This window comes from Uloborus diversus, chromosome 7 (assembly GCF_026930045.1).
Source record: "Uloborus diversus isolate 005 chromosome 7, Udiv.v.3.1, whole genome shotgun sequence".
Taxonomy (NCBI): Eukaryota; Metazoa; Arthropoda; class Arachnida; order Araneae; family Uloboridae; genus Uloborus; species Uloborus diversus.
The window spans coordinates 146,742,899-146,814,987 of NC_072737.1; the positions used below are offsets into that span (position 1 = coordinate 146,742,899).

The following is a 72,089-nucleotide window of genomic DNA, read 5'->3' on the forward strand; positions in this document are numbered from 1 at the left end:
TCTCCTCAAGTTCATCCTTGGATAAACAACGAAAAGTGTTTCTTCCATAAATGAATTTCTAAGAGTGTTTATTTGTAATTTCTAAGAGCAAAACAAATAAATTTGTGCATTAAAGCGCCAGAATAAATAAATTATTCTTATGTTCTCGACCAAAATGTTTGAAGCGATGAAAGTTAGTAAACGAAAAATCTTTGCGAGCGAAAGTCACTACTTCTCAAGAATTGCGTGGGACGACGCGCAAATTTTACTCCCAGAATGATCAAGATATAAATCTAAACTTGGAAAAAAATTGTGCTAAATGAATGGAAAACATAACGGACATAGAGCTTAAAGAGCAAGTCGCGGTGTCAAATTGCGGACGGATGTCACGTGATTCAGCATACCACAGCAGCTCAGCTTCATATACATCTGGAGTTTAATAGATCCAATGGCGACTGAGGACGCTGCCACGAGATCTGAAGTGAAGAAGAGTGGCAAATCTCATGTCAAGAGGAAAAGAGATGAGAACTGTTTGGTAAGTGTTTCCGTCATCATGGTTCTTACCGGACGTAAAATAGTACGCTAAGTCGAGAAAAAAAAGGAAAAAAATTAATTTGAATTTTGACATCTTGAATTCAAATTGTGTTTTTCGCAATCACGTGTTTTTTTTGCGTGTGTGCAGTCATATGTGTGTGTGTGTGGGTATGTGTGTATGTAGGCGTGTGTGTTTGTGTTTGTGTGCAGGTATGTGTTTGTATGTGTGTGTGTGTGTAGGTGTGTGTGTGTTTGTGTGCAGGCGTGTGTGTGTGAGAGTGTGTGTACGTGTGAGTGTAGGCGTGTGTTTGTGTCTGTGTGCAGGCATGAGTGCGTGGGTATGTGTTTGTGTATATTTGTGTATGTGTGTGTGGGTATGTGTGTACGTGTGTGTGAGTGTGTGTATGTGTGTGTAGGCATGCGTGTGTGTATGTATGCGTATAGGATATGGACACAACCTGGAGATGGTTTTCGCTAGAGGAGCAGCATCGTGAGGCCGGTCGACGGTGGTGCTGCAGAGGGAGGGGGGGGGGGGGTAAATAAAATCATAGCATGCCAAAAACAGTAAAGTGAGAACAATAAACAATCGTGATTGCTCAAAAAAAAAAAAAAAAAACGCATTTTTTCAACAGAACAATTACTTAATTGAAGTTTTGAAGGAAATCAAACATATTTTGACTCTGTGTTTAGCCCGTCGTTTCAAAAGTCAGTTCTTAAAGTCAGGGGGAGTTGTTACCTCCTTCTCTTCCCCCCCCCCCCACCCCCACCCGCCCGCCTAAACGACTGTTCTCCATGGCTGTATTTGTATCTTTCGTTTCGTCCCGCGAAGGACCAAAACTTTTTTAAAATGTCTTCCACAAGAAATAATTAGTCTTTCGCCGATCTTTGATATGTGAATGTCTATAATCACCGGATGTTTACAGTTACCAGATTTCGAACTTTTTCAGTAAGATGCCATACATAAATATCTACACAAATATATGTACATATATACTATTAATATGAAGCTGAAGAGTTTGTTAGTTTGTTTGAACGCACTAATCTCAGGAACTACTGGTTCAAATTGAAAAATTCTTTTTGTGTTGAACAGTCCATTTATTGAGAAAGGCTATAGGCTAGTTTTTTGAAATCAGATTGACCGAAGTATTTATAATTGCAAATTAAATGTTTAATTAATTGTTTAATTCTATAAATTCCTAATAGATGGCGGTGTAAGTTGACGCGCTTGCCAACAGTGACAATAGCTGCGAGCAGCCATGCCGCGCGGCTCAGACGCGTGATCGGCTATGTTGTTGTGGTCAGCAAATTGATTTTTAAATGTGGTTTTTTTTTTCGATATTCAAATACATAATTTGATTTTGTAGGATTTTCGATTTGGGATTTGTTTTCCTCAATTCTTTAATGTTTGTTTTTGTTCTAATTGTTGAAGATTGTTATACCTTGTGCGAAGATTGTTCTACCTCATAATATAAGAAGATTGTTATGTATGCTCACCGGGCGAACCGCCCCCTCCTCCCCACTTCAGCTACACCACTGTTTTTCAATCATTTTCAACTGAATTACAGTTAATTTCTATTTATTGCATAATATAAATAAGTAAAATACACAATGTTTAAGAAAATATAATGCACTGAGAAAAAAAACAATAAAGGAGGAAAAACGCTTGTTTGACGAAAGCACAGGATAAGCAGTCACATGGTTAATAATAAAACCATAATATTAATTATTCTATGAATGTTATTTTCTATTTTTATGAGGTTAATGTGCCAAATATACACGGCCACCTACTTTTTTCTTTGGAAGAACAACTAAAAATCAAAACTAAAATTTGGCCAAGAAAGAAAATAAGACAATGTAAGAATTAAAAAATAAAATTTGCTAGATATTAACTATTAAATAGATATTAGTTACTGCGATGAAACAAGTGCACAAAACTACATCGTCAAAATTATTAGCAAATTATTATTAGGCAAATTTTTCAAATAATTTATTTGAAATCTGCTACTAAGGTATTTAACACGTCTTCAGCTGTGATTTTAATGAGCCAAATGATCACGAAATCTCGATTAAATTTGTTGTAAAAGAAAAAACTCCTCAGAGTAAAACTAATCTATACCCATCTTTAATAATATCAATAAATACTAATATCATAATTTCCCCTATATTTTATCTTATTTCATCATTTACATGGCCTTTGAGTCATCCACATGTCTCATATTGAGACATGTGAATGACATAAGAAAATGGACATGTGAAAACACAAGCATAATATGTTCTCATAAAGTCATATCTGAAGATTTGCAAGCTTAATTTCAAATAAGAACTTACAAATGTAAGATTTAGAACTCATAATTATCAAAATTTATTTACGTGTACATTTTACTTGCGTTCTGTAGGTCATGTTAATGATCATGATGACAAACACTTACTTTGAAAGTTGAGTTTAATTTGCTATTAATCAAAAAATAATTGCAGAACAGCCAAATCAATCTTCGGTCAGGAATAAAAGTTCCATGCTTCTTTTTAAGATGTGTTTCGAGATTTTGGAATAAAACATTTCAGAGAAAAATATCTATACTTTTTAGACATGTGGATGACTGATAATCGCTGGGACAAAGTTCAGATTCATTTTTAGAGATATTATTTTTACATTATTTTGATTTTTTTGTAATTTACATCTTGTACACATACACATTCAAAAATAAAACCAATCTTGAGAAAAAATTACTTTTTAAAAAAAAATCTAGATTTTATATATTGTGAATATTACGCCTACAGGACAGGGCATGTGGATGATATTTCAATGTAATATTACATTTTTAAATAAATAATAATTAATATTTGACATTGTTGATAAATAGAATTATAGTACAGTCGAGTCCCGACTTACGCGAGGGATGCGTTCCAAGACTCCTCGCATAAGTTGAAATTTCGCGTTGTGGAAAAATATATGAATACAAATTTTTTAAAGCATACCAAATACTTTTAGGCACTTATAAACACCCCTCAAACTGCTCTAAAGCATTCCTTAATCATTACAGTTTCTTCCATAAAGAACTGAACTTTTACTGTATTAAAAAAATAAAAAACTGTTATTCAACATGAAATACTTAAGTAGCACAAAATGAATGACCAATGGGAATAAAAGATATAAAATAAAACAACACGGTTTGCACTGCATGCAGAAAAATTAAAATGATGCACAAAATAGTACTGTACTGTAGATACAGTAGCAATATTTACGAGCTAAAAAATGAGGATACTAGTGATGATTTATGCTCCAAGATCGGATCGTTATTCTTATCTAATACATTTTTAAATACGCTTCACCTTTTATTTAAAACATTTCAATTTGTGGCTACATCTCCTCTACCTGATCTTTTTGTTAATCCACAATGCAAGAGCGCGCGTAGCTTCCATTTTCATAATTTTTACTTTGCTAGACTGCTCTGCAAGCTTCAATATTGAAACTAAGTTCTAAACTTTTACGGACATCTTTTTGTTTTGACTTTTAATTGTACATATGGAAGATTCACTCATACTTATTGTCGCGCTACCTTCGACGTTTTGTAATTGTTCAAGCACATCGAGAATCTTTGCCTTTTTAAAATTTTTTTAATCAGAAACGTTCTTTTTCTTCACATTTTCAAACTATGGATGAAGGTGACACTAAGGTGCCATTATGGTTATTTGATGCACTAGACTAGTTTGGCGTTTGAACTTTGGCTGTCAGTGATGCTCAAAGGGACGTAATAACATTCACGAAGTCAATATTTAGTAGCACATAACGAAACTGATACTTCCTTCTAAAAAATTCATGTTGTGGGCGAAAAATTCGAGCTAGCCCTAAAAATCGTTACTCGTGAAAAATTCGCGTTATAGCCATTTCGCGTAAGTCGGATCGCGTTGTAGCGGGAGTCGACTGTACTAAAAACGCATAAAAGCATTCCCAAAAGAGTTTTTTTTTAATTAAAAACAAAAAAAAGTAATCAGTATGGAGCACAAATTTACCCATTTTTGTAGAATCACCCATATATATATATATATATATATATATATATATATATATATATATATATATATATATATATACATACATATATATATATATATATATATATATATATATATATATATATATATATATATATATATATATATATATATATATATATATATATATATAGATATATATATATATATATATATATATGTGTGTGTGTGTGTGTGTGTGTGTGTGTGTGTGTGTGTGTGTGTTAAGCAGGAGGGCTTGGAACGCTTGAACTAACCAAGGTCACATAGATTTCACAATTCTATCGAAATCAGTAACTGTATTGAATTGGACAAATGGACGAGGAAGTGCAATTATTCTCGTTGGCAATGCCGTTCTATTGAGGAAGTGAAAAGCTATTTGACTAGTGGATTTGTACTGAAACAATGTTTACAATTTTGACTGCAAATTTTTACCATCTGGAAAGATAAATAATCCATCAGTTTCAATAAGATTTCATCTTGTGTGAGGAGATGAGGGTACTGTTTAAGGAAGTCGTTATGGTGAATTGTACAATTTAGTTTACTTCATGCCAGTCGGTAAACATATGCTTAATTTAGCAGTTAGTAATCGAACCTTAGAGGCTATAACTTACTGCTAAATACCGAAGCTGTAACTTAAATTTTCGAGACGAAACGCACCATGCTGCGGACATTCGCTGGTGTGATTAACTTTATCTACCAGTTTTTTGGCCCTCTAAGCTTCAATGAGATGGAATCTGCCTCCAGCTCGGTTATTCACCATTCCAGACTGATGAGTTCTAACAAGAACGAAACTGCATTCTCTGCATGTGATAGTCGGGATGTATGGTATATTGCATATGCTTAATGTTCGTCAAGCTTAGAATTCACCTTAATAAGGTAAATTATAGGGGCAGTGTAAATATTAATCTGAACGGAAAATGTCTAAAATGTTCTAACACATGCCTTTTTAATAATGCTCAACCATTCTAGTAATTAATTAATGATGACTGAGCACATATTTTATGTTTAAAAGAAACATTCTCAAATATGTTCTTAAGCAAGCGATAAAGGTATGCTCAGAGCAAGTGTTTAAAGTAATTACAGTCGGACCTCCATATATCGAAGTAGCAAATTGCCGGGAAAAAATTCGATATATAGAAATTACGATATATAGAAACAATCTGTTTTTATCATAAAAATCTCCTAAAACATTAAAATTAAAGCTAATTTTCGTGCATGAAACCCAATTTCTAATTTATACGAGCATTGGATTAAACGAAAGTCAATAATTGAAAAATTAACAGAAATTACATTTTTGTGCCTTCATACATCTTCATTCTTAGGCAGTTTAACTTGATCCGCAGCATTAGGGGGATTTTCGTTTTGACAATGTAATCCGAGAGAAAAGTAAAAAATCAATCTACTTAACGTGAATTATTTTTACTGAAGCTAAAAAGACTAGGAATGATAATCAACAGACAAAAAGGATAACTTGAAACTAATTTTACAGTGTTAGTGGTTACAACTAAAATTTGAAATAAACTCGAGGGAATTTAAGAACTCCAGAACGGAACAACGACTTATCTACACACCCCTCAAACCCAAATTTCTTAAGAGTTTCTTAGCAACCGTTGGTAAACATGATTTTCTCCCGTAACCTTCATTTTTCATGAGACAAACAGTCTAAAGTAGGGGAAAAAAACCTACGAATGTCTCGAAAAAAATTTCGATATATAGAGATTTTTTCGATATATAGAAACAATTTTTCTATGTAATGAACATTGAAATTTGCTGGGATTTCGATATATAGAAAATTTCGATATGTGGAAGTTCGATATATGGAGGCTCGACTGTATCTGTGTAAATTATATGTTAATAACAGTTTACTCAAAACGTATTGTAAAAACGTTTTACGCTATTGAAGGAGACCCCATTTTGTCCAAAATGGGCGAAAAATCTAATTGAACTTTACGTTTCCCTTTGTATTGAAAATTTATTTTTCAATTTTAGCAATCAAGTTTACGATGGTTGAAGAACTCTATTAAACATAATTACCATACGACAATTTTGTAAACATTTTGCAGAAGTTTTTAAAAGTATTTCCCAAAAATTAAGTTCCCAAGTAATGTATTAATTATTAATAACATTTCTCATAATGCTTGGTTAGAGATAATTTCGAAAAAACCGAAAACTAAGAACGCGTGGAATATCTGTTCAATTATATTTTTTAATCCTTCATCCCCCCCCCCATTCTAGTTTAAAAAAAACAGAGACACATTTAATTCTATATGTTTTTTAAAAAGTTAATTAATAGTATTTGACACACCTCATTTGAAATACGCAATGCATCAAATACCACTCAAAAGAAGAAAAAAAAGAAAGAAAAGTACACTGATGTGCAGGTGATGATTAGGGACCACTGTAAATGGAATTAGATAGTAAAGTGGCAGTTATACGAGTATATATCAGTGAACGAAAATAACGTGACATAACTTTTAAATTTTTCAATTAAATTTAAAGAAAAAAAGATTTATACTTAAAAATAAAGAGTGGTGAAAAAAATAAATAACCGTTAAAAGCACGAAGCAAAATAATATGCAGTGTTTCACCTTTGTAAAAAAAATATATGTATACTAGCAAAAATGCCCGGCGTTGCCTGGGTCAGTAATAATTATGAGAAACAATCGTTACTTGCCCTTGTTTTCTGTTTTAAGCGAAAGAATTTAAAACAAACCTTTTTGACGTGATTAAAAATCGAGCTTCTTCCTTACTCATTAAACTAAAATAGCAATAAGTATAAAGAACAAAATAGTATTCAATTAGAAACGAAAGCACGACATTTAAGCATATACAAATTTGAGGAATTTCCGAAATATGAAATTAAACTTTACATGTTTAAAAAGATTTATCTCTGTTAGTACTTTTTTTTTTAAATCTAAAACCTTCTCTGTATGGCTATTGATGTACGAACTGTTTTAAAAAATGTAGCCGCCCGTGTTCCCCTTACACTTGCTTTAGTTATTTTGGGAAATTTCAATTTTTGTGGGCACCTGGTGCGGTTTGAAATCTTACCAAATTTCCGAGAATCATTTTGGGACACTTTCGATAATACTCCCCCTCCTTACTAATTTTTATTATAGAAATATTGTTGCCAGATGCTGAGATACTTTTGGTCAAAATAAAATGGCGCTAAACGGTTTCATCCGAAATGTTTCCAAAATAAGTAGTAAAATTTGGCGATTGTTTGAAATCGTGCAAAAAGAAAATTAATGAAAGTTTTTGTGCGGTTTATGAATTTGTCTAATTTAGTTGTTGAATTATTTTACACAGTATTTTTTTTTTTTTTTAAGTATCTTTGATTGGCGATATTTTGTTTATATGGTGAAAGCTGAGAAACATTATTACATAGTCTTTGGGCTAAAAAACAACGACAGTGGGAAAAACTGCCAAATGCATCAGCTACTGAAATCTTTCTGAAAAAATTCTGGCGATATTCCTGCTGGTTGGTTGGATATAGTGAGCAAGTGTCCAATCAGCATAAATAATAATAATAAACCATTAATTACATAAGTTCAGTTTAAAAGTAAAATGATCAGCTAAATCCATTTATTTTTAGCCAATATTGTGCAAAAACGTTACTTTAAGATTTGACTTGAGAAAAGCCTCAAAAAGTCAGACGAAACGCAAAAATTTTCAACAATGCAACAATTCTTGGGAGTTGAGATGGCACACTAAATAATGACTTGGGTTGATGAAAGCCTTCGAACAGGGAACAAAAAAGCTCATAACTCGTTTTTTATACAACTTCGAAACTTCGAACAGATGCTATCTTCAGCAGAAAAATTGGCGCTTTCGATGGACATATAATGTTAATATGCGCACGTTTTTTTCCACTCCCATATTGGTGCATTTATGCGAAAATTGGGACTAAAATTGGAATAAAAAGGGAACTATCGATCGGATTTTTTTCGAACTGGTCTATAAACCTTCCCAGTACCGAACTGAACAAACGGTGAAAGTTTCAGCCAAATCTGCCGGGTAGTTTCTGAGATCTTAGGGAACAAATTTACCAAACTCCATTTTTATATATATATATATAGATTATTAAACTTTTATATACGGTAATTACGAATAAGTATAATTTAAATCGTATCTAGTTTTCGAATCTATCATGCCAAATACATTTAAATGAATTCTTTTAATATTTCATTTTTCATTTTTATTCTTTTTTTAGTACTAAAATTTCACACCTTTATTTTTTACTATATCGATAAAATTTATGTTTTAATTACAGCTTCATGTATTAACCTTAAGAAACATGGAGCAATCTTTTATAGAGCGTATAAATTTGAAATGGAAAAAAATAAGAATTGTTTTAAAATACTTCTAAAAAGTGTTTAAAAAAAATCGGAACCTTGTTTTTTTTTTTTTTTTTTTTAATTATTATTATTATTAAAAACAAAATTAGGCAGTCATGGGACTGCCGACAGAAGTAAAAATTTAAAACTACAAAATAAATTTGTTGTGTTTGTGCGCGCACGCGTGTGTGGATTATGTGTTTAATTTTCATTTAAAATTAAATTGTAGTTTTAAAAATTAAAATTTTACAACTTGTAAATTCAAAATATCAGCTGGATGATTTTCAAAACGATTGACAGTTTGGTGCCCAGACTTTTTCCTTTGAATTAAATTTTAATAAAATTATTATTGTTATTATTTTTATTTATTTTTTTTGCCGCTGCATAAGCATGAAGTGACGCACAGTTTTACATTGCATTCAGTTTCTTTTTTCACGGCTTTAAATTTATAAGCCTTCTCTATTACTTCAGTTAGATAGTAATGGAAATTTCCTTGTCCTGACTAGAAAGTTCGTATAAACTTTTCTATTTTTTTGTGCATTAAAGAAAGAAGAAATATTTGTTATTTAAACACAACAAAAACCGATTTTACAGAACTGCTCAATGCTCATCTAACATTTTAAAATTCAATGCAGCGAGTGTCCTTAAAGGAAACTAATGGTGTTACCCCAGAGAATTTAATATTTTTTATGAGCAAAACATTTCTTTACCGTAGTTAGCAACAGTGTTTGAGAAGCCATGTTTGTATCTGCTTAGAATGTGCAAGTCGAAAATTGGGTTTCTTTTATCATGAACGTTACTTTTTAAAAGTAACACTCATGAGCGGTAACACTCATGAGATTTATAGAAGAATTCTTCGCAGGAATAAATTCTATCGGTATTTTCGAAGATTTAACTCCTTTTGTGAAGATTTTCCCCTGACTCCTTATATGTTAGGAGTGCCCACCTGGGGGAGGGGTTCATGGCGCAGACTGCGCCATTGAAATTTTTAGGGAGGTGTTTTAGGGGATATTTTTCTCATTTTGAGGGGGCTCTTGCTTTTGGGGGGTCTTTACGATATTTTGGGGGTGCCCTTGCTCTTATGGGGGCACCCCTGTACATGTTGTATATTGAAATGTACAGTATTCAATATGAATAGTATCTTAATCAAATCTCATGAGTGTCACCCATTTATTTTGTAATATTTTTTTAAGTATGGAAATATGCAATTAGGCATTAATCTACTTTGTATTAAGGAAACAAGAGACCTAATTAAATCTTTAAAAATACCGATAGAATTTATTCCAGCAAAGAACTCTTCTATAAATCTCATGAGTGATACCGCTCATGAGTTTTACTTTTAAAAGCTAACACTCGATAAAAGAGACCCAAATAATGAGTAGATCCATAATTATGGATATTGTATTACCTTTAACTCATACCTTTATCGAAGAGATATATTTTTTCACATATCGTCGCCTCAGAGCAACAGTAGGATAGTAGGATATCTTAGTGTTATTTCTGGGTTTAGATAGCTTAAAATTACCCTGAGGCGACGATATATTAAAAATTGAAGAGAGAACACTGACGCAAAGCCAATGTTTGCAAAAATGAAAGTTGGGTGCGTTGTTTAGAAAAATCTTTAACTCTTAAGATATAGTATTCAAGTAACTACATGTTTTAGAAGAATTAAAGCCCAAACTCAACAATAAATTATTTCATGTTCATCTCTCATGAGTGTTACTGTAGCTAAAATTCAGAATTTTTATTAATAAACTTTTTCTTTAATCTTTAAAAATTATTTTCAATATTGAAATTTTTTAGCTATTCATGGTAATTGCAATGAAAATATTTAACGTTTAATTAAATATGGTTTTATCGTAAACTTTATTTTTTATTTAAGAAACAAAGTAACACTTATGAGAAAAACAGTTATACAAATACATAAAATTTTCTTAATACATAAATATGTATACCATTTTGACTTATTACTGAGTATTTAAGACAGTTTGATCAAAATTTGTTTTTTTTTTTTTTTTTTTTTTGAAAAGAAATTACGGAATGTTTTATAAAGGTAACACTCATAAGAATAATGGTGACTTGGCAAGAAGGTTTTTGGAATTTCTAAAATATAAGCAAATTAACTCACAAACAACCATCCGGTTAGAAAGCCATAAATTGTAAGGAATTTGAATCTATGAAAGTTTTTATGTTTATAACAACAAAAATTTCTAACTTTTGTCGAACCTAATGTTTCAATTCATTTGAAAATCACCCAGCTACAGTGTAGTTTTTACGTTTTTCAGCAATTCGAGCATCAATTATATACATTTTGGTATGGTCTATTTCAGTTCGTTTATAAAGTAAATATTGATGCAAATATAGGAAATAATTTTAAAAAAAATCTTAGTTTGTGTTGTTTAGTTTTCCATGCATAAAAATGATAAACAGTACACATACTGAACTTTAGCCGAAATGCTAAAAATAGCCGACATGCCTTGAGATTGACCAGCATTCTGGTAAATTCAAATTTTGGGGCATGCCAGATAATTTGGGGTTTATTTCGAAAAAAAAAAATGATAGAAAAAAATTAATCAGATTTAAATCAAAAAATCCCATTTTTTTTTATTTTTTTTTTCAAAAATTTCATGATTTTTTTGCGTCTTGATCATTATTATTATGTTCCAAAATTGATACTATAGGTTTATGGTAACTAAAATAGGAAATAAAAAACTTTGATCCGAATCTATTTAAATACATTGTAAAGACTGCATCAACTGTAGCTTTATATCTCGTTGTGCTAAGATTGCAATTATTGGACATCGTTAAATGAAATTCTACATTTAAAAATTTATTTGATGGTAGATTTTGGTCATCTTCAAATTTGTTGTTGAAATCCCCGCTAAAAATCATTGGCAAATCATCAAAACTCTCCCCAATTTTATATTGAAGTAATGCAGAATCGTCTTTAGAAAAAATAAATAAATTTTCATTGAAAAATTCTTGTGTTGCGTTTATAGACTTAGATGGTGAAATATAAACAGCAACCTTTACAACTAGCTGCCCATTTTCAGAGTGGCAACGCAAATACATCTCTCATAGATATCAGAAACATTTTTTCTCCCTCATTTCAAAAAATACCCAACGCGTCCAAAAAAGTTTTCACTTCAAAAATATTATATAAGCTTAAAGATGTTTGTTTCTGAAGAAAAACGGCAATGCTTCGGATGAGGATTGAATTCACGTTCACTCAGGAAACGGATTTCTAACGAAAGCAACGCACGTAAAGGAGCAGAGAGAAACTGCGCATGGGCTGTAGTACAGATGTCGGTGAGGTGAGGTGGCGGTGTCGCAAAATGGATAGTTATTCCCCACCTCAGAAATGCTCACCGCGCCTAAAGAAGTTTTCATTGCAAAAAAAAAAGGAAAACACTGTTTTAAAACCTAGCTGCAATTCTTGATAGCGAAAACTTAGTTTGTCAGAAGCAAATTGAATTTTTTATCAATTAATGTTCTTATTTATTTATTTATCCATTTGCAGTGTCCGCAATGGCTGTGCAGAAATGGTTTTGTTCTTCTCCTGTTGCTGGCAACATTCGGAGGTTACATCATCGGTTTCTTTCTCCAGTCACAGAATCTCTCCAACCACACCATCTACCTCATTGGTTTTCCTGGACAATTGGTGATGCGAAGTTTCTTCATGATCATAGTCCCTCTGTTGTTCTGTAGTCTTGTGTTAGGTTAGTAGCAATACTACTTAACATCTTTGAAAAAAAAAATGATGATAATCGTCACACGTTTGTTGTTTTAAAGACAGTAGACCCTCGATGAACCTGAATGATCGGTCCAGACCTCATTCAATAAATCGAAAATTACAGATAAAATAAGTACTGAAAAATGACTCTCCGGAGATAGAAGAAACTTAACTGTAGCTTTAAACATGTTCACATTTGCAAAAATGTCTAAAATATAATATATTTTTAATTACATTACTATAATTATGAACAAGTTTGATCAGTAAAATTCACACACGACCGAAAATGCAATATACATTTAATGAAATGCAATATAGTAAACTTTGATATTTATTATGTTTTATGTGATACAAGCAACCCAACTTTTTGTCTTTAACTTTAAACATAATACTTATTTTTAAAATAATTACTTAATAAAAAAAAGTACTTAACTTCTACATTTGATGTCATTCGAGTTTAATGGCATTTTAAAAAGTAGAACTATTTAATGTTTCAAAAATGTACTGTAGATTTCAGAAAAACAGAAGTAATAGAAATGTAGAGATAACTTGTATCTTCAGTAGAAGGGGCTGCTTCTGGAGATTTTGAATAGAAGTGATGTTGTTCACTTGCCAAAAACAGGAATAAAAGTGAAAACATTTAAATTTGAATTTTTGACATCTTGAATTAAATTATGTTTTTCGCAATCACGAGTTGCGATAAGTCCCTACTCGTTGAGACTTGTGTGTGTGTGTGTGTAGGTGTGTGGGTATGTATGTGGGTGTGTAGCTGTGTGGGTATGTATGTGTGTGTGTAGGTGGTTGTGTGTGTAGATGTGTGTGTGTGTGTGCAGGTGTGTGTGTGAGAGTGTGTGGGTGTGTATGTGTGTGTGGGCGTGTGTGGGTGTGGGTGTAAGTGGGTGTGAGTGTGGGTGTGTATGCGTGTGTGTGTATGAATGTGTGGGTGTGTGTAGGCGTGTGTGCGTGTGTCTGTGTGTAGGGCATACACGCCACCGCCTAAGAGTTGTCCCACTCTTGGAGGCCGTAATATTACAGAGTCTCCCACCTTTTTGAACATAAAATCTGCTAAGGTTAAGCCTTGATTGAACGCAAACGATTTGTAACCATGGCAACGAAGATTTGTCTTCTTAATAAATATTAAATCAACTATCTAGGCTTATTCTTGTAGTCATGTTAGTCTGAAAAATCAGAGCAACATCAATCTCGGTCAAGTGAGCTTAGTAAGCAATTCGTGATTGCTCAATAAAGAATAGTCCAGTAAACCGACTCTGGTTAAACGAGGTTTCGGTCAAAAGAATTTCGGACAGACGAAGTTCTACTGTACACGAAACTTGCTCCAGCTGCAGAAAATACTATTTACTCAGTTTCTTTACGAGTAACAACTCGAAAATAAATAAAGTTATGAGGTATCTTTCCCCTTATACAAACAAACCTGTTTTTATGCGGAAAATAGGGACCGCATAAAAAAATCGCATAAAAAATTGTTCAAAATTTCACGATTAGCTATAAAAAGTTGTTTTCGCAACAAAGTTTAAAAAAAAAAATTGAGGTGGACAGGAACCGCATAAAAAACTCTCACGTAGAAAATAACCCAAAAATTTATCTTTAAACGGAATTAAATATTGATGATAATTTTGCCGAACAGTCGGACAAAATTTCCCAAATAAGGAAATTTTTGACAGGTCGCAGTGACTTCTCGTCGAGATGCCCCTGTCTTCACTTTACGATACTACCTCGCACTCGCTTCATAAATAATTTCGTCAATTGAGTCACAATCTGATTGAAATTTTCATATACCGCACAAAAAAAATCGCACAAAAAATGACCGCACAAAAACAGGTTTGAGTGTACGTATCTGGTTTTCAATTCCAACAAAACTGCCGAAAAGTGCTGTCTCTGTTTCATAACATGCTCTATTTCATAATATGGCTTTTAGAAAAATCGAGTGATCAATCTTTCCTTGTAAATTTAGTTTTTCCTGTAGATCAATTAGTTCCACTCATTCCATTTATATTTAATAGTTCTAAAGTTTATTTTATTTTCTCTTATCACTTCTCTCTCTTCATCTAGTGTCTATGATAACCCTGAACTTGCATCATGTTCATAAGATTTCCAAGAAAAATAATAAGGACTTAATAAATGTAAACAAGAAGGATGAAGGGATCAAAGTCATTCAATTAGTTATCTATCCTTCATCTTGGCGTGTTTACGAAACAGCATCGCCAAAAAAGGGGGAAGGGGATTGTTAAGTGAAATTATATTTTAGGAAATTTGCATTTCCGCAACTGTACTCTTTTAACTTTGGTACAAAATGTTTGCATTCATCCTCCCCCCCCCCCCCCTCTCTGTTTTTTTGTCTGAACCTTTGATTTTTTTTTTTTTTTTTTTTAAGAAATCACCCTTGTTTATTTCTTTTGCTTGACCACATTTGGTGCTCCTTTGATTTTATTTTTCTATGCTTCTCATGCTTTTCAAACTCTTCTGGTCCACCGACCAGAATAGGCATAGGAGAAGCACCCTCGCGGGTGCTTCTCCTATGCGGTGGCATCCATGCCCCCTGGAATCACCTTTATTTATACCCGACTTTATATAATCCTCTGTGGATAAAAGCAGCATTTAGTACATAACGCTTCGCATCCAGCCCGTGGCATTCATTTGAGTTTTGACGTCTTTAATTTAAATTTTTTTTTTCGCAACTAAGATTGTGATAGGAGCTATCTGTAGAAACAAGAAACTCAATGATTTCTGCAACAATAACGAAACTTTTACAGGAAATGAATAGTAGTGAACAACGTAGATAAAGCAGCTTCCGCTAGCTTGCTTATTAGCGCTTTACCTACGTTGCTTACTACTGTTACAAAACTTCTATGGATCCCTTCCCATGTCGATATCTATGGTAACGAGCTGGCCGATACTCTTGCCAAAGAGAGTCTTGCCCATCCAACACCTTTCACCTCGGAGCTCACCTATCTAGAACTGTTCTCCAAGCAAAAAGCCAATAATAAAGAAAAATGGTTAACACCTCCATCTCACAATTGGTACAAAGGCAAAAGGCCAGGACAATCTCTTGCCCTTCCCTGTGACAGGCAGACTAACACCCTTCTGTCTCGCCTCGCCAGTGGACATCTGAAAAGTCTCACTTTCTCTGGAAGCGCCAAGAGGTTCCCCATCTGCCCTAAATGTCAACAAGACCAGGCATCACCACAGCATATATTGAGCTGCCTGGGATTGGACTGGAACGACATATTCGACAGTCCACTGCTAGCGTCAGATTTCATAAGGGTCAATGGCTTCATCGATTTGGTCTGACTCCGTCAGACCAAAGGGAGATTAAAAACAACAACAACAAAACTTCTACTTTCAAAAGATACTTGTGTACTAAAGTTTTATGCAAGATAAAGCTTCAAACTTCTTGGAAACTAATAAAATGTCATTTACAGGTGTCGCCAGCTTACGCAAAGGCGGCGATGCTCGTATGGTGGCAATCACTATTGGCTTCTTTTTGGGTTTGTCCACGTTTGCCTCTATCATGGGAGCGACAGCCGGACACTTGATACAGCCAGGGAAGATCACTTCCGACACCAGCATTCAGTCGCAAGCCAGCTACTCTGGTAGAAAAGGGGTCATTTTGGACTCGATGCTGGATCTTCTATGGTAAAGTATGAATGTTTTGTTATGTTAAAAGTGTAAGAAAATTTTAGTGCTTTGTTAATGACAATATTTAATTAATCTTTAAAAATCTCACACGAACAAACTGATGGCAGTTTATGAACATAAACGTTGGTCAAACACCATAGATAAAGCCTAACTACAGTGCTTTAAATACAAAGTAAACTCACCCCCTACATCAGGCATATTTTCTGGGCATTGTATCTGCCTTAGCCTATGCCGGTGATTGGATCGTGTATTGAACCAGTCAAATTATTCAATCAAATTAATTGAAACCTGTCCAATGACAAAATTTATAATTTTAGCAAATAATTCAAACTATCCTATTCAATTATTCAATAGAAATTACAATGCTTTAAAAAAATATATATATATACCTAATTATGCATCTCTTTCAGTTTAAAATATTGTAAACCTTAGTGAAAATTTTTAAAATGATGACAAAAATGCGTTACCGAAACTTTTAGGACCTTGCGCTGACTGGTACAGTAAAACCTGTAAAGTTGACCACCTTTGTAAGTGTACCACCTGCCTAAGTTGACCGCTTTTGGCAGGAACGGAATTAGTCCTATCTTATGTAATGAAGGAAAACTTCTGTAACTTGACCACCTCTCTATCTTGACCACCTGTCTATCTTGACCACGAATATACACCAGCTTTGGTTTGGAGTATTGTAAAAAACCCTTTGTAAGTTGACCACTAGACAAAAGCATTAGATTGTACTAAAAGTTTCATCAGTTATGCCTCAAATAAGTAACCAGACATTTTAGAAAAACCTATGAATATTAATGTTTCTATAGAAAAACATTCGGCTAATGTTAAGTCACAGAAAATGAGCCAAACTTCAATAAGGAGTTACTTTGTTGAAAAATAGATTACCATGGTTACAAATGTACAAGAAAAAAATCAAATGAAGAATTTGAGTCACTTTTGACTTGTTATGAATTTTTAGGAATTGTTAATATCAAGTAAGTAGTTTTTCATAAGCAATAAGACTTTTTTTTTTTTTTTTTGATCAATTCACAGAAATTTTAAATTTGTATGATACTTTATGCGTCGTTCTGGTAAATAATCTCTAAAAATATTTAAACAACATTTTTTCTTACATGAAATACACCGCCAGCTCAGTCATTTCCAGCCGAGGACTGCAGTTTCGTGCATATTAGCACTCATCAGCCCGGCATAGGAAAGTGACTGAGCTGGAGATGGAAAACCTCTTATGGAAGCCAAGAGGGCCAAACAAACTGGTAGCTAATGTAGAATTAGCACAGACCAGCCGAGTGACCAAAGCAATGGTTCGGTTCAACTCGAAAATTGATGGCAAGGCATGGTATATTCAGTAAATTACCGCCCATTAGCCAGGGCTAAAGCAGAAATACATGAATTTGGTGTATTTCATGTATTTCTGCTTTAGCCCTGGGTAATGGGCGGTAATTGACTGAATATAACATTTTTTTTCATTGTTTTAAAGTAATGTCAAACAATGAAAGTGAGTTTAAAGTATTCCAAATAGTTAAAAAATAAATGCATAAGACAAGAAATGACAAAAAATAAATAAATAAATAAATAAATAAATAAAAATAAATAAAAGTTTTCATTACTACCCTCTATAAGTTGACCACCTGTCTAAGTTGACCAGCAAAGTATGGCACCGCAAGTGGTCAACTTACACAGGTTTCACTGTATCTGAAATAAGCGGTTCACGTAGCGTGCATACGCTAGGTCAGTAGTCGGAAGTAACGTGTTACAAGTAGCGACACTACTATAGTAGCTCAATTTTTTATTAGTTTCAAGTGTAGCGCACTATAAAAAAAAATGGAATAGTGAGTAGTGCGATGCGAAAAAAAATATTTTGAAGTGATTTCTACACACTACTACGTATAAATAAAACTTAAAAAAAGAACAGAAAAAAGGTTCAAACGAATCTAATTGGTGCAATTCTCAAACACACAAGTCGTACCTGTCTTTTTTTTTTTTTTTAAATCAAAATTGAGTTATTTTCATCAGGTGGTTTTTTGTAACATATTTTACTCAAAACAATGTTTTGCGGTCATTTGCGTTTGGAGAGCTTTTTTTTTTTAAATCTGAAAAAGTGACAATGGAACCAAATATGTATATAGAGGCGTTATACCTTTAAAAGAAATTGCTCATTTTGAACTCGGTTGCAGATTACACTTCTGCGCTTAGCACGGAAGCATGCAGACATACAAGTGTAATTGGAATACGGATAAGACTTAATGCAATTGAAATAGTTTGAGTAAAGAAGCTTGCTTTGAATAAGACCTGATATATGACATCTGAAATATAATTCCTAGCAGTAGTAACGATACTTTTAAGAAAAATTCAATCAATAGTAAAGTTACTTACAAGCGCTCAAATTTTAATTTAAACATTTGATAAATGCAATAATCATTCTATATTTTCTATTAAAAATATTTCAGTTAAAAGTGCGTTTAAAGATTTTTGTAACAGAAAGCATATACGTATGTGTGTATATTAATAAAAATTTCGTTTTAGGAATGCAATTCCAGAAAACATAGTTGAAGCTACCTTTGTGAAGGTATGAAATTTCGCACATGATTATAATTCAAAATAACTCCTCATATTTTTTATTTTGCAGAAAATACTCATACTTTTTTTTTTTTCAAAATAAATCATGTGGCAAAACAATTCATTTTAAATTAACACAAATCATGAGGCAGTTACCAAAGAGAGTACTTTTGTGGCTAACTGAAAGGTTTTCGATAATGCAACTAATTTCATAAGCGCACTAGAAAATTATGAAGACAGGTTTCGTTTTCATTTTCCTTTATTAGCTTCAATGAGTACTAGGATCTCAGTTGCATCTTAGCAGCTGCAGGCAGAACTTAGTCAGTTGGGGGGTCTCCATGCCCGATCGACGGAAAGCGCTTGCTCTGACAGTGGCCCGCGTGCACTTAAGAAAGCTGTGATGCCCGGGATGTTAATTTCTTTTGGGCCGTGGTGGCCTGATCAGTAAGGCATTGGACTTGGGGCCGCAGGGTCTCTGTTCCTCGTTGGTCGAAGATCCACCGTCGTCATTAATGGTGACTGGGCGACGTTAAATATGCTCGTGGTCACAATGTCCTCCAAGTGAAACGATACCTCTGGGGGTGCCAGACCAGAAAGTTATTCGGCTCCTGGCCTGGTTCTAAATTCTCGAATTGTCCATAGATGACACCACCATCTATTATGTTGTCTTCTGAAGGCAAAGCGCCTGGCACACGCAGTCCTTCGTAGTTTGAGGGCCAAAAGTCCCTTTGATAGTTGATAATTTCATTTGTTTGTGATGTTTCTTTCTGTTATGTGTGACGCTTAATGATCTCCGCAAGTGGATCCCTGTCGTAACTCTTTGTTCAAACAATTTTAGTATCTTGAAGAAAAACCCATCTATGAAACTTATTAATAAATATTTTGTAAAATAAATGTTATTTTTTAGTTTAAATACTAAGGTTGTTTACTTATAATTCATGCATGCAAAAAATATTTTTATGTTCTAATAATACATACTAAATAAGTAAAACATATAATCGACGTAAATAATTGAATTTCGAATAAATTCTGATGAAGAACATCTCTATAAAACAGGAATTTACCCACGTGGAAATACGCAACGTGTCAAATTCCAGTGATGGTACTGTGGTTTACAAGAAAACTATTCAACAAAAGAAAGGAGTAAATTTTATGGGTACGTTTTCACCTTTCTGTACACATTACTATAACTAATTTTTTCTCACTTGCTTTTAAGTAAACCAACATATCACTGGAAAGGGCCATTTCGTAAGTAAATTGTCATTAAAGTACTGTTTTAGAATAGTCTAAGTCAACGTAGGTGCTGCTTTTACACATTAATAAGCATACGGTTTCCGTTTTAAAATTCAGTTAAGCTATCTGCTTACTACTATTTGTTGCTAGTCCCTCGTTTCCCTTTTGAACAAAACCAGGACTAAAATACACTCTATAACAAAGAAAAAAAATCGACGCACCTAGAAAAAGTTGCCAGAATGAAACAAAATTTTACCTGCGTAAGGGGCGAGATTGGTATGAGAAAGTGATTACAAAATGAAAAAAAAATGATCATTAGTTACAGGAAATTTTTCAAATGAAAGGAGGTTTTAGCACCCTGTTGGGCCATTTCTTGCAGGAAGACACAAGACGATATAGGCAAACATAGAGGCTTTAAAGTTTATTGCGCTATCCTATGTCACCTCGTATCACAGTTACTGTAAACGCTCCTCTAATACAATCAAACTCTTAAGCTATCCAACTAACTGTAAAAAGAAGCGATACCAGATCTGTTCGATCTTTGACAAATCAGAACATCTAACTGGCCAGAGAAAGTAATAATGTGAAAGAGGAAGTTCTCTGACACCCTTGCTGTGTGTGACCGAGCATTTTCCTTTTATAAATAAGCTCCTGGGAGCCCTGCAGAGAGTTCACTCATGTGACTGAAGCCTGGAAAACGTACCTAAGCTGTCATGGTGTCGTGAATTATTATTAGGGATGACTATGTATCATATGACACACCGACAATATCACTTCAGCTGTAGGTGTGTTGTAATGCTGAAAACAAAGGTACAGTTAGGGATTTCAAACTGTCGCCTCCGCTTGGGGTGGTGTCGTGTTTTACGGGATTGGACTGGAATCGTATGAATCCAGACTGTCTTTAGCGACGAAACTGGATTCATTCTGAGCAATGTTGCTGGCCTCAAAAAAATACAAAAAAAAACTTTTCTGTTTTAGTATTCTGGTGAACACAAAATTATTTTACATTCCTCAGTGAAGATAATAATAAAATGCTTTGGAAAAGAGACGTTTTATTTTAATTTTAAATGGTTTACATCCGCCAATAGGAGGGAAGTTCAGGCCTCTTGTGATATGTGCTCGCCTGTGGAAAGTGGTCACATGGGTCTCATTCTAACATTCACATAAAGTAGAAAAAAACTGGATGTCATAGAACAAACGTAATTGCAGTTCTGAAATTATTATGCCTGTTGTACTCCAGAACAGCTCAACTCTTTTTCATCGAATTTCGTTGACAATTGTTTCCTCGAGTTATTTTTCATTTTATAAGTATGAATAGTAATTGACTGCTTGAAGCTTTTGAGTTTCTGACGCTCACTCCAAAGCAAAAGCATGACAAGAGCCAAAATCAATTTAAAACTCTTAAAGCACTTAGTCAATTTGCATACATCCCCTTAGCAGCTCTCTGACGTCATAAAATCTCCAAAAATCGTGATTTTTCAAAACTTTTTAACTTGGTCAATTACGGTCTTAGAAAAGTGATTTTTTTTCTTTATTTTTTTTTTATTAATTTTAAATGTTAAAGTTTCAAAAATATTTTACAAAAAATAAAGCAGTGAAAAGCAAAGCGATGTAAGTGGTAAAATTTAAAATTTGGAGCTAATCAGTGCCAATTGTAAGGGAACCCCCTGTCTGTCTTCTGGCAAGAGCTAGTTCTAGTAGCCCTGATAGGTGCTGCTGTATAGCATGATTTTTAAAAAAAAATCAATTAAAGCCTACATAGGACATTATCTTTATACGCGTTTTACTCAAAACTTGAAGATGTCCACTTACATCCCTTTGCTTCTCACTACCTCATATAATAGTTAAGATTTTGTATTTTTTACAAAGTTTTATTTTTTGACAAAAATTTCATAAATTTTGATTCTTTAAGTAACTTAAATATTTTTTTCAATTGGAACTATACGCTTATCTTTAACGGTTTAGAAATTAGCTATTGGAGCACGATTAGGTTGGACACCCTGTATTATTTTCTTTTACAGTGTATAATTTTCAACTGTTTACTCTCACAATTCATTACTTTAAACAAGTCTTCGTAGAAACACCGTAAAAAGATGTGTTTTGCTCTTTTTTCCAGGCTTATTGACATTCAGTATATTATTCGGATGCGCCCTGGCTGCTCTAGGTGATAAAGGAGAAGTCTTGCATCAAGTTATTGAGCAATTCAATGCAGTAATTCTAAGCATCATGAAATATTTCCTCAAGTGAGTAGTGACGTTTTCTTAAAACTATTTTTAGTAAAATTTAAACTAAATTTTAAGCAGTGCGTTTCCAGTGATGCAACCCGAGATAAGTTTTGAAACATATTTTAACGACAATCGTCAGTTTAGGCATGTAGTTTTACTGCAGTTTTATAATCTGCATTTTAGTAAATTCAACAGTCTGTCTGCTCACGTTTGTCATGGAATGGGGTGGTTTCCTTCAGTCAACAGTAGTACTTTTAGTCATTGAAATGGATTGAATGAGCAAAAAAAAAAATAATAACATAGACCCAGAAAATACTTTCATTTTCCCAACAGTTATTTTTTAATAAATTTTTAAAAATGTCCGGTTCTTCAAACAAGGCGTGGTCTTTACGACGTCACCAATGAAGCACTATATGGCGCATCTTTCTACCGCATTTCCATGTTATGATAAAATTAAGAAGCCAATTTTAATTGTGCTCTACGCTTGCTATCAACCATATCGTTGCCAATACACGTGAGTAAAGATGCGAATTAAATACTTTGGACCGTGAATGGCAACACTGAATGGCATTTTATCATTTGTGATGTCATCGGCAGAAGCGTTAAACGATGAAAGAACACCGATTTAAGTAATGTTTTTAAAAATATTAAACTAAAAGAAATTATTTTAAAAATGGTCAGATTCTATGTTTTTAAGCATGCTCTTTCAGAAAAAAATACTTTTAAAATTTTGGAAACGACACCATTGGCAAGCGGTCAGTGAAGACGATTCTATTTAATGGGCGGGGGGAGGGGATTTGATGAGCGTGTTTCGTTGATTTCAATGTGACTCTGCTTAATTTTAAGGCTAAGAAACATCTGTAACGGCAATCAGACACTCCTGAAAACTAATATATAAGTCCTTTTCCGCTTGTAAACCGGATGTTCGCCTTTAGTAAAGCACAAATATAGTCAAATATGCATAGAAAGAGAATTTTTCTTCCATAGTTACTTTTTTTTTTGTAGTAAAGGAATATTTGTTCACTTATAGCCTTTTTATAGCAAATTTTGGTTTAATTACCTTGGTTTTATTCAAAAGTTTGTCATTACTTCTGCAGTGAAACCTGTGCCAAGTTGGAAACTTGCGGTGCAGTACTTTGTGATCTACTTAGTCAGGTGATCAACTTATAGACAAACAAAAAGTGCTTTTTGTACCTGACAAAAGGGGTCAACTTAGACAGATGGTCTACTTTACTAGTTTTCAATAGTGAATCAGCAAATCTAAAAAGTTGCTTTCTAATAAATATATTAAAAACGAAATTTTTTGCATCTTCTTTTGGTGAAAAGTGAAGTATTTCACTGTCATTGAATTAATCAGTCCCTTACCTTTGTAAATGTTATTGTTTGCGATATCGTGCATTTTAGATTTTATAAGTTTTCTTTTTTTCTTTTTTTATTTCTTGAAAATATCCTTAAAAAATAATGTATTTATTGCAATATGTATGCATAATTTTACCATTTCATAATAGTTTTTCTCTTATTTCTTACAGATTATTACCAGTTGGTATGTTCTTCTGGATGTTCCGGGAAGGTTTAGAGAGTTCTGCTCCAGTACAGCTGTTGGGATACTTGGGGGTATTTCTGGTCGCTGCATTTGGGTGCATCATCTTTCACCAATTCGTTCTTTTACCACTTCTGTACTTGATCATCGTCAGGAAGAATCCGATTAGATATCATCTAAATCTTCTTCCAGCGATACTCACAGCTTTTGGCACATCTTCTAGGTAATTTAAGTCTTAAAAAATAAAGAAATGCAGAAAAATAAAAGAAATATAACAACGTTAAATCGCACAAATTTGCAGAAAATTGCAGATACGAGTTTCAGAGCTTCAATTGCTCCCCTTTTCAATGTAGAAAGATGAGCTTTTCGAGCTAAAGACATCCTATATGAGCCAAATTCAAAAACCTTTTAATGGATCACTTTACATCCGTTTACTTTTCTGCATTGAGAAAAGAGTTCATTGACAACACAAAACAAGTGTCTGCAATTGTCTATGAATTTGCACGATATATTGTAATGTTTTTTTTCTTTTAAAAAAGTCCTAAACTACCAGAAATTTGTAACCGTGGCTTCTATTGTGCAAAAATTGTTGTTACCTACTAATAGTACTCGCTCCGCAATATATTTGCGCAAAATGGTTTTAAAATTATTTTTGATTATATTTTTTTTCTCATTTATTTCTTTATTTTCCTTCTCTCCTTTTAGTGCTGCCACTCTTCCAGCCACAGTAAAATGTGCTGAAGAATCCAATAAATTAAATCTCTGTGTAACTCGCTTCGTTCTGCCTTTGGGCATGGTCGTCCATATGAATGGAGGAACATTTTACGTCACAATGTCCACCATATTTTTAGCTCAACTGGAAGGAATCACTCTGAGCGCTGCGGAAACTGTCGTTGTCTGGTAAGCAGAACTACATTATGTATTGAAAAGTAAATTTATGTTTCTTCATGAGTTATAAATTTTGAAAAAATCAGCACAAAAAGTCGACAAACCATCCGTGTCTTCTTCCCCAGTACGTGTACACTACACACACTCACACAGTCACACATCTACAATACAAAAGAACAAACAAACAAAAATCAAGAAAGTTCCTGAAAATAATTGTCAGTTATAGTTGGAGCGAACCTAAACTGGCAAAACTGTGACGGCTTCGCAGATCCTAATTGCAGCACCACAACGCTGCTAGGTTAGATTTGCCTCAACTATAGTATGACTAATTTCTGCCAGTAACATATCTGGTAAAATCAGAAAGGTTTCTTGCAAATAGTCAGTTATCCCCCCTAAAATTAAATCTTCTTGAAGAATTCAAAATCCTTCCCAATTTAAACCACTCACGTTTTTGGAATAAATCAGAAACTTTCCAAGTAATCTTATATGTGTTTTTAGTAATATTTTGACTCCTTCCTGATGTACCAGGAAGACTCCTAGAACATTTCATCAACTGTGACCAAAACTAAAGCAGATTTACAAACGAATGCAAAACAGCTATTTCCCTGCTGTTCTTGTAAATCTATCCAGAGGCTGGATTTCGCCCTCGCTTGAGGTTCAGTCAATCTGCAAGAGCTACGAGTATAATCAAACTGTAGGCGAAACAGTCAATTAAGAAGATGATCATATTTTCATCCTGGTAGCGTAAAATACTTTTCACAAGCAAGGGTAAGAAGCCTAAAATTCATGGAACTTATAGTAATTTAGGAAACTTTCCGCAAATACATTTATTTTTCACTATAAATGGTTAGAAACCCGTGAAGTCCTGGAACGTTGCCTGGAAATGATCTGTGACATTTTGGAATGTTCTTACAGTGAATACTGTTAAGAGTTTGGTGCAGTTGCAAACTTTCTTTGAATGACGACACAGTTCTTGAGAAAACACAGGAGATTTATTTACAGCTACGCACAGGAAGCATAGTTACAACTGCTAAATCAATCATCAGCAATCAAGCAAATATCAATTAACACCGTAAACTCAACGGTTACACACGTATTTACATCCAAATACGCAAAAATACAGCTGAAAGACTCCACAAAACAGAGCCAATACATGCTCTCAAACGCACCGCTGACACGATTCACAAGCAAAAACTAATTCGAAACTGACTCCCGCCGTCGGCCGTGGCTATTTATAAATCTCGAAAGAGAAGTTTCCACAAAATTCGAAATGCTTCTCGTATTTTCTTTTTATTCATTCACGAATCTTATCAATGAAAAATGGGGGGTCCGTATACTTCAGTCAAATGTTAGGGGTTCTATGTACATTACAAGAAACTATTTACAGGTTACGTTACTACAGTTATTTTAGATGAAAGATAATGGAATAAACGCCCAATTTAGCCAGATTACAACAAATTAATCATAAAAATATTTACTATTTACAGAATTTATAACAATACTTTTGAAAAAAATATGTTTTATCACAAAATGATTTGTTTGATTCCAACATTTGGGTGTACATTTTTACAAAACATATGAAAATAATTGATTCGTCAGAGTATTGAACGAAAAATATGAGCAAGATATCGAGGTAGCCAAATGGAGGACTTCAATGCAAGAAGAGGCTATCATCATTTCTTGACCTTTTTGTGTTTCATATCGAGCTATATGAAGAAAAATATTATCTTTTATTCTATACAAGAACGAGATATCATCAACCAATATTCCATGAGATAATAAAACGATCTGATGTGTGCATTACATGACTTCCTTTTACTCCAATTTATGTCATTTCCCCATTATTGGCAATTTTAATGTGATTCAATTGTTTACTCTCTAAATATCACCAACAGTGGCCAAATTGAAACCAAATTTAAAAAAAAAATCGCCAAGCTGGCGGAAAAAATTAGCGACCAAAAGACTGGCGATATATCGCCAAGTGTCCGACGGATTATAACACCACTTGAGTTTACATCGAAATTAACAATGATTTCCCACCAAAAAGGGGCAAAAGATCCCCTTAAGGACATCCGAATGCGATAAAAAGGGAAGGTGCACAACTACGTCCTACTAGGAGTATACGTACCAAATTTCAACTTTTTAGGACATACCGTTTTTGAGTTATTCGAGATACATACACACATACACACATACGCACATACATACGTATACATGCGGACGTCACGAGAAAATTCGTTGTAATTAACTCGGGGGTCGTCAAAATGGATATTTCGGGTGTCTTAGGTTCCTAGGCACTTATCCACGTGTGATCGGATCGAAAACAAAACTCAACATTCATTCAGGGGTGAGAAAAATGGAAATTAGGCCGATTTTTGAGTGAAATTTTTTTCGCGAATACAATACTTCCTTTTTTGTAAAATGAAGTAAAAAGGGACTGATATCAGGCTACGTTTCATGAGAAAGTAAAGAAACCCTTTATTTAATTTGTTGTGTATTATTTTGAAGCTAAAGTGTTTTTATCACAAGACTCACATGGTTTTATTAATATAAATAAATATATTTTTTAATGTTATTATTAAACATCCATTTTTAATAGATTTCTTACATGTATTTGGAGCAATTACGGGACAGCACCATTGTATAACAATTAATTACACATTAACATAATATTTTGTTAAAATGTCACTGAAGTTTTTTTCATAGAGGCAAACTCTAACAAATATATAAGGACAACATCTTTAAAAATGAATTTTCCTGAAACTTTTCAGAAACAAATCGCTTGAAAAAAAAATGATGTCTCTATTTTATCCTTCTTATTTATCCAACTGAAAATTATTCAGTCAAATTTTAGTAATTGGAATGCAAATTTATGTGTCAAAAATGATGATTTCTAGTACTAACGAAAATATAAATATCCATTTACAGTGTAACAACGATACTACTTTTCATATCAGCACCAGGTACAGCAGGTGGTGGGAACCCGGTGTACCTTTTAACTGCCATGGCGGCGGTTGGAATTACAAATCCGCAGTTCATATATTTGTTTTTATCTATGGAATGGCTCATGTAAGTTCATCATCCTCATCTCGTACTTTTTTTCTCATTCATTGTGACTTTTCTGTGTATAGTATTTTAAGTACGCTTTTCAAGCTTGCATAGGGGAAAATAATCAAGTAGAAGGAGCCTTGTACGCGTAGAAAGATAGAGAGAATGGGTTGTTCCTTCAGTCAAAAGTACTTTAGCCACTGAAATTGATAAAATAAGCAAAAAAAAAAAAAAAAAAAAAACATGGAGTCAGAAAAAAAACTTATTTTTCCAACAGTTATTTCTTATTCATTTTTTTTTTAATTTTTTTAAATGTCCGATTTTAGAAATAAGGCGTGGTCTTTATGACGTTACAAGTGATGTACTATGACGCGCTACTCCATTGCCGCTCTAAATGTTTTCGTTTTGCTGTCAACCGCGTTGCCAGTTACCAGCCTATGATAATTTGCGCTGTGCACTAATAGCATCAGTGAATGGCATTTCATCACTTGTGATGTCATGTGCAGAAGCGTAAAAATTGAATTTCAATCTGCGCACCGATTAAAATAATTGTTAAAAAATATTGAACTTAGTCAAATTATTTTAAAAATGGCTAAATCCTATGTTTTTAAGCATGCTCTTTCAGATTTTTTTTTTTTTATTTCGAAAACAACCCCATTGTAAATATTTAGTTAAAAACCTGAGACCCACCAATTTAAGAGTTTCTGGTACTTACGAATTATCCCACTAGCAAATTTCAGCGAAACTAAAACTATCGCCAAATGAAAAACATTATCATGAAGTTCAGCCGAAATCTCCATCTGAATGCTTTACGGAATGAGTTGAATGAGATTGGCAATCCCATAATTTGGCGATTCAGAGCGCACTTGGCAACGATTTTTATTTTTGAGAAATTAGGCGACTGAATAAACGTGAGACCCAAATCTCTCATCATCATCATCATCATCTTTTTTTAAGGGTTAAAGGATTTTTTTTTTTTTTTTTTTTTGATGAGGAGTACGATCTCATTGCTTCACTTCCTTTATATTTTTAATTCCAGAAATACAGATCAAATACCAACAATACATGAAAGACTTTACAACACAAAGAGGGGAAAGTTCACCTAGAGCGAAAGTGGGAATTGAGCCCGCTCCTCACACCTGAAAAGTTACCTTTAACATACACGAGTGTTAAAATAGTTGAAAACACTCAGTGGAAAAAAAAATCGTGGCTCAACAATGTAAGAATTCCTCGTTGAGAAACCTTCAATTTATAGAAATTAATTTTAAGAAACAGATGCGAATACACAATGAAGAAAAAAATATTCATCAATTAAAAATTCATCCGCCAAGAATACTTTTAATTGGTAGAAAATTTTAAGTGGCTGAAAGTATAGAGAAGGAAAAAGTAGGAGAATAATCAAATTGAAAATCATTGTTCGTGGAGAAACTTTAACGTACATATAAACTTTAAAGTAGTTTTAGTAGTTTTACTACAAAGTAGTTTACTTAGTAGAAAAAAAAATCGAGATTCATCAAAATAAAAAAGAATAAAAAATATAAAAAAAACTCGTAGTGTGCATCCATTAATTTGTTAAAATTTAAAATAGGTAGAAATGCATTGAACAAAAAAGAAAAAAAAAGAAAGAAAGAAAAAACCAAGTTTCATCAATACATAAAAATTCTTACTAAAGGTAGCGTTTAACATGCTGAAACTTTTATGAAAATGTTTACTAGAAAAAGAACCAAAGTTCATAAATGTAAAAATTCCTTATATATGGAGTCTTTAACTTGTATGAAGAAAATTGGAAATAGCTTCAAATATAGTATAGCATAATAAAAGTGTTATCCGTGTACATTAATGAATAATAACTATCCCATTATCGAGAAAATAGCCTAAGGTTGTAGGGGAATGCAGGGCGTAGTGAAATAGCGGGGCAAAGTGAAAGGGGCAAATATTTACTCTGCGTTTACTGCCACCTATATGGTAATATTTTAACAATGTAGTTGCACATGTAGTTTACTCCAGTCAGGAAAAAATACCGCCGAAGATTAAAGCATAAGATAATGTAGGCAATTTTCAAAATTTGATTCTCTTATTGTAATATTTGTTGTAAGTCAAAAATTATTTTTGATGTTATAAAATTATAAAGTTTTTGTTACTAACATTTTAAATATTAATTGTAACCTTCTAATATGCGGTGCAATATTTATTTAGTTAATATTAATCTTATTTGTATTTTAAATATTTTGCTCAAGTATTCGAGTACATAAGTATTCGAGTACATGCGGGGCAAAGTGGATGGGGCGAAGTAAAATATCTCATTTCGTTTTCTCATTCAATCATTTACTAAAACACTTACGTATTCATTTGTTAATTCATTCATTTACGTTCCTTCACTCAGTAATTCTCTTATTTATTCATTCACTCACTTATTTCCTTATTAATTCACTCTTTATTTACTCACTCATTTATTCTTTTCATATTATTAATTAATTAATCAATTAATATATGAAAAAAATAACCTTTCATTTATTCATCAAAAATCTTATCTACAGATTCATTTGTTCAAAAATACTTTTTATAATCAAATAAAAAATATTTCATTAGAAAAATATTTCATTTATAATTCCACTTTTTTGGAGGCTCCAAATTACTGCCAAAAATAAAAATAAAATATTATTTTAATGAAACTTTGTTATAAAATACAATGTTCCTTCTTTTTCTACTGTAATTTTCAAAACAAATTTCCAGTTTGTTCATTTTGAAAAAGCTCAGTCATCTTAGCCATTTCACTTTGCCCCACATTTCCCTACAGCACTGTTAATAATTACTTTATTTTACTCAAACTTACATTTTTAAATGAGATTACTTTACGAGAAAAAAAAGCCACAACATCATTCTCACAGAATTTCTTTTCCACAGAAAAGGCAAGACATTTTACAAAATAGTTTACACATGTTGAACAATTTGACGAAAATACGTTTATAATCTAATCAATTATGAATAAATTAACCGCAATTTATTCGAGATTATAACTTATAGTATTTCATACCTTTTTAGTTCCTTTCTATACGTGATTGTTTCCATTTCTTTAAGTTATCAGAGACATATTAACATTTTAATTTTTGTTACATTTTGCCCTCCTAGGGAGCGTTTCCGCACCGTCATGAATGTTGTTGCAGACAGCTATGTGGCAGCTTTTGTTGAAAAATTATGCTACAAGAGGCTACCCCTCGATCCCGGCAGTACAGAGTATTCGTCACCTGTACTCGATGGATACAATCATCAGACAGTTGTTACAGTTGATGTAACGGACGCACAGCATGCGGCGAACAGAAGGAGCATTTGCAGATGCTGTGGAAGTCATATAGATGTCTCATGAAGAAAAAGTGAACTAATCCTGAGCTAGACATGAAAACAATCACTAGTCAGCTGGCGACTAAAGATCTTACTATAGGGACAAAAAAAAAAAAGCCACTTTTTACAAACTCTAACCGGTCACAAATAATGATAATTATTTTTTTAACAAATCATTTCTTCCTTTATCGCACTTGGTTTGTGACGCAAAAGCATATCCCATGTTCTTATATGGTATTCTATACCGCCAACAGAAAAGAAAATCACACGTGCACTTCAACTTAAAAAATTGATGATTGAAGCAATGATAATTCTTAAATTAAAATTATTACTTATTCTTTCATAAGTATTAATATGTATAAGGTTGCTACTAGGTCTTATATATCGATATTTTCATTTTAAAAAAATCTTGTATAAAGTGTTAACTAATAATAAAAAAAGTCAACTAAAAGTGGTAAGTAAACTAAAAGTGGCTATCGGTCACTGGCGACTAACTGAAAATTTGAATTTTCAAGTCTATCCTCAGCTGAACGTTTTTTCAATCGTTAAAACTTTTAGTCTATGGCGAACTTTTCTGCTGAAGGTTGTTTTCCTATTTCAGTGATTGAATAATGGAATAATTTTCATTCCTTACGCAAATATGCATTTACGCTATACTGCAACGTCCTTTGTTGCAGTTACCAAAATGGGACCCGTATGTGAAATCTGAGTGACAGTCAGATCCAGTTCCCCGTCGCATGACTGTCACCAAATGTCACTTTAAAGTCAGCAGGCTGCAGCTAACTTAGGAGTGTCAGTTGGGCCCTGCCAGTGGTAGCACATTATCGTTTCATAAACGTTTTAAGATGGTTGTAACGTTGTCACAAACATTTATGAAACGTTTACTGTTAAAAAAAATGTATTCAAAAATGAAACTCTGAATGTATTCATTTTTTTAATACAATTGATTCAAAAATGAGTAAATGTGGCATCAAATGCAAACATACGAGAAATACGAGTCATGAAATGAGTACATGTGTTTCTCAAAATTGAACCTTATTGATTCGGAGCTATATTGAGTAATGAAAGTATTCAAAAATGAGTAAATTTTCATTATTTTTGAATACCTATTTTTAACAGTGTTTAAACGATAACTGTGCTACCTAAATGGCGAAGTCTCAGAACAACATTGCAGTGACGTCTTCACAATGTCACAAAGGGACCGGTCATTTATTAATTGTTGCAGCGACTCCTCAGTGAAGTCACATTAAACATGCTACAAATATGTGATTTCTAAGAGGAATCCCAATCCTAAAACTTCGTGATTCGGGAACATTGTGTGTGCGCGCACTATAATCTGTTGCTGTCACATCCATTCTGCAATCGGGAATGATTTGATGTTTTGATATTACTCCTTTATAACACAAGGAAAGGATATTGTATAAGCTGGAATAACATTTTTCAAAGATTTAATAAGTCCAGAAACAGATTCCACAGTCACCAAAGGAAAAAGTAAGACTGAGAAAGCTTTCTCATCAGTCATTTTTGTACTATGGGAATGAGGGTTCATTTAGTTCTTACTTGTGCTAAGCAAAAACGTAGCACGAAAATAGACATTAATTATGGTTGTGGATGCGACGGGTAAGCTTCTGTGGAACTTACCTAATTCATATTGTTGTTCATTTGTTGCCAGATTAAAATTTTACAGAATGTTTAACACTGTATATTCCTTCAAAAGCTCAATATATGTTGTGAATCATTTTTCAAATGGAGAACAATTTTCTATCAAGATTTTATGTATCGCGAAAAAAAAAAGACTATGGTACAGTTGTATCACGAAGAGATGGTGATTGAACTAGTAAAGAAAACAGACCACTTCATTTTGTGGTATGTACGATCAGCAAGAACTCGCGAGCAATGAATACTTAACTGCTTGCGGTTTCACTCATCCTACCTATTACATAATGAAGTGGTCTGTTTTTGCTTCCAGTTCATCCACCATCTCTCTATGGCACAACTTTTATATTCATGTGAGTGTGTGAAAATGGAATTTTTGTACCACTAATGAGCATTGTAAATAAACTACTTTTTTGTTTAAACTTTTGCTTTGTTTTTGTGCTATCAGAGTATAATTTCATTGAATATCTAACAAAATACAAACTTTAAAAGTGATAGTAACTTTCTTATCAATGATAACACGTTACGTTTAATGTTCAACCTATTAATGTACAGTCATTATAACTGTATCTAAATTCATTTGAAACATTCGTTTTCAATTCTAAAAAACCTTTAATGAGCCAACTATAATTATAAGCAAGTTTAAAAATGAAAATGTCCCATTCTTTCAAACAAAAAAAGTTCCTAATTAGCCCGGTAGCAGAAACTGAGAGACGCGAGACGTGCGTCGCAGATTTTTCAGATTTTTTAAAGGTAATTTTACCAAAAAACGAAAGGAAAGAAAGAAAAAATAAATAAATGAAAGAAAGAAAAGAACTACAACTTTTTTGCAAAGATCGGTTTTTGACCGGAAATGCGATGGATGCTTCAACATTTCAGCTAGAAACATAATCGCCATATTTGGTCATTCACAAGATCGAATATAGATAAGATGCTTATAAGTGCCAAAGTATTCAAAAACAAAGCAGAATTAGATGTTTTTTTAACTGAAAACTAATGAAAATAACTTAAAATGTGCAGCAAATCGGGTTTTTTTCCTGATTTTTTTAAATAATTTTTTTGGAGAAATGAAAAGTTTTATATTTAAAATTTCACGTTATCCCCATTGCTTTGGACGCAAAAGCGCTAAAAACTTTTCAACTAAAGTGTAGACTCATGAGGATTTTTATTTTTATATTATTTTTTTGCAACAATTTCAAAAATTTATACTTTAATTTTTGGCGTTGTCGCCATGTTTGGTCATTCCAAAGATGTTCGTACACAAGACTCTTTAAGTGCCTACGTTTTCATATACGGAATTGGATATTATCGCAATGAAAACAATTGAAAATTATGCAAAATGTGCCATTTTTTCGGATAATTTTTAATTATTGTCTTGAGAAATGCAAAATTTTTATCTTTAGAATATTATCTTATCTTCATTGCTTTTGAGGCTAATGTGCTAAAAACTGACTATTTCATATTAATTGTAGTTTTTTAAGGATTTTGAATCTATTGCTACTTTTATGTAACAAATTAAAAAATCTATTTATAATCATGAAAATTTTTCGCAGACGCCATGTTTGGTCATTCGCAAGATGGAAATGGACGAGAGTATTACTTGCCTAAGTTTCCAAAAACAGAATTGGATATGAACCTCAATACCAACTGCTAAAGATAACATAAAAAGTACAATAAATCATGTTTTTGAAAAATTATTTTCATGAAAAATGTGAATTATTATCTGCACAATTGTATTTGATCCTCATTGCTTTGGAAGCTTTGCCATAAACTAAAACATTCATCTAAAATGCAGTTTCCTGCCAACTTCTCATAAAAGAGTCAAAATCAATGAATAAATAAATTAGCAAATTTACTAATTTATTTATTTATTCATTTTTTGAAAAAAAAAATTCAAAAACCTATTTTAACTTAAATTTTCCATTTTTAAATGAATATGTATTGGATAATTGTTTTTCTTAGTGTGCAGAGTTCTATTTATTTTTATGAAAGTAGTGAAAATTGTCCCCCCCCCCCCCCCCTTTTATACTTTAAAACTCGGCGACAGTGGTAACCACTAAGTTTTTCGGGTCTAGTGGCCACTGGCCAGTTGGAAAATTTCTGAGTCTTAACCTTCACAAGGGACTTGTGTATTTTATGAAAACTTAAAATAAAACTAATAAAAATGCTGCAGATTATTTTCAACTGCCCAAAATAGTGTCGCAGACAGAATAGAAAGTTTCTGCTACTGGGCTAATTAGTGCTTTTTTATTTTGGTAACTTTGCCGACGAAATTTTGAACCCTTTTCCATTGAACATTATAACGAAGCATTTTGTACAACTCCTAAATCCTCTGTAATTATGCTTTTATGTTCTTTATTGATATAGTTATTATAATTTGCTTCGTTACAGACACAATACTTTTTTTTTTTTTTTTTTGTATTCATTCAATATTTTTACTGAAATAACCGTAGATACATAATAAGATTTCTTTAAATTTTCTTTTAATACTTAACTACAGGGTGTCCTGCAAAAGACTGACTGTTTTCAAAAATTTATAACAAGAGAACGGTTAATGATAAAAAAAAAAAGCAGAAAATTCATGTGGTGAGCCCTAAATTTTTTCCCTCAGAGTTCCAAATTTTAGTTCAAAAATGTTTCAATAGATGGCGCTGCACAAGGTAAGCTGGTAAGTCAAAAAAGAATTGAAATTCACCGATTTTTCCTCCGATTGCGGCATTGGATTACAGCCGACGATTGCTTGAAAATATTGTTTCGTTCTTTTGTTCATTATTTTCGAAATATTATGATGTAACTGTCTAGATTTTTTTTTTTTTTTTTTTTTTGATTTACGGGCTTACTACCTGCAGCGCCAGCTATTAGAAAATATTTCAACTAAAATTTGGAACTCAGGGGGAAGAAAATTACGACCCACTACATGAATTTTCAGCAAGAATTATTTTTTTATCATTTACCGTTTTCCTGTTATAAATTTTTAAAAACAGTCAGTCTTTTTCAGGACACCCTGTACCTTGCAGATATTACATTTGTTTTTTTAAAGGAAAACTACTTTAAGAGTTTCAAAAAAAAATTGCGAAATTAACGTAGTCAAACTCGAACCATTTTTTTTAAAGGTAATAACAAAAATTTCCTCTGGTATATCGGGGTTTTATTCAACTGACTTATATCTTTTGTTTTAACTTGTATTTAAAGAAATCTAGAATTGTGTCATGAACAACTTTGTTAAGAAGACAAAAGTCTCCAAGTGCTTTTTTATAAAGTATTTTAGTGCTCTGTTTTTTGAACACATAATCATAATTTTTATTCTTTTTGAATTACTGATATTGAAATCTTGGAAGTTATAGTTAACTGGCTTTAAATCTATCAATTATTTGCACTTCATGTTTATTATTTCCTTTAATTCTACAGTCTCTTCTTTTTATTCTGTTGAAAATATATCTCTTGTAGACTGTGACATTGTGAGCTGGTAAGATTTTCTTTACAAAAGGAGCTATTTAATCCAAACGGATACACACAATGTAGCATTTTTTCCAGCTTCCCAAACAGGGGTGCCCACAGGGAAGGATAATGGCGCAAGTTGCGCCATCAAAATTTGGGGGGGGGGGGGGGGAGATTTAAAATTTTTTAAAAATTTATTTATTTAAATTTATTTATCCATTTATTTTTAATTCAAATTATTTTTTATTTTATTTTATTCTGTTTATATTTTATTTCATTTATTTATTTAATTGGCGTGTGTTATTGGTGTAGCGCAGAACTTTTCTAATAAACTATTAATAATAATTAAAAATAAATTAATTTAAAAATATTTTTAAAAAATAAATAAAAATAAATAAATAAAAATATTTTTTAAAAATATATAAACAAAAACTGTTTTTTAACAACAAATTAATAAAAAATATTTTTAAAAATAAATAAAATAAAAAAGGGAGCCAAAAATAAAAAATAAAAAGAGAAAGAGGGTTGAGAAAAACTTTGGGGGGGACTTTGCGCCATTGAACTTGGGGGGGGGGGGATGAGCACCAGTGTTCCCAAATTTAACTCCTTTTTTAATTTACTTAAAAAAGGGGCTTAATATTAAATGCTCGAATTCTATGTCTTTTTTTGCTGTGTTTTCAAAAGTTCTTAGCATAACCTGTGACCGAATGCTTAATTTGTTTCTAGTCTGTTCATGTTTGTGTGTGTTTGTGTGTGTGTGTGTGTGTAATATGTGTGTGTGTACGCGTGTTTTATGTATAAAGTACGAGGGTTTTTTTTTTTTTCCTTTTCTTTTTTTTTTTTTTTTTTTTGTAATTTTTTGAAATTAGAAATAAGAAACTATGTTGTAAAAATTAGTAAATGCTTTATTAAACCTGAAATAGCCAATAAATTTTATTTATTCTTTCTTTTATAATATCGAATGAAACATTTTACGACGAATGGACCGAGTCTTTCATCTCAATAAACTGTCATTACAAAAGAAGACCCCCCCCCCTTCCTCTCGTACATTAATCACCGTTCTCACCAACAGTTTTGTTACTTTTTGTCTTGTGAGAGGATTCGAAATTTTCCGGTCGGGACAAACTGTCTTCTTTTGTACACTGCCTGTTGAACACAATATTAATCCGCCATTTTCTTCGGAACTAAGAGAAAAACGACATAAATTTCTCCGGACGGCCCAGACTTTGACTTTAACGATTCGAGTCGCGGAAGAAGCGAGGAGAAAATTGCTGTCATAAGAAAATCCTTCCTTATTAGACCATAAATTTATGAATTCCGCATTTTTTCTACTTATGTCTTGCGTAAGTTTCTCTTTTTCTATTTTCATTCCAGTCATCAGATCTGTTTTTAATGGAGTTTACAAACCATTTCGTAATAGACCTGTCTACACTTGGGTGAAATGAGATGGGAATTAACGATCTGAGAGATAATCATTGCGGAGATGATAAAAATATTAGTGGGAGAAATTAGTGTATATCAATCCCGAAAGATGGCGCCAGTGCTGTCACGGTAAACAATTTGGATCAATTCTAAATTTTTTACAACATAGTTTTAGACCTTCTAGCTATGTGTAAAAAGGTATTAAATATATATTGCATATATTAGGGTGGGTCAAAAAAATTTTTTCAGCTAGAGTCCAGGACACCCCCTCAATTCAACATTAGTCGTAGCATAGATCATGTCACAAATTCAGAAACATTTAATTTCCCCAGCTGTTTTTGTGTAAATAATTATTTTATTGCAATGTATATGCATAATACTCGTGCATATTATAATATGTACCGTTATTTTTTCATTAAAATGTACTTTTTTCACCCCCTCCCCATAATGATGAAGTTTGGGGGAGGAGATTGAGCACCCTCTTTCAGTTGAAATAGGAAGCTAAAATTCTTCCAGTATGTTGCTACACACAAGTATAAAAATATTGAAGGGTGTCCTGGTATCTAGGAGAAACTTTTTTTTACATGTTTTTTTTGAACCACCCTAATATATATATATATATATATATATATATATATATATATATATATATATATATATATATATATATATATATAGATAGATAGATAGATAGATAGATAGATAGATAGATAGATAGATAGATAGATAGATAGATAGATATACACTGGTGTGCAAATTAATTACGAAGTCGAAAATTAGCATATCAGCTGAACGAAGAGGCAGAGCGGACAGAAGACCAATCAGGAGATTAAGTAAGGTGATGTACGGTAGCACATGCGCAGATATGCAGGCAGACGTAATGGGGGAGTGCCTGAGTAGTATAAAGCATGTTGTCGGTGTAAGATCAGTATTTCTGGCAAGGAGATTGCACGCCGTATAGCAGTTAAAATCACATCAAGTTGCTGCCTCAGCGAGAAATGGCGAATAATCAATCTGTTAGACGACATCTGGATGCTTTTACCCGAGGTCGAATCATTTGGAAATTGGAGGAAGAGCGCAGTGTGACAAGTGTGACTGCAGAGTTCGGAATTGCTCACAGCATCGTTTCAGGACTTTGGAGACAATTTCAAACTACAGGAACAGCTATCCGGGGGTTCAGTAGTGGTCGTCCACGAGGAACCACACCCGCAGATGACCGGTATATTGTCTTACAGGCCAGAAGAAACAGGCGGCAGACAGCGGGAGAAATCGCTACACACACGACACAGGCGACTGGACGACCGATATTGCGTTTTACCGTGGCCAGAAGACTGCACGGTGGTGGTCTGTTTGCACGACGCCCTATACGGTGTGTACCTCTAACGCCTGCCCATCGGAGAAGGCGTTCTCTGTGGTGCCTGGAACACCGGAATTGGAGAGACAATGAATGGGGACGAGTACTCTTTACAGATGAGAGCAGATTCAGTCTGAGTAGCGATTCTCATCACACACTCATCTGGAGAGAGCGGGGAAGCCGCAATCAGCCCTCGAACATCATTGAAAGGGACAGGTATGGAGGTCGCGGTGTTCTCGTTTGGGGAGGCATCATGCTTGGTAGTCGTACAGACCTTCACAACTTCGACGCAGGTTCAGTCAACGGGACCCGTTATTGTAACGAGATTCTTCTACCATATGTGCGTCATTTTAGAGGCGCTATGGGTCCGCAGATCCTTTTCATGGACGACAATGTACCATGTCATCGCACAGTAGCTGCCGAACAGTTCTTAGAGAGTGAGGATATTGAACGTATGGATTGGCCGGCACGATCTCCGGATCTCAATCCCATCGAGCATGTATGGGATTTTCTAGGCAGACGCTTCGCAGCTCGTACCTTACCACCAGTAATGATTCGGGAGCTTCGATTGACGCTGCAAGACGAATGGGCAGCAATGCCTCAACAACTCATTGACACCCTCATTCTCAGCATGGGCAGACGCTGTGAAACCTGCCTAGCAGTCGGGGGAGATCATATCCTCTACTAAAGACTGGATGTTTCTTGCTGGACACTCATCACAAGGATGTTTCGCCTTCAGTCGCATTGCGCTCCATGCTACTTTTTCAATAAAGCTTCTTTTTATCCCTCTGATTTCTCTTTTAGTAAGTGTTGCTTACATTACACATGTCCTTACGTATTGGGGATCTTACGGTATTAAATGTGTTGATTTGGAAAGCTTTTGTACAAAGTTATATTGAAAAAAACCGTCTCGTCCTTTATTTTTGCACACCAGTGTATATTCTTCGCCTCATAATGTAAAACATTTTACATTCCCCCTTTTTCCCCCGGATAAGTTTTCTGTTTTTTAGTTTTCTATCTTTGGAGTTGGTAACTCCTTTTAATATCTACTTTTTCTCATATTCGTGCCGTTCGTTCTTTCTCTTAAATTATAATTTTCGCATCTTCTGTACTACAGATAAAACTAAGATTTTTTGCATTGCGTGAATATACTCCTTGATAATTTTCAATAGAGTGAAGGAAGTTCTTTAATTTAGTGTATCTTTAAATATCGTACTTTTGCTTCGACACAGATACTAGTAGTAAAACCTGTAAAGTTGACCACCTTTGTAAGTTGGACCACTTGTCTAAGTTGACCGCTTTTGTCAGGAACGGAATTAGTCCTATCTTATATAATGAAGGAAAACCTCTGTAACTTGACCACCTCTCTAACTTGACCACCTGTCTATCTTGACCACTATTATACACCAGCTTTGGTTTAGAGTATTGTAAAAAACCCTTTGTAAGTTGACCACTAGACAAAAGCATTAGATTATACTTAAAGTTTCATCAGTTGTGCCTCAAATAAGTAACCAGACATTTTAGATAAACCTATAAATATTTATGTTTCCATCGAAAAACGTTGGGCTCATGTTAAGTCTTAGAAAATGCGCCAAAATTCAATAAGGAGTTATTTTATTGAAAAGTAGATTAAAATGGTTACAAATGTACAAGAAAAAATCAAATGAAGAATTTGAGTCACTTTTGACTTGTTATGAATTTTTAGGAATTGCTAATATCAAGTAAGTAGTTTTTCATAAGCAATGAGGCTTTTTTTTTAAATCGATTCACAAGAATTTTAAATTTGTATGATACTTTACACGTCATTCTGGTAAATAATCTCTAAAAATATTTAAGCAACATTTTTTCTTATTGTTTTAAAGTAATGTCAAACAATGACAGTGAGTTTAAAGTATTCCAATTAGTTAAAAAATGAATGCATGGGACAACAAAAAAAAAGTTTTTATTACTACCCTCTATAAGTTGACCACCTGTCTAAGTTGACCACCAAAGTGCTGCACCGCAAGTGGTCAACTTACACAGGTTTCACTACTAAAAATCGTGCTCCATCCCTAACTAAAACAGCATCAAGTACTAAGCAAAATATAAGCTCCTACTAGTGTTTGATGTTGTTTTGGTTAGGGATGGATCACGATTTTTAATCACGTCAGTGCAATACGTTTTGAGTTGCTTCTATTAAGAAAGAAAATGATGACTATGTTTTCTTATAGTTATTACTGACCCAGGCAATGCCAGGGATTTTCGCTGGTATATAGTGTATACATTTATTTAAATATAATACAAACCTGAGCTCGTAAAAGTGATCAAGTACATTAGTGCACTCAAAAATCTGTTTTTGTGCGGTGGATAGGGACTGCATGAAAAAAATCGCATAAAGAAACGTTCGTTTCACAAAGAAACGTCCATTTTATAAATATTTTTTTTCAATTGAGTCTCAATCTGATTGAAATTTTCATATACCGTTCAATATAATTCGCACAAAAAAAAAAATCGCAACAAAAAAGGAAAAAATGACCGCACAAAAACTGGTTTGAGTGTATTTAAATTCTCATAATTTTAAATTTTATCAAGAGTAAGTTCTGACCTTATGGGGACGGGAGAGAAGGCTGGCTATAGACCCCTTATTACAGAGACGAAGTAAAATACGAATGATTGTTTTAGTTTGAAACTAATGAAAACCTTGATCGCAGAACGAAACTGTTTCCTAAAAGGTTTTCCATTTGCAAATCACAATGTAAATCTGCTGTAAGTTTTCCCCAAATGGCAAAGAACCCCCCCCCCCCCCTCCTATTATTGATATATTACTATATGTAGTGTATTCTCAGTGCACTATTTCCATCGTATCTACACATATTTAAGTTAATTAGTTCACGATTATGTGTATGCAGTCAACCTGGAACTCCTGAACATTCATATTCAACTGTCCTCTAACCAGTGCTTCTCAACCGGTGTGCCTCGGCACACTGGTGTGGCGCGGCAAGGTCCTTGGTGTGCCACGATATTTTCGGAGCTGTAGAAAGATAAGAACATAAATGTGTTTTACATGAAATACATCGACAGTCTGTTATCCCTTCCAGAAACAGCAACTTCCTCATCAGTGGACTCATCAGTCTGGAATAGGGAATAACCGGGTTGGAGGCAGATGTCATCTCCTCATGCAGTTCTGCCTTAAACCTGGCTTAGAGGCGATAACAAGCTACTTAATAGAGATGCATTTTACCTGCGCAAGAGTTTAGATATCATGTTGCTAGTTTAATTCATTGCCAAATTGCATTAAAAACTGCATAACGACGGTGAAACATTTCTTTACCAGCGTGTAAAGAAATCGCACGGGGAGCTATTTGTATGATGCAATAAGTGAAGTGCCAGAGTGCCAGTTCAGACGATGTTAGTAGGCAAGGAATTATTAACATTAAAAAATATTGGTTGATAACAACAAATGGCTGAACAAAATTTATTTTTAGTTGATGAATCAACACACATAGAAGGCTAATGAGGACGGCTTTCAAAATCATTATATTTTCTGAAAAGAACTTTCTCATCTTGCAACTGGTGATGAAATGTAGAGCTAATTACAAAAACAGCCGCGTTACAGCTAAATAAATAAAAAGCAACAGGATTCAGTGTTGCAACCAAAGTTTCCAGACGTCCCAGATTTCAAGGGACAGTCCCGTATTTTGAAAAATTGCCCGGCGTCCCGGGGAACTTCCATATGGCTTAGGTCCCGTATTCTAGTTAATTAAAATATTTTATAATACGAGACAGTATTTTAAGGGAAAAAAAAAGTAAAACGAAAAATGTGATTAAACTAATTAGCACCTGTTCCTATCAACGTCGATCTGTATACTGAATTTCGTTCTAATGCTTGAGTTATTCTTTGAGTTTGAGTTCCTTCAAAAGTAGTAACTCACAAATAGACATACTGAGAGGAATCTTTCGAAAACTACAGAAACATGAATGTTTATCACCCCTTAAAAAACGCCATAACCAGTAATTGCCCTCAACCACAAAAATACCCCCCCCCCTTGTCACTTTTAGAAGCAAGTCCCGTTTTTACTGTTATTAAATCTGGCAACCCTGGTTGCAACTGCACAAACTCTGGCATTGATGAAGAAGGGCCGTGGTAGCCCGATGGGTAGAGTGTCGGATTCGGGGCCGGAGGGTCCTGAGTTCGAACCTCGATGGTCGAAGACCCACCGTTGTCATTAAAGGGGACTGGGCGACGTTAAATATGCTCGTGGTCTCAATGTCCTCCAAGTGAAACGATACCTCTAGGGGTGCTAGCGGCAGGTAGCTATTAGCTCCTGGACTAGTTCTAAATTCTCATTAACTGTTCATTCCGGTGATGGTGCTGCCATCTATCGGTATATAAAATAATGGTGGCAAGGCACTTAGTATGCAGTCCTCGACATAAATACAGTTGTAATCAGTTGTGACTCTGAATAGGAATAGGAAGTTGCAATGACGGGAAATGTTGATGGGTTCATGTTGAATGCAAAACGACAACTTATAAGTGTTAACATCAGTTTGTGGTGGCAGAACATTTTTTCATGATTCAAGTTTAAGCACTACTTCAAGTTAACTGGCATAGAACAGTATGACGGGTTTGGGATCCGTGGATGAATCACCAAGGAACTTTCTTTGAATGCACAAGAAAAATTTATCGACACCAGTACTGCCGCGATAAGCGCAAAAGTCGTATCTGCAGCTGAGGTCAAAATGCGAAATTGCCATTTAAAGTTGTGTGGCTCCATGTATTTGATTCAGATGGAACTTTTTAGAAGTTTTTAAAAAATGTCTATTATTGGCATATGACCATAAAACATTGTAATTAGGTGAAATATGTGACAAAGAACCCCCTTGAGACCGTAACTCAATTTTTATAAAAAGTGCAGATACGATTTTTCGGCTTAGCACGGCAGAGTCGTGACCCTTAAAACTTGGTTTCAGCGAAGTGACTTGGACGCATATTGGCTATTAGTAAAAAAGCTAAAAAATCTCTGATCATGCTGTTCATGCGCTTTATTGTTACCATCTTAAAGAACATATCTTTGTCATGTGGGACTCTTAGCATTGTCAATATTCAAGAACAACAAATATCATGTCTTGATCCTTGCCTTGATTTAAAAACTTCGTGTAGCTCTTCCCAATATAGAGCTGAATAAATTGCGTTACTGTCTCTCAAGAAAGGCACAATTGTTCAGTTAAAGTTTGGTACTTGCTGATCTTAATTGGCACCAAAATTCATGATGAACTTCAATTCAATTTTTGAAGAAACTTAAATATTTTAAAGATTTCAAATGTAAAAAAGAGTAGTCGCATCCATATGAGGCAGTGAGGAGCAAAGGGATGTAAGTGGCAAAATTAAAAATTTAGAGATAACCAGTACACATAGTAGGTGAGCCTCTCCTCTGTCTTGGGCAAGAGATAGTACCAGTAGCGCTGGTGGGTGCTGCTGTACAGCATGATTTAGAAAAAAATTTCAATGAAATCCTACCTAAGATGTTATCTTCAAACGCGTTTTACTCAAAACTTGAAAATGTTCACTTGCATCCCTTTGCTTCTCACTGCCTCATATGGAAACGCTTGTATTTTTGAGCAATCATGATTGCTAATTGTTTTCATTTGACCGTATTTGATGTCCGTGCCATTTTCAACCTCGCCCGTCCTCTGCAGACGCGACTCCTCCCGGTAGCCGCTCCTCCACAGGTTGGTGGCGTCCATGTCCTAGACACACGCACGATCATACACATACACACACGCACGCACGCGCCTTTACACACACATACACACACGCCAATGTGCATAAATACTGGTCTACGTACACACACAAGCCTACACATACACAACTATACACACGTAACCGCCCAAAGGGAGGGGCATGCTCGGTTGGACAGGAGCCGTTTTTAGAAGCAACGTTATATCTGCAATGAGTAGTGTCCTCTCGCAACTCGTGATTGCGAAAAACATAATTTGAATTCAAAATTTTAGAATTCAAATTATTTTTTTTCTCTTTTCCTTGTTTTGATCAAGGATAAATCTCATCCAGTTACACGCAAGAATATCCATAACATAATGCCTCTTCTCATATCTTAAGCAGATGACTTTAAATATCAAGCCTAAAAACTTTCAAAATAGCCCTTTACCTGGTATTTACTAGTCATGCAAGTCTTATTTAACTTCTTCACTTGTGTACTTCGTTCATTTTACTGTTTTATGATTTTATATTGGTTTCTGTATAATCAAAATTGTACCAGAGAGTCGCTCGTGAACTGTTCTGTCCCCTCCCCATCCCCTAATCACCACATCCGGTTAAACCCTCACCAGGGTTGGTACGGTGGTGATTGGTGGGATTTAAATAGATAAATAAATAAATATAGTGTATCTGTATCTATTCATTTTAATATAATCCAAACTTAAATTGGCAAAATTATTGCACAATTAAAAATTAAAGAACATTTTGATTTGATCTACGTAGTGTAAGTTCTGACCTCATGTGGGATCCGGAACTGAATCACACGAAACAAAATTCAGACGTCATTAAAATCAAGATCTCAAGTCACTTTAATGAGTTAATCACAAGTTGAATACTGCAGAAAAAGTAACAATAACTCGTTTCTTTCAACGTCTATAATTTTTGTTTTTATACCATTCTGCTTAAAATAAACGTTATGATATGGCTATTAAAGCCACGCAAAAGCTTCCTCATCCGACTGCAATGAGGGAAATAAAACTAATGCAGCAGGAAAAACGACATTGGTGTTCCGAGAATTTTTTCTTCGGCTGTCTAATTAGTGATCTAACTCTTAACGTTTATGGATCTGTGCTCCACACGGGTCACAAAAACAGTCATTTTCAGCTCAAAAAGATCAGAAAAATTAAAGGAGATGGAAATTATTGAAACATTGTATATGTATGGGTGTATGAAATGACTTTATAAAAAATATATGCCTGAAAATATTATTCAAGAGATTTAAATTAATTTTAAAATCTAGAAAAGAAGGAAAGGTCATGAGGTAAGTGTTGCTAATAAGGCTACCCTAAGGTTCATGGCTTAGTGTCTTGCTCATAAATGATTCGATAGGCTCCAAATTTTGCATTCATCCATGACTCATGAAAAATAAGAAACGAATAATTTCCTGAGAAAACTTAAGTTTTAATTATGTTCGTCTGCAGCTTTAACAAAAGAGGATGATTTGGTCTTAGGAACATGGGTCCCAAAAAGGCCAATTCTGATAAAACCTCAAAAAGTACTCTCAACTTTTTTTAAAAAAAGAAAGAAATTCTTTGGTGTCGATATAAAAACATTAAATCATTTTAAAAACTCAAAAACATAACTTAAAAATCCATATATACTTCAATGAAAATTAGAAAGATCAGTGGCCCCATTGGAGGTACTGATTAGTCTTTAAGCACGGGGTTTGATAAATTCAAATTAATTCTGGAAGAGACAAATTTTCAACTACTTGAAGATGAAAATGTGTTGCTATGTTCTTCTGCGTCGGAGCTTTTAACGATTACCATTATTTTATTTCATTCTGGTTCCCACGAAGACTTTACTATCATGAGAGAATGGTGTAACAATAGAAATTAACATGATTTTTTTTCTTTTTTTTCGTAATATAGTATTCAATATCCTGAAAGGGAAAAGATATTCCTAACAGCATTCCTATCTTCAGAACAGAGCAAAACATGATTCAATGATGACCGTGGCTTAAACTCTTGGTACACTCTCCAGGCCAATTAGTAAATCAAGGCAATGGTAGATAAATTTCACTTCCAAGCTTAAGGATGCTGGTTTGCCAAAATTTCTCCGACCATAAAAATATCTTTTTGTTCAATAGAGTTAAAAGTTCCGAGGGAAATAATTGACTTGATCAATAATTTATAGCAAGAGTTTGATCAACCAATTGTTTCTTTTAAATTAACACGTCTTTAGCCACCTTTAGCTAAATGCCCCTCATGAAAGTCCAGAAATTTATCCAAATCCAACCTTTTAAATTCGAGTAACTTTCTGGCGATAAATTCAATGATGACTGTGGCTTAAACTCTTGGGATATTCTCAAAGACAAGTGATAGATCAATTTCACTTCCAAGCTTGAAGATGCGAGATTGCCCAGCTTTCTCTTATAATAAAAAAAAATATTTTCGTCCAATAGAATTAACAATTTCCTGAGAAAATATTCTACTGCTTTCTCATTATTTTACAAATGAAGCTTGATCTACCAATCGTTTATTTTTAAATTAATGTGTCTTTAGCCATCTTTAGCTGAACGCCCCTCGTGTAAGTACAGAAAACTCCACAAGACCGGCCATTCATCTTCGAGTAATTTCTTTGGCGATAAATTCAATGATGTTCGCAGCTTCAACTCTTGGAATACTTTTAAAGACAATTAGTAGGTCAATTCCTTCGTAGATCTATTGGGGCAGTGAAAAGCAAAGAGATATTAGTGGACAGTTTCAAGTTTTGAGTAAAACGCGAATAAAGATAACTTCCTAGGTAGGTTTTTATTGATTTTTTTTTTCAAATCGTGCTGTACAGCAGCACCTACTAGGACTACTAGTACCATCTCTTGACCCAAGACAGAGGAGAGGTTCACCTACAATAGTTTGCCACTTACATCCCTTTGCTTCTCACTACCTCAATTTCACTTCCCAACTTAATGCGGGTCTGCCTATGATAAAAATATCGTTTTGTCCAATATAATTCAAAATTCCCTAAAGAAAATGTTCCGCTGCTTGTTCATTATTTTACAAATGAAGCTTGATCTACCAATCGTTTCTTTTCAAATTAATACGTCTTTAGCCATCTTTAGCTAAACGCCCCTCGTGTAAGTACAGAAAACTCCCCAGAACCGGCCATTCATCTTCGAGTAATTTCTCTGGCGATAAATTCAATGATGACCGCAGCTTAAACTTTTGGGACACTCTCAAGGACGTTGCCGAGACCAAGGTGCAGACCCCCGACAGGGCTTCTTCTCGGGCACGGGCACCAAATGCTTCGTTCAATATTAACTTATCATCTATCACTGTCCGTGGAGTCATTAACTGAATACATTATTTTAGACTGCATCATATATCTCTCTTTATTGAGGCAGGCGGGAGCGGGTCAGCGGGTGGAAAAAGCGTAGGAATTTCGTTTCTTTGCAACTTGAGGTAAGGAGAATTACCCCTTCCCATTGACCTGTCGAAACTGAAAGGGGACCAAAAAGCAATGTCGCTTTTCTCAAACAAGTCAATTTTTAAAGTTTTTTTAAGCAATCACGAATTACTTATTTTTCTCACTTGACCGGTTTGATGTCCTCTTTCACTTTGACTTTATTTTTCCCACTACTGGTGGATTTACTTCCTCTGCATCAATACCAAGCAAATTACCACAACATAGACGAGCAAATTACTATAACATGGACGAGTTAATTAACATAGCATATTCGCGAGAAATTCATCATCCATTATTTTTCATTGAGTTAAGTTCAACGTCGCACGCCTACACACCTACACCCTCCCCCCCCCCCACACACACAAGCACGTCTGCACACAGACACAAGCAAACACGCATACATACACATACACTCGTGATTGCGAAAAACATAATTTGAATTCAAGATGTCAACATTCTCGATACAAATTATTTTTTTTTTTATTTGTGGTAATTTTCCGTAAAGATCAAAATTAACGGTCGCACTCGCCACGTGGCTACACCGTTAAAACTGCGGGTTGAAATGTTGTAGCACCAACGGTACTCCGCTAAGAGTGCTATCTGGTTCTCTGTGACACCCTTAAGGGTACGAGAGAAAACTAATTGGCACCCGTGAAGGTGTCACAGGGTGCCTTATGGAGCCAAATAGCACCTTTAAGGGTCACATAAAGAGTCAATTGGCACCCTTACGAAAGTAGCGCTGGTGCTAAAACATTTCACCCTAAAGGTGCCTTATACAACCCGCAGTTTTAACAGAGTACTAAATAAAAAAGTGACGAGGTATAAAAAGATTAGAAACATTAGCCACTCGGTAGCAACTCTCCTCAACCGCCCCTGCCCCCACCTGCATTATTACCCTTAGTATCTCCCTTTTTCAGAACTTTCAACTTTTCAGCAGATCCATCTTCACCGCGAGAAGTAGGGGAATGTGGGGCAAAGTGAAATAGCGGGGCAAAATGAAATGGTGAAATATTTACTCTGCTTTTAGCGCCACCTATCTGGTAATATTTTAACTATGCAGTAATAGATGTAATCTATGACAGTCAGGAAAAACTTATCACTGACGATCAAAGCATATGATAATACAAGCCGTTTTCAAAAATTGATACTTATATACTTATATTGAAATATTTTGTTGTAAGCCAAAAGTTATTTTTACTCTTATGAAATGATAAAGTTCTTGTTCTCAAGCTTTTAAATATTAATTGAGACCTACTAATATTCGGTGCAATATTTATTTAGTTAATATTAATCTTATTCATACTTTAAATGTTTTGCACAGTTACGCAAGTGCATGAGGGGCAAAGTGCAATAGTTCACTTCGTTTACTCATCCCATTGCTTACCAGATCCCACTTACGTATTCAATTATTAATTAATTTATTTACATTTCTTCATTTAATAATCCACTTATATATTCATTCATTCACTTTTTTTTTCTTATTGCTGTTTTATTCACTCATTTCTTTTCCCTTAATTAACTGTTTATTCATTTGTTTATTGTTTTATTAATTTTCATTTATTCATTCATCCTTTTATTTACTCATTCATTTGATAAAAAATATTTTTTACAATCGAATAAAAAATATTTCATTAGAAAAAAATTTCAATATTCACTTTGCCCAATGAAAAAAAAGTGTAAATTTTCAACTTTTTTCTCAAAACCCAAATTTACTGAATAAAATAAAAAAATAATGTTTCAATGAATGTTGCATTATAAAATACATTGTTCATTCTTTATGCACAGTAATTTTTAGAGCACCGAACCATTGCTTCGGTCACTCGTCTGATCTGTGCTAATTCTTATATTAGCTACCAGTTTTTTGGCACTCTTGGCTTCCTTAAGAGGTTTTTCCATCTCCAGCTTATTCACTTTCCTATGCCGGGCTGATGAGTGTTAATAAGCACGAAACTGCAGTCCTCGGTTGGAAATGACTGAGATGGCGGTGTATTTCATGATATTTCCAATTTGTTCATTCTGAAAAAGCTAAGTCATCTTAACTATTTCACTTTGCCCGGCTTTCTCCTACAGTACGATGAGTCTGCCGATAATCTTAGTTCAAAATACGTTACCAATGAATGATATAAAAATGAAACCCTTTGGTTAAGTTGTCAGAAAATTTTCCTCTTAAAAATGAGATAATTTTCTGTTTGCATAATTAGCTTCTAATACTTTTTGTGTTTTAATAGCAAAAGTTGATGTTTAGTTATTTTTTTTTCCTTCTGGTAACAATAAAAGCACAAAAAAGGGCAACCAGAAAAAGAGATATGGCAAGTAATAAAATTAAAGCAACTTGTCACTGACGCCCAGAAAAAATTATTATTACTGATATTTACCCTTGTTATCAACAACCTTTTGCCACATGTTGGGAAGTTTTCAATTTCGAGCCAATAACAATCTTTTTCGTTCCTTTTATTCCCTCCCCCCCGCCCTTTTTTTTGCAGAAAAGTATCTGAAGATGACATTTTGAATATCAGACATTTTTTCAAGTTTTCTGTCTCATAGCTATCGAAATAAAAGGAAATTAGATGGTATAATGTCAGGTTAGTATGGTGGGCAAAACAGCGCACCACAATTCATTAATATTTTAAAGGTTCGCCTTAAGCAGTGTGGTCTTGACCTTGAGTAATCAGTTTTTTTTTTTTTTTTGCTGATAATCGCTGGACTACTATCCTGAAATTGCACCATCTGACTAATGCTTTCAGTGAGACAATGAATTTGAAAATTTTGCTTGTAATTACCATCGTTGAATACTTTGATCCAACCAGAGCTAGGAGCGCCACTGCCTAAGCAAAATATTATTTTTCGATTAAATTACTACATTTTCTTTCAACTTTCAGTGCATTTACTTTGTGAGGCATTAAATACAATGTTCAAGTTTATCTTGTCATCTCTTGCCAAAGATTTACCTCTCTTTTACATAAACCACCGTTTTCCTTTACAACAAGAAAAAAAAGGGAGGAGGGGAGATACAAAAGTACTTCTATTGAATGTACTACTCACAGTGAGTTGCCATTGTATTCCCCTTCAGCGAAAATAAATTCAGAAGCATTTGCAATGAAAAAAAAAAATCTCTCACTGCTGAGGGTAAAAGTTGAATATCTTCCACAAAGAAATTCAAATTGCTGTTTTGAACTCCTAAATCCTTTTGCTGACCTCCTAACAATCCGGCCGGCTCTAAAGGGCCGAGCAAAACCAAAATCAAGAAAAAGCAAATGAGACAACCTGCAGCAACTTTGACCGAAAGTTAAGATGTAAACCGACAACCTGTCACGAGACCTCTGGCGCGGCATGCTTGTCCACTTCGATTTAGTCCAACCAAAAATCTCTCACGCCTCAGTGCTGGAGTTGGAAGTGCCAAGATTGCAATTGAAGATAACATCCAGCCTCACTTATGAGAGAGCACGTGTGTGTGGGGGAATTCTCTTCTTCCTCACGCGGTCTGTCATGTCTCTATGTGCTTCTGTCAATGAAACTGTTCGAAGGGGGGAGGGAAAGGGTTCATCCCTTTACTCGAAACATTCCAGCAAGGTGACCGGAGGTTTCCCGAGAAGTGGCAAGAAAACGGAAGATGGACAAAATGATATTGAATTAGCCTTGAAATTCTTGACGTAAGTGCGTTTGTTGCTCGAAAGAAAAAAAAAGGGGGGGGGGGATTCGTGTTTTGATTAACACTACCTTGCATTCAAAAGAATGCGTTTTTTTATTTCTTCATTTTCCCCCCTCTCTTCTACTAGGCCTGTGCCATTTGCAGATCTAGTGCATTCTCCAAGATTGCCATCCATTCCTTCATTTGGCACCACAAACGGCGGGTTGTCATTACCATATGAGAATTTCGACACTCATTTTCACACCAGGTGGAAGCACTTGAGCCCTCAGGATGTGAATTTGCTCTAAGAATTACATTTTGCCTATAGTATTTAAGCCAAGTGAATACTCAACGCTATTCTGGAAATTCTTGACGTAACTGCGTTTGCTGTTCAAAAGAGATAGGAAGACTTCGTGTTTTCAGAGATAACATTCCAATAATGTTAATTAATTAATTTATTTTTTATTTTCTTTTTGCTCTAGTCGGACTGCGCATTAGCACCTTGCTGTTTGCAGAACTAGGGCATTCCCTAAAACTTGCATTCATTCTTTAATTTGACAGCAAGAAGACAGATTGTGATTACCGTTTGAGAATTGTGGCGCTTAGTTCCTCACCAGATGAACGCACTCGAGTTCTCGATGTGAATTTTTACTACAAATTTTAATTTGCCGAGGGTATTCAAGCCAGCAGAATATTCAAGGGATCTTTTACACGCTACTAAATCGTGCGACATAGACGCTGGTGGTTTTCTGCATCTTGAAAATCCACCGACCCAAAGGCGTAAAAGGTGTACACCGGACTTCACAGCAAATTACTGTACAGTTGGAAAAGTGAAGCACCCCAAATTACCAGTCTAGCTGGCATACGTCAACAACAACAACAACAACCGAACCACTACACCAGCCAGCAACAATCCAAAGAATAATGCTGTTTTCCCTGAGAGAAGTTTTCCTAAGTTTTCCCATGAGATTTCCCTGCTATAAGTTAATTCCCCATTCTTATATTATCCCTAAACCATATGAACGTTTTCGTTAGGCAGAAAACTACCAGTCCAGCTAATCTACCTTACTCAATTCTTTATATTTTGCGCACGTTAGGTCTAAAAAGAATAGAAACGTCTAGAAAGTCACCACCTCCTCCTTCTCCAATAGTGTCTATAGTTGGGGTAAACCTAACCTGCCAGCATTGTGAAAGCTATGCAGATCCTAATCAGAGCATTACGACGCTGCCAGGTTAGGTTTTCCCCAACTATAGTTTCAACAAGAGTTGGTCATTTTCGACAGATGAAAGTAAAATTTGATCCCATTAATGTAATAAACACTATTCATTCCGTCCTTTCTTAATAGAGAACTGCTTTTATAAGAAATGAATAAATGAATTCAGTGATAAAAAATGAAATTTTCAACAAACCCATTGCAATATGATAGCAAGCAACAGATTCAAACTTTTTTAAGTCCTTTCCTCAGTTTTACGCTCTAAATGAAAATGCTACTTGCATTTATATGGAGTTTTCCATTTGAGCTACCCACTTTAGCTTTACTTAATATCAGAAAAAACAATTTTTGTTTCAATTTTCATGTTTGTAAGCAAATGTGTTCAGTACAATTAAGGTTCGGATGAAATAATTTTCTTAATTTATTTCTTTATTTATTTTGAAGCTTAAAATTTGCTCATCAGCTTGAATAGAGAATATGGAACTTTTCCCTCCAGATCAGAATGAGAAAAAGATCCTCAAAAAGGGAAACTGAATGGTCTAACTATTTTTAAATATAAGTATCAGTAAATAGTCTTTTTACTAAGCTAATATTGTCGTTTCGTGCAAAAGGCAGGGTTCAAAAATATCATATTTTCAAAAATATCAAAAATATCCGATATTTTGATATATGTCGGATATTTTGATGTGTATCTGATAGTTTCAGCACAAACTAAAGTCTTCAAAATAGTATATTCACCTCCAATCACTCTTTATTTTCTTAAATTATTGTTACAATATGTAGACCTAAAGTTAAGGTTTCTCTCATTATTTATACACCTAACATTTCATTTTACATTTTTGTCAATTTTAATGAAGTTAATTTAGCATTAGCTGTTTTACTATTTTCTTTTCTGTTAGCTACTTTTACACAGTTATATGATTTAGAAATAAAAAATATGAATCAGTTGGTGCACAGTCATAAGACATTTTTTTTTTCTAACCAACGTTTAATATTTATTTAGACACTTTTAATATGATTTAAATTTGTTTAATTACTAATAACAAAAATGAATGTAAACTAAAAAAAAAACAATTATATTACTTTGCTGCATTAACGATCTATTAATACATCAAAAAAATATAGTGCATAACTTTTTGGTTATTTTTCATAATACATGAACAACATTACTGTGATTAATGTAATTTTATATTGAAAATATATATATATATATACCGTGGTTGAAAAAATAAATATCGAAACTATGATATTTTCAAAATAAATATTGGATATATATCGTGATATATATCATGATAGATATCGGCTGATATATATCGGCGAACGCTGGCAAAAGGTGCCATAAGTTCAAATTGTACGAAACTTTCATCTTGAGTACTTTTAAAAATTATATAAAATATATCAAGGCATTTGATCTATGCTTATATGATATGCATAAAACTTTGTTCGGCGCAAAGAGGCATACATTTTCTAGACATCTGTTGCATTAAAAGAAAGACCCAGTTATTGAGAATAGTAAATTAGGTTTAAACACGAGTTCGGTATGCAAACGAAAAAATATAATTCCATAACCATTATAATCTTTGAATCTTAAGAGGACCATTCCACGAAAAAAAGGGACAATTCACATCTTTTTTTTTTTTTTTTAAATGATATTCGCAACTCCAGCGCTCGAATACGCTACTTGCGGTGATTTACAAAACTGCCGAAAAAACTAAAACATTGCCACATTGCGTTCCATGTGTGTCTGTTGACGTAAACACAGGCAGTTTGTTAGGAGCATTTATTAACGCATTCCATGTGTCTTAGATTGCTTTCAGCAACAGAAATTGTTTCGTCCCTTAATGGTATTCTCGATCTTCTCAAAATAATGTTAATTTTTATTATTTCCCTCTAAAAAGTGTGATGATTGTCGTAAATGGCGAAAGCGTAAAACAGGAAAACTCTGGGTTAACCAACTTCGCATTTGCTCTGTTCGATGCATTTCTTTTTCTTTTCTTTGAAAGAGGATAACGGCATACCAGGTAAGTTTTCTTTTTTAATTGTTTTGTGTGAATTTGTAAGAATATGGGGTTTTTTTAATCTTAAGTTCGAAAGAAGGATCTGATAACATTAGCAGAAGAATTAGGGCTTTCATCTCCGCCTAGTTTAAAAATAATTAATTAAACCAACCTAATTTACTGCAGCATTTAGTTGGAATGGGCAGTATGCAAAATTTTTTCTTGAATATATTATCGTAGAACGAAATGAAAAATGTTTAACACTGAGAATTTTCCTCGCCAAAATAGTGGGATTATAGTTTAGAGTTATAGTTTTAGTATTGTGCGAGCAAAGAACATTTGGCATGTCAGTTAAACCATATTTATTTTTTATCATGAGTGGAATAAAATGGTAGAAAGATTACAGAATTCGATAAGTTTAAAGAAATAATGTTAGATCAATTGAAAAGAAAACTACCACCATATATCTGTGAGAATTTTGTTGATGATTTGCATGGCATGACATAATTAAATCATAACGCGGAAATTAGAAAAATGCGAAACAGAAAAATTTAAAATTAACCGATTCGGCAATTTGAGAAAAATAACTCAGCTACAAATTCAAAACAATTAGCGCTAGCCAAGTAAGGCAAAGAAGTATCATCTTCTTTTGATAATAATTCGTAATGTCATATAATTAAATTATCTAGCATTAATTGTTATTCTTATCAGGCCACAATTATTATTTAGTTTTATCAAGAATTGATAAATATCGAATTCAACATCATGGAAATGGCTGCTTAGAACTACGAAATTTGCATTAATTTTTGACGTTTAGTAATGCTTCTTGAATTCTCATTTCTTTCTAGGTGGGCCAGAATATCAATAAGACTTTGAAAATTAGTTTTAAAAGAATAAAACGAAAAAATCATGCATACGAACAAAATTTACCTGGCTTATTAGCATTTTCTTCGTTACCACGTGCGTTTGTTTTACCTTTTTCGTCCGCCATTAGAAAGTGGCTACAGTGCCCCCTATTGTTCGTTGGAGTTGCGAATAAGCTACAGAGTTTGTTTTTTAAAGTTCAAACGATATGTATTTAAGAATACTTTAAAAGTACTTTGATTTTCTGAGTGGCAACAGGGATTTAAAGATGGCTTGCATCCGCTGAAATTCATGCAGTTTAAAAATGTTCATTTTAAAGTAGACTTTGTTTTCATATTGATTACGATAATTCTCCTGTTAAAATTTAAAAAAAAAAGATAAATATTTTTTTTTTATGCATTATTTTAAGGATTTTACCGCAGTACAAATTATTTTAGAACAACTTTAAGTTATGGTAAATTTATGGTCCACATGTGACGGATAAAATTATGTTTTGAATTAGATACTAAACTAAGAATGAAAGCTTGATGTGATGATAGCTGATAAGTGTCCTTAACAAATACATATAAACATGTCTGAAAATATTTGTAAAGAATGTATGTTTAGTAATTAGATAATATTGATTTCACAAGTGGAGAAGCGTTTAAGACACTTCAAACAAAAGTATCTCCGAATGAAGATACAGGAGCGCTACTATTGTTTTTACTTGTAATCTTTTGTTTCGTTAGTAGAGGTATTTTTACTGTTACGAAAATAAAAATACCTTTCACGAAATTTTATTTCAATCATTAAATAGGAATAAATATGTTTTTTTTTAAGAGATAAAAAGTACAGCATAGGATATATTGACGGAACAATAATGATAGAATAAATGTGTAATAAGGAGAGTTAATTTGTTTTAAGAAGAGGTAAAAAAAGAATATTACTGAAGAAAATTAAAAGTTTATGAATTTAATCATTTATTTTCTTTGGAAAATGTTAAAATTGTTTGTTTTTCATACATTTCCAACAAAAATGGATCATATTTAGGGGGCGTGCACAGAACATTTGGGGCCCGTCACAAGTTATTTTAACGGGCCCCCTTCCATATTGTTTATTCCTTACGTCTCTACATATATTTCACCCCTCATTTTAAAAATCTCGGGCCCCTCCAGACTCGGGCCCAGGCCAACAGGTGTCCCTTCTCCCCTCCCCTTCCCCCTGCACGCCCTTGATCAAATTGACTGCATATTTCACAGAATATTTTATTTTTAGTACGATTTAAATACGTACTTTTGATCTTTTGGATGATTTATGACTTGATCAAAGTTTCGTAGCGAGACCCTTGGAGGTGCGAGGCCGTGGGTTGAGTTCCCACTTCACCCACACCTCGCTACGACACTGTCCGTGGGGCCCCCTTTGCATTCGCATAGCTATTGGGTGCCGTACACTGAGGTGTAAATTAAAGATATTCTCCTTTATTTCATGCAAATCACATACACATGTAACATCTATTTCCCACCTAAACATGATTGATAATTAGTTTGCGTTATGAGAGGTTTTTTTTTTTTTTCTTAATAATGATGCTTACTTCATTATCTAAACAGTCTTTTTTTTTTTCTCCAAACCAGTCTAAAACTGTTTGCAAAAAGAGAAAAGGTGTTCTTTTTTACGGTGTACCATGTCCCTACTCAAACATAACTTTATCACGTTGTGTCAAGACTTTAAGGGGATTTGAGCAGTCTTTTTTGTTGCTGCTGTAAGCAAACTTAAAACAGAATACAGTAGAACCCTCGTTTTACGCGGGGTTACGTTTCTCGGAAATGCTACGTAAATCAAAACCGCGTAAGTTAAGACATTAGAGTTAAAATAGGGGTTAGGTTCCGTAGATAAAAAAAAAACTTCATTCTAGTGAATAGTATTTCACAACATGCATAAAGAAAACACAAATTAATTTAGTGTTGAGGAAAAGGAGCTGGCTATGATAATCGTTTGACTGTCAAGACTTTTTCTCTGTAGTTCTTTGCAGAGCATTAACGCATCCTTGATCATTTCCATGATAGAATCTTCCTTCACTAACAAATCAGGAAGATCATTTCTATTATCAAGGAATAGCTCAAAATTTTCAACGTTAACGTTTTCGGTTCTGTGTCATCGATGTCGGTATCCTTGTTGTTTTTGTCTTCCTTTGTTACTCCTAAAAGCTCTTCTTCCAGTGAGTTCTGAATTGTGTGAGTTTAATAACTTTACTTCTGGAAAGAGCTCTGGAACCAATCGCATAAAATGCCTCCATTGGCCCGGCATCGATAATTAGCACGCCAAAATGCAGTTTATTTCTTGTAACCTGAAATCTTTAGGAGTTTGGATTTGGAAAGAAGGGAAAACTTTATCTGTTTTGCATTGCCGCATCCGCGTAAAACCGAAACTCATACGCGTAAAATATAATAAAGGTTTCAAATCTTAAACCGCGTAAAAACGGAACCGCGTTAATTAAAGGCGCGTAAAACGAGAGTCTACTATGTTTCAAAAAATAAAAATAATTAATACAAAAATGATAAAAAATAGAAAACACATTTTAAAAAATAAGAAAAAAAATTTGAATTTTGACATTTGGAATTCAAATTATGTTTTTCGCAATCACGAGTTTGTGTGTGTGTATGTGGGCATGTTTGTGTCTGTGAGCAAGCATGAGTGTGTGGGTATGTGTGTGTATGTGTGTGTGTAGGTGTATATGTATGCGTGTGTGTGTGTGTATAGGATATGGACGCAACCTGGAGACGGTTTTCGCTAGAAGAGCAGCATAGTGAGGCCGGTCGACGTTGGTGCTGCAGAGGGAGGCGGGGGAAAATAAAATCATAGGAATTCAAAACAGTCAAATGAGAACAATAAGCAATATGATTGCTCAAAAAATAATTTGGGTCCAAAATTTTTTGCAGCCCCCCAAATTAAAAGGCCTTTAAGCAGCGCGTCACGGGCCTATAGGTAGATCAGTCCCTGCGTGTACTACCCTGGGTACTTGATAAATATTGGTTTTAGAAGCTCATCTGTATTACATCACATTTACCTGTGATTTAGAATTTTGTTTAGCTCTCGACGGTAGAAGAAAGAAAAGCTGTTAGTTCCCTCTCTGTCGGGTTGATGAACACAACACGCCATTTTATTGCTGTGACCCGATCCGCGGACCATTATAGCAGTAATCGTGCGTTATTCCTTATTGCTGGAGAAGTGACAGTTTCGATTGCTTTTGCGAAACACCAACAGATAAGTCAAGCGGTTTGGTAGCTACGAGTCAGTAACAGCTTCCCCTTGCACTTCTATTTTCTTTCTTACAACGAAATGGCATTCGATAATCAACGGAAGAATGGCTTACTACCTCAGAAGTATACGAAAAGATGTTTTGATACAGGTTTCAAAACAGTTCAAAGCAATAACAGACAATATATTTTTTTTTTCTTTTTAAAGTTCATCATCAAAAGAATTTTTAGTGTTGGGGGGTAAGAATAAGCTTTCCCCATAATTCAAGATATGTTACTCAAGACTATAAAGTTGTCATTTAGTAGATGGTTTTATTTCAACCCTCCCAATACTTTAAGTTACAAAATCTGCAATTGTACTAATGCTGTTTTCAAAAGGTGAATGATCTTGTTAAAACATCCGAATCAAAGAGGGAGTTGTAAATTTAATCTGTGTGTATGTCTTTCTGTGTCATCGTAGCTCCTAAACGGATGAACTGACTTTAATGGATTTTGTTTTTGTTTTTTTAAGATGACTAGATGTACAGAAGAGAGGAGTGAAAAAAAAAAACGAAATTGATAAATATGCAAAGCCTATATGCGGAAAAGTTGCCTCCTACCAAGCCTATTTATCATACAAAATATCAGCTAAATCAAATAATATCTTTAGCTGTCCATTTGACTTTGAATTTTAAGTAATTAGTCTGATTTTTCACCAAACTGGCAAAAATGGAATGATAAAATACAATTTCCTCTCATTTGAAACTTTGAAAGTTTGAAATGAAACTCTTGATAAATAAATACTTAATGTATAGTTAGCTGAATTGCCTAAGCAATTGCAAAGTTGCTTTCAAACGTGTTTTAAGCGCGCTAATCGCACATGCTCTACCACTGCACTTTCTTATTGCATTCACAGTTATCAACCGCGTTCTTTGTTCTAGTTGGTTGCCTCTCTCTTTTAAAGTAAAGTTTAAATGGAATTATTTCAAAATATTAAAATTATTACTTCAAATATAAATGATGACGCTGTTTTTACATATAGGACATGAGTCAGATAGGACATGATTCAGTTGCTTAAATTTATCAATATGAAAGATGTTAATGGATTTTAAATATTTGCATGGAAACCCGGACAAGGGGTCTTTGTTTTAAGCTATTCAAATCACAGGTTAATCTGGAAATTAGGAAAATTAGTACTTTAGTAGAGTTTTTTGGGCACTTGGAACAGTTTACCGGAAGCGGCTGTAATGAGTAAGGGGGTAGATAGCTTTAAGAGAGCTGTTGATCTTCTTTAGGGACTAACTGACCTAGGACCAGCCAAGCTGGGCCCAGAGTTTGTTACTAGTAATCACATGTGTATTCGAGTAATTGCCAAAGAAGATTCCTCCAAAGAAGTCGATCTTCGCAAAATCAGAAGGAAAAGAAGGAAAATACCCATTTACTTGAAAATAAAAATAAAAAATAACACTTTTCATAAGAATATGCTGTACTTTGACGGTCGAAGGAGCTATATTTTGATTCAAATTAAGGAATGAAAAAATAAAGGTAGAAAGACAACAGAAGACCAAGTTGTTTTACTCTCATGACTTAAATCAAAGTATGATACCTTGTAACAACTATGTCTGATAGTTCTCATAACATTAAAATAAGCATATTAACTTTTTGAAAGAAAATTATTGATCTTTCTAAGCAACGCGCTGTAGATCAAGTACAAACAATTGTCAATACAGGTTTTAAACGTAGAGTCGTAAGGAAGATTGAGATTTCTATTGGACGTTCTTTGCAATGGTTTATTTATGAATTCGTACAAATGAATTATAATTGTTCCATTTACTACAACTTTTGAATGGAAGTAGCCGCTGAGTCAAAAGGATATGGTTTAGAAATTTGGATAAAACTAGAGTCCTTCGAAGATGTGGCTGTAGTAAACTTTTAAAAAGTAGATGTATCTTTATCAGAGGTTGCCCCTGATGAACTTAGTACAGATCAATGGTATATCAACAAAATGTGGAATAAAATTTCAAGCGAAAATATTTCATTCTACTCTTGTTAAGAAATAATACAGTAGTTGTAGAAAGTTAAGGACAGCAAATAGAACTTTTCGGTTTCGAGAAAATGTCAGTCAGAGAACGTGAAAGTTTGAACAGAATATGTTGTTAGAGTATACTTTATAATAGTAAATCTAAATTATCACGTCGGATTGTAAGTGAATAATTTTACAATTTACAGTATAATAAAATAACGTAGTCATACCAAGACAACATTCTATTGTCAATGATGACCAACAATATAAAACGTGCGAGGGAAATGGGCCTTCAACAGCTTTAAAAGGAAAAAAAATGGTTAAACTCGATTACTATGTTTAAGAATTCAAGATTCCTACTATAAATTTCAATTCTGATAACTATTTGACTTTAATTGACTGGAATTCAGTAGCACTTGTAAAAAGTGACGCTGATCTCATTTACGATGCTAAAGAAAAACCTTGACTTATAATTGCGTTTTTTCTTTTTTCTTATTAAGTTGTTTATATGCAAAAGAGAGTCTTTATTTATATTTGAAGTAATAATTTTAATGGTTTGATATAATTTAATTTAGATGAACCACTTTAAAAGAGAGAGGCAACCAACTAGAACAAAGAACGCAATTGATACCAGTGAACGCAATAAGAAAGCGAACTGGTAGAGCATGTGCGATTAGCGCGCTTACTACACGTTTGAAAGCCATTTTGCAATGGCCTAGGAAATTCAACTAACTATATATATTAAGTATTTATTTATCAATAGTTTCATTTCAAACAATCAAAGTTTCAAATGAGAGGAAATTATATTTTTCATTCATTTTCACGTTTGGTGAAAAATCAGGTTAAATACTCAAAATTCAAAGTCAAATGGGCAGCTAAAGATATTATTTGATTTAGCTGAAATTTTGTATGATAAATAGGCTTGGTAAAACGCAACTTTTCCGCAGATAGGCTTCACATATTTCTCAATTTCGTTTTTTTCACTCCACCCGAGTTTCCCCTATTTACGACTCTCTGGCAACATGAGGCCCACTATGCTGATCTATGTTTTTTTTTTTTGAAAGATTTCTGCAGATTGTAATGCTTAGCGACAACAGAAACATAGCATAGTATCCTACATGCGTCAGAACGGCTGAATATCCGTTATTTTAAATAATGCTACTTGAATTTGAAGAGGGTAAAAAATCAAAAATTATTATTACTATTATTTTAAATTCAATGCGTAAAATCTTGAAAAAATGCATCACTTCGCTTTAAAACTTATCGCGTTGTTCAGTATTCAAGTTCCAATACCTACAGTGGATATTTTTTCATCATATCGAAGTACAGTTTGAACACTTTTCGGACAGTTTTAATGATTAAAATCATTATTTTGGTCGCTCTCTTAATACTCTTAAAAGAAGCGGAAAGGATCAAGTATGATATTAGTGGCAACAGCAATAAAACATGCACATCTTCCATGAGGCGGGATGGCTGAACTACCATATTTTTTTACATACGTAGTGTAAGGGAAAGTTGAAAAGAAAACATGACTTCATTTTACACCAATTAAAAGTTATTACCCCATTATTGGTAATTTTAATGTGATTCAATAGTTAACTCTCTAAATATCACCAAGAAAATCGCCAAATTTGTCGCCAAGTTGGTGACAAAACTTGGTGACCAAAAGCTTGGCGAAGTGCTTGCATAAATTATAACACCACTTGAGTTTGCATTTAAATTAACATTGATTTCCTCCCATAAAGGTGTAAAAAAAACCCTTTGGAACATCCGAATGCAACCAAAAAAGGAGGTGCATAACTAGACCTCACTAGGAGTCCACGTACCAAATTTCAACTTTCTAGGACATACTGTTCTTGAGTTATGTGACATACATACGCACATACATACGTACATACGGACGTCACGAGAAAAGTCAAGTCGTTGTAATTAACTCGGGGAATGTCAAAATGGATATTTCGGGTGTCTATGCGTTCTAAGGCACTTATCCACGTGTGGTCGGGTTGAAAAAAAAAGTCAATATTCATTCGGGGGTGAGCAAAATGGAAATTAAGACCGAATTTTGAGTGAAAATTTTTTCGCGAATACAATACTTCCTTTTTTGTAAAAGGAAATAAATATCTAAAATATTATTGTGCATTTTTTCAAGATTTAGTAAGTAAAAATTTCAAGTATTGCCTCACTTTGCTTTTAAACTTTTCATATTTTTGTGCAAACTTCTCATAATAACGAAGTACAGTTTGAGACAGTGCTACCGTGGGGAGTTAAAACGCAGTATTTGTAGAAATGCGTTTTTGGGATATTTGAAGAAACGAGTTTTGGATTCCATGATAGGAAAATGTTCAAATTTAACATTTTTTCGTGCTTTATTTTCAGCAGAAACCAAATAAGCAATCTTCTACAATAAAGTTGAAGTACATGCCAAAAACTCAAAATGATGAAAAATTTGCAGATATCGCTTTACCTTCCCACAGCATTGCATTCTTGAAGAGTTTTAATAATTAGAAATGATATCGTTCTTTAAATACTCTTCAAGACAGCTCCAAGCGTGAAAAAAACGGAATGCGCAGCGGGCAGCAGCAACAAAGCACACTCATCATCCATGCTTCGGACCAGCTGAATGTCCACATTTTTTCACATAATGCCAGGCGAATTTGCAGAGAGAAAAAAAAAACCCTCAACAGTCAACGATTCGTTGAACCTCGCTATCTTTTTCATGAAATTCGTGCATTTTAATCCCTCGCTTATATTTCTGCATTTCAGACACAATTGTTCTTCGAGCTTACAATTGAGTGGGCACATAACTCAGCGATAAGAGGCTATTTACTTTATTGTGTTGTTGGAACAGCTCTATGATCGATGGGCAGATAAGTCACCTAGACTTGGGCTTTAGATCTGGATTCGTGCAGAGAGTATTGCACACGGTGACCGTCCTAATGACATGGGGCATCTTTCTTGCTGGGGGATTATGAAATCGTTCGTTGGCGCACACGTTATGTAGATAACATCTCTGCTCACAGGGCTGTTGTGGATACTGCCAGGAAGGCGTTTCACTGTGCTGGATTATGTACAAACAATCAACAGGAGTGATGGATGGGTTGAACTGTCACTCTTAAAATTAAAATGAGTAATTTTCTTCGTTTAAAAAGGATTATTTTTATGATTCTGTGCTTGTATAGCATGGACGATCGGCCATTTTATGAGCAGAGAACATGTACGAAATGCCACATTAGGGCATGGGTGCCCCAAACTTAAATTTTTGGGAGGGCAGAAATTCCGAATGGAATACAAAATTTTGCCGAATGATAAAATACTACTATGTCCACTGGTATATACGCCCAAAATGTCGCGGGAGAAAATGTTGTGGCCAAAATGTCGCCGGTTCAAAATGTCGCCAACCCAAAATGTTGCCGGTCCAAAATGTCACCGGGCCCAAAATCCGGTAGTTCAATTGGTACGAAAAATTTAATTGTACGCCGATGTTTTTCAGCATAAAAGCAGCGGAAGAATATTAATTGCCTTTCAAAGTAAGTTCCTTGAAAAATCCCAAACATTTTCTTCTGTCTTAATTCGTAAACGTCAGTTTCCAGAAAATAAATAGTTTTCAGAAAACAAACGTTTTTCTGTATATTATTACAAACGTAAACATACGAAAGAATGGTGCAACCATGGAATTCTTTTTTTCGTTTAATATGACTGCTACATCTCAAAACGTAATGAAGAATTTAGACAAAAAATTTGGTATGGAAGTTAAACTAAACGGAAACAGGAACTATTTCTGTTTTAAAATGATTTTTTAAAACTATTTGTGGGAGTTATATTTAGCGTAAACAAGTAAACAATGAAATGTACATTAAATTTAAATATTTCCCTCAGATCGTCTCAAGATCAGCCAAGAGAGAAAGAGAACGATTGAGCAAGATATTAAAAAAAAAATCTAAATTAGTCAAAAATGTTTCTGTAGAACTTTAATTACCGGGGATCTTTACTAATATTAAAGCTGTAAGTCTGGATATCTGAATGTCTCCCTGTCTGGATATCTGTGACGCGCATGGCGCCTAGACCGTTCTGCCGATTTTCATGAAATTTGGCACAAAGTTAGTTTGTAGCATGGGGGTGTGCACCTCGAAGAGATTTTCCGAAAATTCGATTTTGTTCTTCTATTTCAATTTTAAGAACATTTTCCGGAGCAAAATTACCATAAGGTGGACTAGTGAATTACCAAGTTATCATAACGTGGAACCGTAACACGGGCAAGCCAATTGGAGAGAAATTCACCATACATTATTTGTAAATAAACAGGCAAACCAAAAGACCTTTTAATTTTCTACTACGAGCAAAGCCGTGTGGGTACCACTAGTATTAAATCTAATTTAACATTTTGAATAAAATCTGAATTAACATTCTTTCACAATTTTTGTAATAAAAATTTGCTTCTCGAAAGATCGATTCCTTCCAAGAACAATTTATTCATTTTTTTATTATCATTAATTTACATTTTTTGACCAAACCGTATATAGAGCTGGAATAATAACCTTTTTAGGCCAATTTCAATATCAAGTCTTTTTCACGTTTGCTACGATTACATTGTTGACTGGTGATCGGAAAAATCACAACGAATTCAAATTTGTATCTCTTGCCATTTTCAACTCGTATCCTCATATAAATACTAGCCGATGATCGAGTAACCTGCGTGTTTTAACAATGAAATAAATTTGCGCCACTGCACGATAATTTGATAATATGATTTGGTAATGCTTAACATGCAGGGAAAGGCTTTATTTTGACAAGGCTGAACTCGATCCGGCTACTTAACAGCTTTACTGGTAATACTGTCATTTTAGGATAACGAAGAAACAAGATAACCGATTACGAATCGATTTAGAATTGATTGCGAAAAGCATTGAATTCAATGTGTCAAAATTCAAATTAATGTCAGAAACTGGGCGCTAGATTTTTTTTTTTTTCATCGAAACTAATATTTGCGCGAAAGAAACAACGTTTTTATTTTATGTACAACAAAAAATATTTATTTAACACGAAATAGCTCGTATAAATTCATTTCAGAGAGAATTCTTTTTTTGGCGGTATGTACTTACACATCCGCAATAAGTCTCTAGATTTTCAAGCCTTGACACCGACGCATAAATTTCCTAAGGAACACACACGCACACATTTCCTAAGGAACACAAACAAAAATATTTATTGCTCCTAAGTAACAAAATATTTACTTGCTGCGTTACAGGTTAAAAAGCACGAACCGTTTCTATTTCAGTAGTGACAAAAGATTAAGTATCAAACGAGAATTTTTATTTATGGGGTCAGCTAGTAACATTGTATAAAAAGTAAAAATGCGGAAGAATAAAATGCTCGCAGAAAATGTCGTTTTTTGCATGCTTCAAAAACATATTTAAATGAATAATAAGTCGAAATCTTTTACAATGAGATAACGTTAAAAAGCATAAATAGTGCTGCTGCAATGAAGACGGAAACTTAGTGTTTGAAAAAAAAAAGCAAAATAAAAGAAAGAAAACGCTAGTACAGTCTGACCATCGATTATATGGAAAGGCTAATATCCGGTTTGTAGGCGGAAATGGACGTATCTATTACTTGATAGGGATGTTATTTGGTTTGTTTCAGATGTGCACTTTTGCCTCTCAATAACTTGGCCTTACTTTTGTAAAAATGAAAATTTGCTCACAGCATCATTTTTAAAATCTAAAGTACATTCGATCTATATTCTCATGGCAAAACTAAATTGATTTATTTACTCGCAACAAAGTATTGAACTTACCATTTTGCTTTTACGTTCCTGAACGAAACGAAAGTATTTTATTTTCTTTTTGTTGTTTCCATGGTAACTATTTTTCCCCCTTATATTATTTTTCAGAATGCTAGAAATTAATTAGGCACTAGTGAGATTATAAAACGCGTGCATCAACACCCCATCGTTATTTTCCCTTCTCCCCTGCTAGATTCATTCAGATGGAATCATCTTTACTTGGCACATTGCCAAATTACATACAATCCGTGGTCAACAAGTAGGAAAGTACAGTCGAACTCGCTTGTAACGAACTTGAGGGGAGCGTGACATTTTCTCGTTATAATCGAGTGATAGTAAAAAACGAGTTTGGAAAAAAAATCATAGAAATTCATACATTATTTACAATATTTGTTTTTTAATTTTTTCAGCGTATCGAAGAAGTTGGTTGATTTGCTTCCAATTGACTTATTGGTCTTTTTCTTGTGTCATTGTTTATTGGAGAAAACTCATTGCCGAAAAAAAATTAACCCCTGATTTCGGTTAAAGTTTTTTAATGAAAAGGACCTTCATCATTTAGTCTCCGTCTTTATAACTCATTAACTTTCCGTTCCCGTCAAAATGACGAAAGGGTTTTTTCGAGAAACTATTAGCTGAGCTGACGGGAAGAATGTAATAGAAATTTTATGAACTACTTAAGTATTGCTCGCTTTAAGCGGGGTTTGTATGTAATAAGCGAGTTCTGCTCCCATAGACTTAACATTGTACCAACCAAATAACTCTGATTAAATCGTCAAATCCAGGTTCTCGTTAAATCAGGATTCGTTATAAACCAGTTCGACTGTAGTTGAACCAAAACTAGCGCTGTCAGAATCGAAATTACAATGATGTTTGAAATTTTCATTGTAACTTTATACCTGAAAGGTTAAAGGTAATCTTTTGCAATTCATATTCCACAGCGTTCATTCAAGTAATAAAGTGAAAAGTCGTCGAGATAAAATAAGCAAGATATTGTATGCATTCAAGCAAGAAATTTAATTGCTTCAAGCCAAAATAAATAAGCGATTTGATACGAATTTTGGGGGCACTCTCCTGAAAACGGTGCAAATCGTGTCGAAGACGGCTCTAGAGTTTATTGTCAACTAGTGGTACCCGCGTGGCTTTGCCCGTAGTAGAAAATTAAAAGGTCATTTGGTTAGCCTGTATATTTACAAATAATGGATGATAACTTTCTCGCCAATTTGCTATGTTCATTTGCTCGTCAATGTTACGGTTCCACGTTATGATAGTTTCGTAATTTTCTCTTCAACGATATGATAATTTGCTGGGTAAAATGCTCTTAAAATTGGAATAGAAAAAGAACAAAATCGCTTCGAGGTGCACACTCCCATGCTACAAACTAATTTTGTGTCAAATTTCATGAGAATTGGCCGAACGGTTTCGGCACTGTGCGCGTGGCAGAGATCCAGACAGAGATCCCGATATCCAAACAGAGAGACTTTGAGCTTTATTATTCGTAAAAATTTTAATGATTACCGCCAATTAATAATATTTATTTTGATTCTTCATTTACTTGTGTGTAATAAAGTAACAATTAAACAATAGTATATTTCTGAATTTCAAAACTTTTTTTTTTCATTCTTGCATGAAAGTGTTACCTACTAGAAGTAACCATAAACAATGGCCCAGCTGAATTCCGTTTTTTACGCATAAATTTTTAAAAAAATAAAAAAATATCGTGTTCACGGAAGTAAAATAAAAACTTTTAGTGTTTTAAAATAGATGCCAATTTAATATTAAAGTAGTAATTTTGTTGATTGTGCAAACAATGAGCTATTTTAATGATTAGTGTGAATCTAATTTAAAACTCTCTTAATTCAAGTACGGCTAAAATTTAACTATCCTTTTAGTTCTAATTTGAGTTAAAAATAGTATAGTGTTAATATATTTTCAAATTAGTAAATTTCAGAACGTACTGGTAATTTATAATTTTGGTAGACTGTTTAAAATTGATATATTTACTCTCCAGCATCATAGACTAATAATTAGAATCGACAGAGCTATGGCAACCCTTATGGCCCCTTTTTTTTTGCTGCTCATAAACCAAACCATGTGACTGGTGGATATCCTAGCAACAGCGAGCGTTGATCGTAGCAGACGATCGTAGCAGCGAGAAATAAAATAAATAGAATTGATGGAACACGGAAGAATGATCTTTTATGGAGTCCGATTTGTAAATTTGTTATTCTGAGTTGCAAATATTTCGTTAATATATAGTGAGTTTTTCGTTTAGATAGTATTGTGCATTTTCTTTAGTCAATTTCAATAACTCTCTTAGCAATTAAAGATGCAAGCGCCCAAAAAGAATCGGCAAACGGTAAGATTTTTACCTACAATTTCAATTTAAGATACCGATTAGTACATTTTTGCGTTAACGCAAAACGTTTACGGCATTATGTTCACGCCAACGCTGACGTAGCAGTTCCAAATGAAATAAAAGTTACTGAAAACTGTGATCAAAAACTAATAACTAATGTCAAAATAATGCATAACTAAAAGAAAAACAGTTCAATCTCTGCACCTGGAAAAAAATTATAATGAAAACACATTACGTCTTAAAATGCATGTCGAGTGCCAAACTATAGATAATGTTGCCATCTAGCAACCATGCTGCCATAGTTTTCGCCAAGCGTTCCACCAGTCACATGATGTATCCATGAACCAATTTTTTCGTCAGCAAGTCTGAGAAAGCTCGGTCTACTCTTATTATTAGTCTATGTCCAGCATTTATTCTCACCTCAGAAATAACGACACTGATAAGGTCCGTTACGGAGGTGAGATTTACGGAATTGAGGAATTTTCATGTATAGGCCTAATGGATACAATTTTCATTGAAAGAAATTGTTTCTTTGTTGCTACAATCTGCATATTAAAATATATCTGCATATTAAGCATATGAAAACATGTGCACTTCTTTTTTTACTTCCTTTTACAAAAAAGGAAGTATTGTATTCGCAAAAAAATTTTCACTCAAAAATTGGCCTTAATTTCCATTTTTCTCACCCCCGAATGAATGTTGAGTTTTTTTTTTTTTTCGACCCGACCACACGTGGATATATGCCTAGGAACCTACAAACACCCGAAATATCCATTTTGACGACTCCCGAGTTAATTACAACGAATTTTCTCGTGACGTCTGTATGTACGTATGTATGTGCGTATGCGTGTATGTATCTCGCATAACTCAAAAAACGGTATGTCCTAGAAAGTTGAAATTCGGTACGTAGACTCCTAGTAGGGTCTAGTTGTACACCTTCCCTTTTGGTTGCATTCGGATGTTCCTAAGGGAATCTTTTGCCCCTTTTTGGGGAGAAATCATTGTTAATTTCGATATAAACTCAAGTGGTGTTATAATATGTCGAACACTTGGCGATATATCGCCAGTCTTTTGGTCACCAAGTTTTTTCGCTAACTTGGCGACAAATTTGGCAATTTCTTTTTTTAATTTTTAAATTTGGTTTCAATTTGGCCTCTGTTGGTGATAATTAGAGAGTAAACATTTGAATCACATTAAAATTGCCAATAATGGATAATGACATTGAATTTGAGTAAAAGGAAGTCATGTGATGCACACATCAGCTCGTTTTATTTATTTATTTTTTTACATTAACATACATCCCTGAAATTCAAGTTCACGGAAGTGAGAATTCCCAATAACAGCACTTGGTTTTTAAAACAAAATCTATATCTTATTTTTCAACAAAAATTTTACAACTTCTTTATGGCTGGAAATCAACAAGGGGACATCCTCGTATAATGGGGGAAAAATGAGATGTCATTACTACCATCTGTTAATGAGAAATGGCATCTTGTCTTTAGGTAACGGAGGTGAGAAATTATTGTGTGACATAATTCCTTATCCTATTAACACGAACTAAAACAGAATATTAAAAAGTTAAATATACTTTAACAATTACTATTTGAGACAATCATGTAATAAATAATAATAAATACATACTTTTAATTAAAAAAGTTCTTATGCAACAGAAACAGTCACATCACGTGTGTGACATGCCACAGAGGTATGAATTCACATGTTGTGAACCAAAAATATATTAAAATAAGAATCATTATTAAAAGATTGTTGTCAGGTTTAAACAGATATATTTTTGGTGAAATTAAAAAACGTTGTAGAATGAATTGTTCCTTGAAATGCGTGGAACTGAAAAGTTACTTTTTGAAGAATGACCTTTATAAAGGTTAAAAAATATTTTTCGTTGGAACAAGAAGGATAATTATTACGTGTCTCAACTTTAAACCAATAGGATTTAAAATTTGAAGATTTTTCGGAAATGCAACAACAATATAAAGTATCAGTTACGACTTTTGCATGAAAATAAAGTTGCAACACAACTTGAAGAAAAAAAAATGGGCTTCCTTTGAAAAGAAATCATTTATTTATTTTTTATTTTATTATCATTATTATTATTGTTATTATTATTACTACGATTTTGAAAAATGGCCTACCATTTTTAATGTTTTACCTTGTTCACTATGTTGACATATAAATCTCGAACTTAAAGGTGTATTTGCTTCGAACAAACTTTGTTGGAAAAAGCTCTTGATGAAAAACATGTATTTTAAAAAAAAGCTTTTTGATTTGAGCAATTTTTTGTTTAAATTTGAATATTTCAAAAAACTTAACATTAGCTATCTACGGGAGAAGTAAAGGTTAATATAAATCAACAACTTAAAGGCGGATTCTCTTCAAGCGAACTTGGTTGGAAAAAGCTCTTGATGAAGAACATGTACCGAACAAATCTTATTGATTTTCCCCTTTTTCAAGCAAAAAAAGAAAAAAAAAGCTTTTGGATGTAAAGATAACCGATAAAAGTAGTATCAGCTTTCCTGCAAAATTTGCTTTTTTAAATTGTTTTATTTTCTTTTACTTTTTAAGTACAGAAGTATTTTTTCAACTCTCATTCAATTCTTCTAAATAGGTACTAACTGTTTAAGCAGTAACTTTTTTCGAGTATTGTTAGTTTTAAATGCATAGTTTTACCTCTCATTGACTCCTAAATTTAAAAACTTTACCTCAATTTGACTTTGAAAACAAATAGAAGCCCCAGTGTTGCATTCTTGCTAGCTAGGTCTTGAAAAAAATTTCTGCTCTTTATGATTTTAAAATATATCATGATATGAAAATATAAAATGGCACTAAGGCTCGACTGAACTGGCTCAAAGATAACC

General features: G+C 33.8%; 1 protein-coding gene across 1 annotated transcript; it reads left to right on the top strand.

The window, feature by feature from the left end:
• Window positions 1–427: 427 nt before the first annotated feature.
• Window positions 428–33,145, top strand: LOC129226935 (excitatory amino acid transporter 3-like). Its single transcript, XM_054861564.1, has 10 exons — window positions 428–514; window positions 12,406–12,604; window positions 16,059–16,272; window positions 18,805–18,847; window positions 19,894–19,993; window positions 22,187–22,313; window positions 23,825–24,058; window positions 24,541–24,735; window positions 27,652–27,792; window positions 30,901–33,145. The coding sequence occupies exons 1-10, from the start codon at window positions 428–430 to the stop codon at window positions 31,133–31,135; spliced, it is 1,575 nt and encodes a 524-aa protein (XP_054717539.1). The 3' UTR covers window positions 31,136–33,145.
• Window positions 33,146–72,089: the final 38,944 nt, after the last annotated feature.

Excerpts from the sequence above, each read along its gene's own strand:
- LOC129226935 (XM_054861564.1), top strand. The coding sequence starts at position 428 with ATGGCGACTGAGGACGCTGCCACGAGATCTGAAGTGAAGAAGAGTGGC. Across the intron at positions 515-12,405 it reads AAAGAGATGAGAACTGTTTG|TGTCCGCAATGGCTGTGCAG; the intron begins GTAAGTGTTTCC and ends ATCCATTTGCAG. Across the intron at positions 24,736-27,651 it reads GCGGAAACTGTCGTTGTCTG|TGTAACAACGATACTACTTT; the intron begins GTAAGCAGAACT and ends ATCCATTTACAG.